Source organism: Manihot esculenta, chromosome 4 (assembly GCF_001659605.2).
Source record: "Manihot esculenta cultivar AM560-2 chromosome 4, M.esculenta_v8, whole genome shotgun sequence".
NCBI classification, from domain to species: Eukaryota; Viridiplantae; Streptophyta; class Magnoliopsida; order Malpighiales; family Euphorbiaceae; genus Manihot; species Manihot esculenta.
Window position 1 is genome coordinate 26,239,225 of NC_035164.2, and position 72,089 is coordinate 26,311,313.

General features: G+C 39.1%; 2 protein-coding genes across 2 annotated transcripts; both read left to right on the plus strand.

The window, feature by feature from the left end:
* Window positions 1-5,555: 5,555 nt before the first annotated feature.
* LOC110613858 (endochitinase) lies at window positions 5,556-7,069 on the plus strand. Its single transcript, XM_021755215.2, has 3 exons — window positions 5,556-6,032; window positions 6,267-6,417; window positions 6,501-7,069. The coding sequence occupies exons 1-3, from the start codon at window positions 5,579-5,581 to the stop codon at window positions 6,889-6,891; spliced, it is 996 nt and encodes a 331-aa protein (XP_021610907.1). The 5' UTR covers window positions 5,556-5,578; the 3' UTR covers window positions 6,892-7,069.
* Window positions 7,070-15,695: 8,626 nt separating this feature from the next.
* Window positions 15,696-17,094, plus strand: LOC110613855 (probable inactive chitinase-like protein LaCIC). The gene is made up of 3 exons (XM_021755213.2): window positions 15,696-16,164; window positions 16,374-16,524; window positions 16,608-17,094. Exons 1-3 carry the CDS (start codon window positions 15,696-15,698, stop codon window positions 16,996-16,998), a joined length of 1,011 nt encoding a protein of 336 aa, XP_021610905.1. The 3' UTR covers window positions 16,999-17,094.
* Window positions 17,095-72,089: the final 54,995 nt, after the last annotated feature.

Sequence of the window (72,089 nt, forward strand, 5' to 3'; positions counted from 1 at the left end):
TGTTTGAGCTCCCTTGTGCATGGTTGAGGATGTATGCATGTGTTTGAGAAGTCGGATGCTTGTTTTGGGGTGTATGGAAGGTTTGGGAGGCTTGAAATGCACAAAGGCTGAGTTCTGGATGAACTCAGGTTCGGCCGCCGAAGGTGGTTTCGGCCGCCGAACCTGCCTGAGGATGCATGGTTTGGCCGCCTAACCTTGCCCCCGAAAGTTGAGCTTTGGCTTGAAAGCAGACTTTCGGCCGCCGAAGGTAATGTTCGGCCGCCGAAAGTGCCTGACTTTCGTCTCTGGAGAGAAGGTTCGGCCGCCGAAGGTGCCCCCGAACCTGCCTGTCTTTCGGATCTGTCTGGGACTTTCGGCCGCCGAAGGTGCCGCCGAAAGTGCCTGACTTTCGGGTCTGTCTGGACTTTCGGCCGCCGAAGGTGCCGCCGAAAGTGCCCTGTCCAGACTTTTCTTGCATGTTTTCATGTAATGTTTTCAGGATGTTTTAGAGGGTTTTTGGGGAGTATAGTAGAGTTATGTTTGTGTATGTTTGGCACCTCACTGGAGTCCACCTGTGTAGGATCGGACCCGAGGAACCGAGGTGTTTAGTAGTGTCAGCCGTTTCAGAGTCGGCCCTGAGCTAGTCACAGGTGAGTGGAACACAACTCTCTTAATTTAAAGTAAATAAATTAAATGTTTTAGAGCATGATCCATGCATCATAAAATGCCATGATATGTATTAGGTTGTTTTGCATTAGAACCCACGAATATGATGCATTGCATAATATGTTGTTGATGTGGATGGATTTTGGATGATCCTTAGCCCTCAGTATGAGATGAGATAATATGATATGATATGCCATGGTATGATATGAGATAGAAAGACCAGGTCGCCCCTGGTACTATGTTTATGTAAGCGAGCACTAGGTGAGGCCTAATCGCCCCTGGTGTAGTTGGACATGTTATGATATGAGTTATGTAAGCGAGCACTAGGTGAGGCCTAATCGCCCCTGGTGTAGTTGGACATGTTATGATATGTAGAGGGCTAGTGGTGACAAATTCATCCTTGATGTGATATGTTTGTGATATGACGCATTTCATGAATGCATGAATAAGAAGAATATTTGATTTGAATAAAATGTCTTTATAATAAAATACCTAAAAAGGGTGGAACAATAAAATAGATAATAATATACCTAAAAAGTGTGGAATTAAAGTAAACGTTAATAATAAAATGGAGAATAAAATACCTAAAAATGGAGGAATTAATATCATGTTTTTAGTTTCTGCTCACTGGGCTTTTTAGCTCACCCCTCTCCCCTATCCCCAGGTTTGCAGGGTCAGAGATAGTCAGGAGATCAGCTGGATACGTCCATGGTCATGCTTATGTAATAGAGTAGTTGTGGACATGATGTAATCTAAGTTTATGCATTGATGTAAAAAGAGTTGTATTGTAATATGACCTTATGTTATATGTTCAGAGTTATAGTATTGTGCTTGGCCCGAGTTGGATAATCCCTTTGTACATGAGTTTTATTTTATGTTATTTCATGTGATGAACCGAGTTTGACATAGGGTATGCTGACCTTAGAGGTTCTATGAGTTCAGTCATAGTGCATACACAGGTCAAACGGGTTAAAGAAAAAGTTTACAGTTTTATGTTTTAAAGTTTATGCTTATGTTGGATCATGTTTGGGATTATACCAGCTGTACAGGATGCATAGTAGGCTTGCTACGGGTCCTGGCGGCCTTATGCCGATCTGGATCCTAGCGCCGGTAGCGGTCCGGATTTACGGGTCGTTACAATAACCAACAAAAACACATAAGCAAGACTTTGGATCAAACTTATGTGCCTTAGAGTCCCAAATGTACGGAAAACATTTGGAACCAAAGACACGCAACGAACTGTAATCAAAATGAAAACCATGAAGCATATAAAAAGGAGTCTCATTTCCTAAAACAGTAGTAGGTAATCTATTTAAAAGAAAGACAGCTGTTTGAAATGCTTCAACCCACATATATAAAGGTACATGACTATGGTACATCATAGTTAATCTTAATTCACAAATTACTCTATGTCGCCATTCAACGGCACCTGTTTGCTCAGGAGTATATGGACAAGAAATGTGATGCTTAATACCATGTGTGAGAAAATGAGAAGACAAAGCATTATTAACGAACTCACCTCCTCCATCTGAATGAAAAACTTTAATTTGCTTTCCGTATTGACGCAATATAAATTGTTCAAATGCCAAGTAAGTAGCAAAGAAATCAGATTTCCGTTTTAGAGGAATAATCCAGGTATATTTTGAGAAATCATCAACAAAACAAGCATAGAACTTAAACTTAGCAAAAGAAATAACAGGCGCTGGTCCCCACAAATCGCAATGAATTTTATCAAAAACAGAAGAACTAGTATGTTCAGAAGCACTAAAAGGCATTTTACTTAATTTGCCTAACTGACAGCTATCACACAAAAACTTAGAACGCAAAGAACCTGTTACATCAACTAGATTTTTATTGAATAAAACAGAAACAACCGAAGCTTGTGGGTGTCCTAATCTCTGATGCCAAAGCTCAGCAGTACCAGCCTTAAACCGATTCGAGAAGTAGGCCTCAGGAATTCCAGATAATGTATACATATTACGCCTCCTTGGCCCTTTCAGAAGTACCTGCCCTGTTTCCCGATCCTTAACACAAACAGAAACATTAGAGAACTCACAGTTTACTGGATACTCATCAGTTAGTTGACTAATTGACAACAGGTTTTGTTTTAAATCAGGTACAGACAACACATTAGAAAGAGGCAGATTATACTTTTATTTCAAAAAAGATGTACCAATACCATCAATTGGCAAGAACGCACCATTTTCGATTGTGATAGAATCAGACCCAAGATAACTACTAATATTTTTTAACAAATGTTTGTTACCTGTCATGTGATTGGACGCACCTGAATCAGCTACCCAGTCAGCATCGTGAACTCCATTGTCGAGTGTGAGAGCTGCAAGAGCTTGTGGAGGGCTTTCAAGGGCGGAGGGAGGGTACGGCAAGGGGGGGCACGTGCCGTACCAGCGACCGAAAAATGCTTTGAAGGGGGATGAAGGTGCCGCAGTGGCGCAGCCGGTGGTGCCGCAGTAGTGTCCTACCAAAGGGAAGCTCCTGGCTCCGCCCCTGGGCTTTCACGTTGTCCTTTAGAAACCCACCAGCAAATTTAGCAATATGTCCTTCTCTGCCACAGTATTGACAAATTTCATCCCTATAAAGTTCCCGTTCAGCCGGTGTCATTCGTCTCTGGCCTGGTGGTGGTAGACGGCGTTGGGCAGAGTACCCCCTTTGTTCTGATTCTGACCTCGGGTCTGCTGGGCTTGAAATCCTCGTCCTTGCGAATCGAAACTGGAGCGTCGATCTGAGTTGGGATTTGTGTGTTTCTGTTGATTCCCATAGAAAGCTACATGTGACGCGATCTGTTACAGCGAAGTATTGGTCTGACTTGAGAACCAATTCCGCTGTTGATCATAATTTTTCAATTGTGACACTAACTCATTATAGTTAGGTCGTGGTGGCTTGAGCATAGTAGTGGTGAAGGTCTCGTATTGTGGACCTAAGCTAGTGAGAAGACAGAAGACTTTCTCACCATCAGGCACTTTTTTACCAATTGCAGCCAAATTATCGCAAATCTCTTTAAACAAGCGTAAGTGCTCTATTATAGAGTTGTTGTCGTCTTTTCGAAAATACATTAACTGTTGTCGAAGGGTAAACTCTCTCTCTTGTGAGTCTTGAGTATAGGCTTCTTTCAAAGCGCTCCACACATCTCTCACAGTTTCTAATCCGATGACAAGTCCCAGAGATTCTTCACTGAGATTCCCGTAGATCCACCCTCGAAGCAATCGATCGGACTTTTGCCAAGTTTTAAAAGCATCTGACTGTTGTGGTTGATAATTTTCTGGAACTGGTTTTGGAGAAGGGTCGAACTTCTGATCTTCTAGAAAATCCTCCACAAGGTGATCGGATAATTCCTGACTCTCAGCTAAACTCAGGACCTGTTCTCTCCAAAGTGGGTAATTTGTTTGTTTAAGTTTTAGGGTTACGAAATTAGCTACATTCAAAGTAGAAGAAGCCATGGGAGCGGACAGAACCAGCTCTGATACCAAGAGAAATTATGAAGAAGTGAATAATATATTATTGAATGTAGCTCAGATGATAGAATGAGCTATAATACACTGCTTTAAATAAAAAATAATAACAACTGCTGTAGTAACTAAATAGGAGAAAGTGGAGAAAGTGGAGAAAATGACTAAGTTATTTCAGGTAATCAAACCCATTACCACTAAGACTTATTCAAACTAAACATATTTACAGTAATACACCTTATCTCTCCACAGCTCTAGCACCTGGCATCAAGCCTTATAACTCCAGAGGGATATTTGCATCCTTATAACCCCTTAAGTCATTAGGGCAATGACAAGAAAGTGGGAGCAGCAAGAGAAGAAATGAGAGTGAGAGGTAGAATATTATTCTCTAGATTTAATGCTAGAGGCTTTTATATAGATACAAAAAGATAAAATTTAATAATTTAAAATAAAATTTACTATTCTTATCTTATTTCTATTATAATCTGATTGAGTTTGATTCAATTTGACCCCACTTGAATATTATCTTATTCTCGTTTAGGTGGTAAAATTTATCTTATCTCTCCATCCTTGAGTAACTATATATTGTAATGGAAGAAAATGATTTAGATCTAAATTTGACTCAAAGCAAACTATGGATCCAAAAGAGATTGGAATGTATTCCATTTATTTATTTTTTTTATGATAAGACTCTTAAAATTCTTAATTTACTTTATTTTATTATTATAATAAAAAATGACTTAATCTAATTGTCTTAAAAAACAAATTATTTAAATAAAAATTAAAATAATCAAAAGTTAAAAGAAAAGAAAAAAAAATATAAGTTTATTCTATAATTTAATTATATTACAAGTTAAGAAGTAATACGATAATTATGGATATTACATTTAAACAATAATGGATGCCATGAATTAAAATTAAAAATAAAAAAGAATTTTACGTATATTACTACACAATTTGTTTAAAGAAGTATAAGAATTAAGGCTGACTTTCGTTTCTGCCTTATTTATATAATATACCATATATTTATATTTCACTATTACTAAATATTATTGTAATTAATAGATTTTATGTTTTTAAAACTATATTCAACATAACCTATTATTATTGAAAGTTAATAAATAAATTATCATTTAAAAAAAGAATATATAAAAAAATGAAAATAAGCTTTTCTTTATTGGAGAAAATAAGTAATATATTTTCCAACTCCGAATATATGTATTTGAACGCATCCTTGCCCTTTTCAAACAAAAGTTAAAGCTGTCATATAATTAATGCTTAATTAATTACTCTAAGAGAGTAAAAACAAAGTAACCATCTTTATCGAAATAATGCAAATAACATTTTAAATGTTATAAATGATTAAGCCACAAACTCACAGCCCTCTGTTTTTATATATACCATTTGTAGCTAACTACAAACACATTCGTTCATCATTCAAAAACATAATTATACCATATAGAGACATGAGAGCTTACGCTTTTATAGTTTGTTCTTTTCTGTTGATATCCTTTTTGCTTAGTATTTCAGCTGAGCAATGTGGATATCAAGCCGGGGGTGCATTATGCCCTGAAGGCCAATGTTGCAGTCAATGGGGCTGGTGTGGTAGCACAGCGGATTTTTGTTGTGAAGGTTGCCAAAGTCAATGTAACCCTGATAATATATGTTTTGGAAGTGGTGGAGTTGGAGGTGGTGGTGGAAGTGGCGGTGGAAACCTTAGTAGAATCATCTCAAAAACATCATTTGAGGAGATGCTTATACGTAGAAACGATGCTGCCTGTCCTGCCCTCAAATTTTATACCTATGAGGCTTTCATTACAGCAGCCCAAGCTTTTCCTACCTTTGGAACCACTGGAGATGATGCTACACGTAAAAGAGAGATTGCTGCATTCTTGGGAGAAACATCTCATGAAACTATAGGTTATTTATCTTGTTATTTTCTTTTCTTTTCTTTTTTTCTTTTACTCAAACTTTGCTTTTGTTGGATAATTAAGTTTCTTTCATTTTCTCTTAATAAAACTCACAACTTTGAAATCCCGCTATTCAAATATTATTGAATTAAAACTCCAACTGTTTTAATTAATTAACTTTAATTACTCTAAGCATTTATTATCATTTAGTTAACAGAGAAACTTGTACGGTGATGCATTGTAGGAGGATGGCCTACTGCACCAGATGGTCCATACGCTTCGGGATACTGTTTTTTGAAGGAATTAAGTCCATCAGACTATTGTTCTCCAAGTGCCAGATATCCTTGTGCTCTTGGGAAGCAGTATTATGGCAGAGGTCCCATCCAACTTACATGGTATTTTTCCAAGATGTTTAGATTTCAATCACGTAAATTTTATAATAATAAGATAATTTGAATTAACTAGTTTGTTTATTCAGGAATTATAATTATGGGCAGTGCGGTAATGCCCTAGGCATAGACTTGTTGAACAATCCAGACCTACTGGAGAAAGATCCGGTGATTTCCTTCAAGACAGCAATCTGGTTCTGGATGACTCCACAATCTCCAAAACCCTCTTGCCACGACGTCATCACCGGAAAATGGTCACCCAGCCCTGCTGATTCGGCGGCAGGAAGAGTTCCAGGTTATGGCTTGATAACAAACATCATCAATGGTGGTTTTGAATGTGGTAAAGGCCCTGATTGGCGGGTTGAAGATCGGATTGGGTTCTACAAGAGATATTGTGATATACTTGGAGTTGACTATGGTGACAATCTTGACTGCAATAGTCAAAGGCCGTTTGGAAATGGGTTGGTAGATTCTATGTAATCAGTTTCCATCCTAAAGAATAAACTAAATAAAACATGTGCCCTTGTACGTCTATAATCCTATTTCCTTATATAATGGATTATGAAAATTATTAAATAATGGATTATGAAAATTATTATGTAGTTTGAGTGCATACATATATATTTCTATCGATAATAATATGGTTCTTAATTTTCACTATTATAGATGTATTTTATAATTTATTATGAGTAATTCTTACTCGGGGTCACTTCATTTTGAGATTTATTTCTTTTTTTGAAAAGAGAATTATTTTATTTTAAATTCTCAATTTTAGTTTATTTTAATAAAATAATTAAACTTCAATTTTATTTCAAAATGTTAGATTTATAACTCATAATTCTAATAGATACTCTTTCTTAATAAGAAATTAGAGTGGATGAGACCTATTTCTCAATAAGGGGAAGGATGAGACCTATTTCTCAATAGGGGAGACCTAGATAACTTTACCCATTGTGGTGAGTGGTTTTACCCATCATAGAGAATGACTCTGTCCCATTATGATAAGGGGCTTTATCAATTAAGGAGAGGGTCTTGCCTATTATGGAAAGAGGATTTTGCCCACTGTGGAAAGAGGATAAGGGGCTAGTGCAGATCCATGGAGGAAGAGGGAGGTTTTGGTCTAAGGTGGAGAAAGACTTTACCCATATAGTTGATGACACCCTTTGTTGTGTATAATATAATTATACTTGATATTGTTGAAACCAAATTGATGATGTGGTAGAAATGGAGCTGTACTGTGATTGGTTAATCTTGTAAGAAAAAGAGAGTGAGGTGGTTGGCACTTACAGCAGCCACTCCGATTCTCAAGTCAGTAAGTTGAAGAAAGGTGAGAGTATTGTAATTTTTAGAACTCAAGAGTAGTTATATAAGAGAATTGCATACCTTTGTCTTTGTGATCCTTAACTTTTATACTGTAAGAAGGTGGAGTTAATTATAATATTTTCTGAAAATTTGGTTGGTGTCAGCTAATTGATAAGAGATTCCTCTGCTTAAGCAATCGATGATTCTGTGATTATAGGGGTGACGGTAGATTCCTGGATTGTGTCTGCTAATGCTAACTTTATGTAAAGACTGACTTATTCAGGAGAGGGCGAGTTCCTGATCAAGAACTAGGTGCAATGGTATTCAAGTTCGGGTACGACTACGTATCAGCTTATCAGGCCTTTGCTATGTGGCCCTGTCTTAAGGTGACATTTCATGACTTATTTTGGGTGATTATTGTGTAATATCAGAGATCTCCCCGCTGATTTTCGATTCTTTAGATTCGAATGTGACAGTTGTCTTCATGATTTGGGGCACGTGGCCTGTTTAGATTAGCCTTCTATGCTAGCGTCGCTTTGCCTGCTCCTGCCCATAAATGATAATTGCCTTATGACTATAAATAATAAACTGAACTTAATACCGGTCATGAATTGAGAATTTTATTAATCAAGACTAACACCCGATCATTAGTCTGGCGTGTACACTTCTAATGGCCTGGTTGTGACATGTGTCACGGTTCTTGAGTGTAAATCACACCAATTGTCTCGAATCGACGTGGAACCATGCGGCCTTAGTTCAGTCCGTTGAACTAGGCTAGCTTCTATTTGGGCTGAGCGTGCACTGTCCTTGCTTTCTTTTTACTCATTCTGCCGATCAGCCCGGTCCAAAATTTTGTCCAGTGCCTAGTCAAGATTGATTCGAGCAATATAATAATGCCTTGGCGAGTTTTCAAGCTTTCTCTTGCCCTAATCAGCCTTGGTGAGCTTCCGACCATTTTCTCGCCCTATCGAGCTTCTAGGCATTTTGTAGAAATGACTAGCTTCCGAGCATTTTCTCGCCCTATTAAGCTTTCAGGCATTCTGTAGCCCTAACTAGCTTCCGAGCATTTTCTCGCCCCAACCAGTCCTAACGAGCTTCCGGTCATTTTCCTCCTTGTGGACTTCATTCGCTCGCTTAGCTTTTTGTTCCACCTTCGCCGATTGTCAAAAGTCTTACTCGCTTACAATGGGCCTTCTTCCTTCAAAAAGTTTTGGATTTTCTAGGAGTGATTGTAAGAGCAGTGATAAATGCCTTGGAGATTTTTTATGAAATAGGGCTAACACTTGGTTGGTCGGCCTAGTGTATACCCGCCTTATAGTTTGGCATAAAATACCTTAGAAACCCTTTGTGAAATAGGACTAATACCCGATTGATTTTGGCTTGGCATATACCCACCTTCTAGCTTTGAAACTTTTACTTATCGGGACTAACACTTGATCATGCACCTAGCGGATTCTCGCTTTGTGGCCTTGAAACTTTTGTTTACTATAGGACTAACACCCGGTCATATGCCTCATGGGTTCTTGCCTTGTGACCCTGAAATTTTTTTTTAGTGGGACTAACACCCGATCTTCTAGCTTGGTGAGTTCTTGCCTTATGACTTTGAAACTTTTGTTAAGTAGGACTAACACTCGGATGACCTTGTGGCTTTTTAGTGGGACTAACACCCGGATGGTCTTGTGGCCTTTTAGTGGGACTAATACTCGATCTTCTAGCCTGGCGGATTCTCGCCTTATGGCATGATATGAGTGTCTTGATTAGTGGGTCTAACGACTAGTCTTTTGGCTTGGCGGCTTCTTGCCTTGTGGTCTGGCATGAGCGCCTTGATTAATGGGTCCAATGCTTGGTCTTCTAGCCTACCAGCTTTCCGCCTTGTGGCTTAGCATGAGTGCCTTGATTAATGAGTCCAACGCTCGGTCTTCTGGCCTGGCAGGTTCTCGCCTTGTGGCCTGCTATGAGTGCCTTGATTAGTGGGTCTAATGCTCGGTCTTCTGACCTAGTGAGTTTCCGCCTTGTGGCTTGGCATGAGTGCCTTGATTAGTAGGTCTAAAGCTCGATCTTATGGCATGAGTGCCTTGATTAGTGGATCTAACGCCTGGTCTTCTAGTTTGGTGAGTTTCCATGTTGTTGGCTAGCATGAGTGCATTGATTATGTGGGACTAACACCCGGATGGTCTTGTAGCCTTTTATTTCCACGCTTTCAGTTTAAGTTCCTGATAAGAAAAGTTTAAAGAAATATTATAGTTTTATTTATAATATTTCTGTAAATGCATACATTCTAGCAAACTTTCAAAGTGTGTCGTCTCTCATTAACCTCTAGGTTTTGTCTTTCAACTACCGGCATTTCTCTATTATATGTCCCTGGTCTTCGTGAAAATGGCAGTACTTGGTCCTGTCTCACCTTTCAACTCTCTTAGAATTGAGCTTGGGAGGCTCGCTGACTTCCTTGTTGTTCTTCCTGATCAACATCAAAATACGTGTTCGTGAGTCATTCAATGGAGTATAGTCATTATACTTACTTTGTCATCTCTTCTTTGAGAGACTGGATAACTTATGTAGTCTTCTTCATACTCTTACCTCTCTATCTTTTGGGTTTGCTTTTGACACATCTTTTTATCCTTTTTCAACACTTGGATTTCATCATCTAGCCTGATATATTTATGAGACTTATACATTAGCTGTTGGTACGTAGCGGGTAGGTTCTTAACTAAGGAATCCATGAACTTGATATTTCATGTTTCTTTCTTTAATGCTTCACATGCTATCTCACGGTTTAACTCCTCCACTTGTATTACTTCTGCATTAAATCATCTCCCTACTAGATCTTTCGCAAGTCGGAGGAGAGTTTTTTAGGAGGTATGCAATTAAGAAATCATGATTTAAATAATATATCAAATTGTGTAAAATTTTGAATCAAACTTGGGCTCAGATGTTGGTACTATTTCTGAGCCAAACCTGTAAGCGTTAATGGGAACACTTAGCATAGCATAAAGTAGTTGACATCTTAGAACTGCATGGTCGTCCTAAATATTACTAGATGACTCTTGGGATCTGCTGTCCCTTCATAATTATCCAAGCTAGGCAGCTTATATTTGATCAGGAAAGTTTATACTAGGATTTCTGGTAGGGATGAGGCATCAGCCAAGTCGTAGTCCTCCTCTTGCTCCTTTTGGTATCTTTGGACAGCTTGCACCAGCTTCCAATTGATGTCCTTTGGAGTATCATCTAATGACTCCTCTTCTTCAAACTCAACCATCCCTATAGATTGCTCTTGCACCGCCTCTGTCCAAGTCCTTTAGGTATCAGTAGAGGCTTCCTTCATTCATGGCTCCCCATGAATGATGCCTCTCCCCAAGCTTTGTATTGTTTGAGAGTAGCATGCAACCTTTTGATATATTGGAGCATTTGCTCATTGTTCAGACTATTGAGATCGGCTCTATTAATCATAAAAGGTGTGTTTTATCCACTATCAAGAGTGAAAGAAATGATAGAACTTTCGTTGGTAGCATCCTTAGTAGCAACTCAAGAAGTATTGTCCATTGAGAGAGGAAAGAAATGTTTCTTGTAAGAGAAAAAGGATAAGAGATCAGTTTTAATCCAAATAAACATAGAGAATTCAATGGATGTTCCCGACAACAAAACCAAATGATGTTGCTGAAACCAAGTTGATGATGTGACCGAAATGGAGCTGTACTGTAATTGGTCAATCCTACAAGAAAGAGAGAGTGAGGTGATTGGCGCCTATGACAGCCACTCTGACGCCTAAGTCAGTAAGTCGAAGAAATGCGAGAGTATTGCAATGCTTAGAACTAAAGAGTAATTGTATAAGAAAATTACATATTTTTGCTCTGTGATCTTTAACTTTTATACTATAAGAAGGTTGGGTTAATTATAGTATTTTCCAAAAATTTGGCTAGTATCGACTAATTGATAAGATATCCCTCCGGCTAAGCGATTGGTGATCCTGTGATTATAGGCGTGACAGAAGTCTACTGGATTATGTCTGCTAATGGTAAATTTATGTGGCGACTCACCCTATTCAGGAGAGGGTGAATTTTAATGAAGAACCAGGTATAACGGTGTTTGAGTCTTCCTTTACTCAGGTAGGACCACATATTGACTTAACCCTGTTTTAAAGTGACAACTCATGGTTTATTTTGACCGATTGTTATGTAACATCAATATTAATCATATTAGGTAATTTATAGTCTCCTATTCACAGGGGAGACTGAGAGAAGTAATTAATATATTTAGTATGAGTAATTTATGGTAAGGAGGGGTTAATTGGTTATTATGGGGATGATAGATGAATACTTGATCTTGTGATGAATGTAAATAATAAAATATGGATGTCTGTAGATATAATTATGTGATAGAGAGGTAAACTACATAAAAAATTTATATTTTAATTTTATTTTCTATGGTTATTAACACAAACAAGTCATCATAACAGCTACGAATAAAAATTACTCAAACTTTCATGAATATTATTATATAGTACATATATATGTGCTTTCTTGTTTATTATAATGTGAGTTTGCAGTTAAAAAAAACGAGTTTTATTTATTTTTTATTTTTTAAAACAATTAAATTATCTTTTGCTTCATTTATACTAAATGTTTATATATAATTATGTAATTTATTTGATTATATTTATATTAATACATTCATTTCATATAATATTTTATATTTATATTACAATAGCAATTTTTTATTATATATAATTATTTAATATAAACAATGTAATCGAATTAAACTAAATAATAATATATTAATAATTAAATGATATAATATATTATATTAATAAATTTAATATAAAAATATTTTTTTATACTATTAGTAAAATTTTATAATTTTAGTCAAAACTATATAATTTAAACATAAATCTTTTTCCTTGGTTTATAGAGTATTTATATATAGATTTATACATTATTATATATATTTTAATTAAATTTTATATATTGATGAAAGATTATTGAACTTGGTAAGATATGATATCGAATTTATTCAAGATACATTTTATATAATTAATTAAAAATAAATATTAATATTTAAATTAATTAATATAAATTTTTGAGTAAATTTGAGAGATTTTAATTTTTAATTTTTTAATTTTTAATTTTTAATTAAAAAATTAATGTATATTAACATATAATATTCTTTTAAGTAAGTAATAAAAAAATGAAAAACAAAACTCAGCTGGCTGGATCCAACCCAACGAACCCAAGACATAAAAGAGATTCACCACCATGCTACATTGCTTATCCATCACTAATTCAAAGATCGTGTTGCATTAATATATCTCTGGGCGCAAAAGTGATGTATCCCCATCGAAAGTTAATAATTATTTTATTTATCTAATTCAATAAAAATAATTATTTTAAACAATATTTATTTTAATTTATTATAATAAGAAAAATAAAATTTTCTCATTCTTTAAAACCCTACTTAATGAGAATATATAATTTTAGTTATCAAAATCTATTTTTAAAATTAAATTGTATATAAAAAATCAATAATTATTATTTTTAAAGCCTGTAAGTGAATAAATGAATTTTAAAAATATGATAACTAATTTATATATATTTTTTAAAACAAAATTTAATTATTTTTATATAAATATTTCACTTTTATTTATTTGTTATATCATATTATAAATATTCTATATGGTAGGACTATTCTATATAATTTTTCATAAAATATAAGCGTGAAAAATGATGGTGAAGTGGGGAAGAGTCATCACAATAAAATAATATTTTAATATGAATTTTTAAAATTTGAAAAATAAAAATTTTGTTATTTTTATTATATTAAAAAAATAATATTAATTTATAGTTAAAACAAATATATAAAATTATGCATAATTGATAAAAATTAAAAATAAAAACATTTGAAGTTTTATTATTATATTTTACGTCATTTTAACAACAGTAGTTAAAATTAATAGTAATTTGTTGTTTATTTTTGTTAATATTAATTATAGATATATTATTTTTAAGTGGAAAACAAATATCACAATACTAGATATACAATTGTTATTAATGATATACATATGTTATTGAGAAATAAACATGTTTTTATGAAAAAAACAATAAAAATGATTGTTATTATAATATAATATAATATAATATTTTTTCTATTTCATTATTTTTATTTATTTTATTTTTTTATATATATTAAAAAAATATATTTTTTTATTAATTTTTTAATTATATCCGACATAAATTCATTAAAATTTATTAAATATTAAAAGATATTTTGAAAAAAATTTTTAAAAATAAAATAAAATTAAAATAATGTGTATGATATATTTTATTTTTTAATTTTTAAAAAATTAAATTACTCACATTTTTGAAAATAATTAAATAATATGTAGAAATTATTTTATTTCTGAAAAATTAAAATTAAAGTTATAATTTTTATTTTAAAATTAATTTTTTTAGTTTACAAGATTTAAAGGTGTATAATTTATAAAATTAATTTTTTTATTATTTGAAATATAATATTTAAATTTAATTATTTTATTTTTATTTAATTTTTATGATATTTTTTAATTTATATTTTTCAATTGTATTTTTATTATATTAGTAATTTTACTGTTGAAATCTGAATGATTAATATATTATTAATGAGTAAATTAATTTTAATAATTAACGGGATATGAAGTTAATAAATAATTTAAATATATATTAAAGTACAAAACGTTTTTATTTTCTTTTAGTTTCCATACGATAGAAACGTTTCCCTTACACTTTATTTTATTTATCATACCTTTATTTTTATTGTTTAAATTATATTTCGAGTTTGTATATGTTTAAATTTCTTAATTTATTTATTTTTTATTATAATAAAAAATTACTAAATCTATTTGTCTTAAAAAACTTAATATTTAAATAAAAATAAAAATTCAAAATTTAAAAAATAAAATAAAATATAGAAGTTTATTCTATAATTTAAGTATATTACAAGTTAAGAAGTAATGCATAATTATGTATATTACATTTAAACAATAATGGATGGCATGAATTAAAATTAAAAATAAAAAAGAATTTTTATTGAATTGTTAATTTTAATTAAGCGAAAAAAATATTTAAGTTAAAGTTTTTGTTTAAAGAAGTATAAGATTTAGAGTTAGTTCATAAATAATAAGTTTTATGTTTGTATTTAATTAGTTACGTATATTAGGAAAGTATTTATTAAAAAATTATTAAATAAATTTTTAATGGTAATAATTATTTAAAATTTAAATAGTGATACTGAGAAATTACTGAAATATTCATGATAGTAAAATAATATTATAACTATGTTCACGTGGTTTAATAAGTAGTTAATATAATGAAAGTAATAAATTTTATTTTGTATTTCTTATATAATAAACCATATATTCATATTTCGCTATTACTAAATATTATTAAAAGATTTTATGTTTTAAACTATATTCAACATGAAATCATTATTAGAAAGTTAATAAATAAATTATCATTTTAAAAAAAATATTGGAACATATAAGAATAATAAAATTAACTTCCATAGAAGAAATAAAATTATATATATATATATATAAACAAATTTATTTAATTTTTATTTACAAAATAGGTGTAAATTAATTACAATTCAACACTAAATAATGATTATGTCTAATATATATATATTTTTTTAAAAACTAACATTTAAAAAAATATTTCATTAGGGTAAGATTTTCCAATACTTCAATAGTTTTCCTACTCGATCCGAATATGTGTATTTGAACGCATCCTTGCCCTTTTCAAACAAAAGTTAAAGCTGCCATATAATTAATGCTTAATTTAATTAATTTAAGAGAGTCAAAACAAAGTAAGCCATCTTTATCCAAGTAACATTTTAAATGCTATAAACGATTAAGCCACAAACTCACAGCCCTCTGTCTTTATATATACCATTTGTAGCTAACTACAAACACATTCACTTCATCATTCAAAAACATAATTATACCATATAGAGACATGAGAGCTTACGCTTTTATAGTTTTTTCTTTTCTGTTGATATCCTTTTTGCTTAGTATTTCAGCTGAGCAATGTGGATATCAAGTTGGGGGTGCATTATGCCCTGAAGGCCAATGTTGCAGTCAATGGGGCTGGTGTGGTAGCACAGTCGATTATTGTTGTGATGGTTGCCAAAGTCAATGTAACCCTGATGATATATGTGGCAGTGGTGGAGGTGGAGGTGGCGGTGGAGGAGGAGGCGGTGGAGGAGAAGGCGGTGAAGACCTCAGTAGAATCATCTCAAAATCATTATTTGAAGAGATGCTTATACATAGAAATGATGCTGCTTGTCCTGCTCGCGGATTTTATACATATGAGGCTTTCATTACAGCAGCCCAAGCTTTTCCTACTTTTGGAACCACTGGAGATGATGCTACACGTAAAAGAGAGATTGCTGCATTCTTCGGACAGACATCTCATGAAACTACAGGTTATTTATATTGTTGCTTTTACTCAAATTTTGCTTTTGTTGGATAATTAACTTTCTACATTTTCTCTTAATAAAAGTCAAGACTTTGAAATCCCGCTATCGAATAGTGTTGGATTAAAACTTTTAGTCTTAATTAATTAACTTTAATTACTCCAATGATTTATTATTATTTAGTTAACTGAGAAATTTGTGTGGGTGATGCATTGCAGGAGGGTGGCCAACTGCACCGGATGGACCATATGCTTGGGGATATTGCTTTTTGGAGGAATTAAGTCCATCAGACTATTGTTCTCCAAGTGACAAATATCCTTGTGCTCCTGGGAAGCAGTATTATGGCAGAGGTCCCATCCAACTTACATGGTATTTTTCCAATATGTTTAGATTTCAAGTACATAAATTTTATAATAATAAGATAATTTGAATTAACTACTTTATTTATTCAGGAATTACAATTATGGGCAGTGCGGTAATGCCCTAGGCATAGACTTGTTGAACAATCCAGACCTAGTGGAGAAAGATCCAGTCATTTCCTTCAAGACAGCAATCTGGTTCTGGATGACTCCACAATCTCCAAAGCCCTCTTGCCACGACGTCATCACTGGAGAATGGTCACCCACCCCTGCTGATTCGGCGGCAGGAAGAGTTCCAGGTTATGGCTTGATAACAAACATCATCAATGGTGGTCTTGAATGTGGTAGAGACCCTGATCCACGGGTTGAAGATCGGATTGGGTTCTACAAGAGATATTGTGATATATTTGGAGTTGACTATGGTGACAATCTTGACTGCAATAGTCAAAAGCCATTTGGAAATGGGCTGGTAGATTCTATGTAATCAGTTTCCCTTCTATATTTGAAAGAATAAACTAAATAAAACACATGCCCCTTGTATGTCTATAATCCTATTTACTAGAAATAATATGGATCTTAATTTTAGCGTATTTTATAATTTATTATGATAACTTTTCTTAAAATCACTTCATTTTGAGGCTTATTTCATGTTTTTATGATAAGAGGTTTATTTTATTTTAAATAATCAATTTTATTTTTTTTTATTAAAATAACTAAATATTAATTTTGTTTAAAAATATTAAATTTATAACTCAAAATCTCAGTCGATAACCTTTCTTAATTAAAGTGGATGAAACCTATTTCTCAATTGGGGGAAATTTAAAGAACTTTGCCCATTATAGTGAGTGATTATACTTATGGTAAAGAATGACTTTATGCCGTTATGATAAAGAGTTTTATCAATTAGAGAGAAGGGCTCTTGACCACTGTAAAAAGAGAATTTTACCGATAACGTAGTCTGACCCATAGAAGCAAGGAATGTTTCCGCTAAAGTGGAGAAGTTAAAGACATCGTTTGTAGTGTATAATATAATTATATTTAATATATTGGTAATTCATAGAGAAGACTGAAAAGAGTAACTAATATATTTAGTATTGATAATGAGAAATTAATTGATTGTAATTAGAATGAAATATATATATTTAATCTTGTAATTAAATAATTTTATTTTAAATAGTGGATGATAAATCCCTTGAATATAATTATGTGTGGATAGGATAAATCACATTAAAATTTTATATTTTAATTTTATTATTTATGATTATTAACACAAAGAAGTCATCATAACAGCTATAGTAAACATTATTCAAATTTTCATGAATATTATTATATAGTACGTATATATGTGCTCTCTTCTTTATAGTAATATGAGTTTGCAGTTAAAAAAAAAGAGTTTTTCTTTTATAATTTTTTTTAAATAATTAAATTATCTTTTGCACTATCAGCGACGGATATAGTGACGGAAATTACTTCTGTCAAAAAAAAAATTTAGCGACGGAATTCGACGGATTTGCAATGCATTAGCGACGAATTTTAAAAAAAATTAGCAACGGAATAATTCCATCGCTAATTTGTCAAAAAATGCGAAAAATATAAAAAAAAAAAACCTTAATCATCTCTTTCATCCTCTCTTTTGATTTCAGCCACTGTCTTCCTCTCCTCTTCTCTCCTCTCCTCTTCTCGGTGCCAAACCCTTATCTTTATCGTTGTTGTCGCCGCCGCCGCTGTTTCCGCTGCCGTCGCTCCCTTCGCTCATTTGAAAATTTGGTTCGGTTTTATTTTTTATTCAATTCGGTTCAGTTTGAAATTTTTGAAAAATCAGTGATTTCAGTTCGGTTCGGTTTGATTTTTGATAGGCGGTTGTCGAAGCCGTAAAAAATAACCTATTATTAATCAACAAATAAATTTGCAGATAGTGGCAATAGGGTCGAACCACAGGGAATTGACACCAAGTATCTTCCTAATAATGACTAAGGCAAGTAATAACGAATAAGTAAAAGAGGGCGGTTTGTTTTGATGAGTTAAAATCTAAAAGCAAAAGAGAACAATAATTTAATTGAAAAGGTATTTCAATGAGAAAGAGATTCTAGCTGAAGTGTGAGTCTAATTCAATTTGTTCAGAATTGATCATTGATTATTAAGGACTCCTATTTGATTTCAATAAATCAGTTTTGGTTGTGGAAGACGCTTCTCACAATCCAAATTCCTCCTTAGTTCTAGTTCTATTAGGAAACGTTCGCTAATCAAACACTGATCAACAAGTTGCCAAGGAACGTCCTTGGGGCATTTAGCATCGAACAACCGTTGATCGCATTAAGACTTAGAGAAACCCAATTCTATCCTTGCCAACCGCGTGGTCAAGGCTAGGTTATGCAACTGATTATATTTATGTTCAAACAATTTAAGCAATTACGGACCTAAATCATTCAAACAATTTATCACTTAAGCAATTTAAAAGCAATGGGCCCTTATTGATTCTAAAAGCAAAGTAATAATTATGGAAAAGATCAGATTGCATGAATATTGAAACAAGCAAGAGTTCAACAATGGAGAATTAAACCTCCCAATTCATCACAAATCTGAATATTCTCAACTTCAACTAGAAAATAATGAATTTAGCCAATCATGGTGACTAAAATACAAAAATAAAGAAGAAAAGAAAGAAGGAAAGTTTCTGCTGTGTTGCTAGAGAATTTCCGAGGATGGCAGATGCTGAAAGAGATCTCCTCTGCTGGTTTGGAGGTTGCTCTTTTATAGTTGGAGAATCTCATCCATCTAGGGTTTTGAAATCCCTTCTTGACTTGGTCTTTGATTCCTCTTTGGATGTGGATTTTAATTGTAAAAGGAATTCCTTAGGTGAGAAATTGTCTCGTGGCTCCTGGAATTATGTTGGTAGTGATTGAGTTAGATTTGGACTTCTGATAATTCGAATTTCTAATTTCTGCACTTTTCCCGCTCTGCTGTCAACTTCTGCTGTCAAGGTGATTTGGGCAGTTTCTGCGAGTGATTTGGGCAAATCACTTGCCCAATCTGCCCCAATCGCTTTATGGGATTCAGTCCAGTTTCTGTCTCTGTCTCTGCGAGTGATTTGGCCAGTTTCTGCGAGTGATTTGGCCAAATCACTCCGACCCAATCACTTTTCCAGCTTTTTCTTCACTTTTCCAGCTTTTTCTTCACTTTTTCTCTAACTTTCCAATTTCTTCCTTTTCTGTAAAAACATAACAAAAACACAAATTAAGCTAGAAAAATGTGTAAATAAACAGTAATAAATATAATAAAAATGTGGCTAAATTATGCTTGATCAAATACCCCCACACCTAGCTTTTTGCTTGTCCTCAAGCAACAAACAACTTAGTCAATCAAGCCCCTTTTTCTTTTGAGCCTAAGTACCACTTAATCAGCCCCCCTAGACTCCTAAATTGAAACACTACAGTGTAGGATGCATGTACTAAGGTTGTCCCCTTCTTTCCTTGTTTCCTATTGCTCACCATGGCCAAGGGAAAGTTTTTGATTTGATCATGCTTATTCTTTTATATTAGGTTTAATGCAATCCCTTAAGAGTGACTTGCCCTATTTTAAGCATTTTTAATTACCAGCACTTTTTATCCTTGCCTGAAAAAATCACCAACCTTTTTACGCGATGGTGCATATGGGTGATACACCCCCGGTTACTCAGTTGGTCACTTGTCCAAGTGGCTACTAGCTCTGTTCATAATCTTAAACCATCAAAACTTTATTTTATGCTTGAAAAGTCACCAACCTTTTTACGCGACGGTGCACATGGGTAATACACCTCCAGTTACTCAGTTGGTCACTTGTCCAAGTGACTATCAGCTCAGTTCATAGCCTTAGATCATAGGAACAGGTTGTGCTTTTTGATTTGCTGAGTTTTTCTTTTTCTTTTTCCTTTTTATATCAATTTGGGCAAATCAACTCAAAGAGAATTACACTAAATTTTATTGCATGTATTTTATTTTCCTTTCCTATTGGCCACAGCAGTTTCAAGAACTCAATTCAAGAAGAAAAAACTTCCTAAGTAAAGGCTACACACTGTGCATGGTTCAATTTAGGTTTAAAGGGTTGGATAATCAATGGGGTCATGAGATAGGAAGCTCTTTTAACCTTGTTATCTATGCTGAGTAGAGCAAAAGCTAAGTCAAAATTCTGTGTGTGTGTGTGAAAAAAAATGTATGAAAAAAAGAAAAAATTTTGGTGTGTGTTTATGGGGCAAAAAGATGCAAAATGAAACAAAAAAGAAAGCAAAAAGATAATGTAAACAATGCAAAAATATAACCTAGCAGTAAATACCCCCACACCTATCCCAAACATTGTCCTCAATGTTTAAACATAAATATGAAAAAATTAATAAGGAGAAGGAAAGGGACTGCCTGAGATGTGGGTGATTAGGCCAAGTGATTTGGGCAAATTACTCGGCCAAATCACTGTCGTGGCTGGTCTGTGGGTAGAAAAATGGTCCACCAGCAGCTGCAACAAGTGCTCCATATGCTGCATTCTGTCCTTGATTCTGGTGAGATGAGCCTCCACCAAAGGGTCTTGAGGTGCCTTTTACGTCCTCCAAGGTCCACCCAATTGCTTTCTTGTGTTTCCTTAACATATCAAGGAGCTTTTCTTCTTCCTCCTTGCTGAGTTGGTTGGAAATAATTACTGGAAGTGTATTTTCAACTTCCAAGTAGGCATATTTGAGGTGGCTGGGCAAGGGCTTCAAATCTGGTGCAGCTGCTATCTGGGACTCTGCCTGCTGTCTGCTGATTGATTTGGGCAGATCATCGCTGATGATTTGGGCAGATCGACTGCCTATCGTGTCTGTCTGCATTGGTGATTTGGGCAAATTGAATTCTGCTTGCACTGATGATTTGGGCTGATCACCTTCTGTCGTGTCCGTCTGCTCACTGATTTGGGCAGATTGTCTGGGTGATTTGGGCAGATCACCTTCTGTCATGTTTGTCTGCTCACTGATTTGGGCAAATTGTCTGGGTGATTTGGGCAGATCACTCGCAGAAACTGCCCACATCACTGTCTGGTCTGTCTCTGAGCGGTTTCTGTCCATCTCTTCATATTTGCACAAATCAGCATGGAGTGTTTCCTCTAGATCAAAATCAAAGACTTCTTGGCTCAAGTCATCAATGACATCAAGGCCATAAACAGGAGAAACATCTTTAGGGAATTTCATAGCTTCATAAACATTGAATTTGATAATCTCCCCTTCAAACTCCATGGTTAATGTGCCATCATGCACATCAATTTTGGTTCTTGCTGTGCTCAAGAATGGCCTTCCAAGTAGGATGTCAGAGTAGGGATGGCAACGGGTAGGGTACCCGCGAAATTCAGGGTATCCAAATCCGAACCCGATTATATTTACAAAATCCGAACCCGTCCCAAATCCGTTTAATATTTTATTTTTACTATCCGAATCCGTCCCGAACCCGTTTAACAATACCCGCACAATACCCGAACCCGATTTTTTTAATTGAATTCGATGAGAAAAACTGCCAAATAAACTACACCTAACAGTTGCACAACCCAGCAGACCCAGCAGTGTGTTCAATAACAAGAACCAGCAACTCAGCAACCCAGCAAATAATGATTTATAATCATATAATCAGATTAATTCCATAAATTCTAAAAATCAACAGTATTACATTAATCAAATAGCAAATAATTAGATTTTTTAACAGTATCCAAATAATTAGATAAATAGTTCCTAAATTCTAAAAATCTTTAATAGCAACTAAAAATTTTTCAAGAACATACACACAAAAGATCTTGATTATCAAAAAATTTAATTGTAAACCTGAAGAGAGTTTCAGGAGATGTCGCCGACGCCGATTGAGGAGGGGAAGGGTTGTCTCTAGAATCAGTGAAGTGGAGGAGAGAAGCGTCAATTGAAAAGAGTAGATGTCACCGACTGGAGAGAGAGAAGGAGATATCGCCGATGCCGACCGGGGAGAGGGAAGAGTTGTCTCCAACTGGGAAGTCGGAGATGTCGCCGCTGGAGAGAGAGAAGGAGATATCGCTGACTGGGGAGATCGCTGACTGGGGAGAGAAAGGAGACGTCGCCGGTGCCGACTGGGCTGCCGGCAGTCGTCAGTGAAGTGGGGGAGAGGCGTGACTGAGAACTATGGGAAGGGAAGCGAGGGAGAGAGGCGCCGACGAAGAGAGGAAAGCAGAGTAAAATGAAAAAAGGAATTAGGGATTAGGGTTACTTCACTTAGTTTTGTTAATATAGCTAATCGGGTTCGGGTAACGGGTATCCGAGCACCTATTCCCGAACCCTACCCGAATCCGAGACGGGTAGCATTTTTCAATTCCGAACCCGCCCAAATCCGTTTTGTAAAAACCCAAATCCGTCCTAATAGGGTTTGGGCGGATCGGATACCCGCGAAAACCCGCCCGACTGACATCCCTATGTCAGAGGTGGTATTGCTCTTGTCTTCCTCCATGTCAATGACGTAAAAATCAACTGGGAAGACTAGTTGGTCCACTTGCACCAACACATCTTCAAGCACTCCCTTGGGATAGACAATCAATCGGTCAGCCAATTGAATTACAATGCTGGTGCCTTTTAGTGAACCTGCATTCAATAAATTAAAAATAGAAAGGGGCATGACATTAATTGAAGCTCCAAGGTCACACATGGCCTTCTTTATTCCCACATTGCCTATCTTGCATTTTACTGCAAACATCCCTCTATCCTTGCATTTGACTGGAAGTTTCCTTTGGATGACAGCTGAGACACACTCCCCCACACTCACCTTTTCACGTTCAACAAGTTTCCTTCGGTTGGTGCATAGCTCTTTGAGGAACTTAGCATACCTTGGAATTTGCTTTACAGCATCAAGTAGGGGAATGTTGATTTTCACCTTGCGAAAGGTCTCAAGTATTTCTTTCTCCTCTTTTTCTTTTTGAGACCTTGCAAATCTTTTGGGGAAGGGAGGAGGTACCTTGAATTTTTCTGTTGGTGGCTGTTTCTACTTCTGACTGAAATCTGCCTCATCTATTGTTTTGGGCAGATCAAGTTCTGCCTTCTCTAGCGATTGGGGCAGATTACCGCAGGTGATTTGGGCAGATCGATCGCAGAAACTGCCCTGATCACTTTCTGGCAGATTTTCCTCCATGGCCTGTTTTTGCAAGTTTTCAGACCTATTGTCTTGCAACTCCTTTCCACTCCTCAATGTGATGGCACTAGCGTTTTGCCTTGGGTTTATCTCAGTTTGGGAGGGTAGCTTCCCTTGAGACTCATATTTGCTCATTGAGGAGGCCATTTGACTCACCTGTTTCTCAAGACTTTGCACAGTACTTGCTAAATTTTGCACAATCTCTTCAAGAGGTACTTTGGAGTTCTGAGGTGCAGCTTGAGCTTGATTCCTTTGTTGATAGCTTGGATATTGATTTCCTCTTGCATAGCTAAAATTTGGATGGTCCCTCCAACCTGGATTATAAGTATTTGCATAGGGATCATACCTTCTTTGCCCATTGAAACCTCCAACAGCATTGACTTGCTGGTCCTCCTCTTGAAGGGAAGGACATAGATCAGTTGGGTGGTTGTTGGCACATATTCCACATGGCTTGGGCTGCTGAATCTGCTGGACTTGTTGGGTTTGACTCACAACAAGGCTACGGACAACATTGGTGAGTTCAGAAAGTTGGGATGATAAAATGGAATTACTCACCTCATTTACATTCCTTGTTGGCAGCTCTTGGTCTCCAAATTGTTGAGAAGCTGCAGCCATGGAGGAAATTAAGTCCCTAATCTCTCGAGGTGATTTTTTTTCAATTGTTCCTCCACATGCTGCGTCAATAAATTTTCTCTCTGAGGGTAGCAAACCTCCATAGAAGTACTCAATGAGAGATTGGTCAGAAATATCATGCCGAGGGCAGCTTGTGCACAACTTTTTGAACCTTTCCCAATACTCATACAAGCCTTCAGAGTGCTTTTGCTTTATGCCACTTATTTCTTGACGGATGCCTATGGCTTTTGAGGTTGGAAAGAATTTTCTCAAGAATGCTCTTACCATATCAGCCCATGATGTGATGGATCCGGGTGGCAAGTAGAATAGCCATTCTTTGGCATAGTCTTCAAGGGAAAAAGGGAAGGCTCTAAGCTTGATATCGTCTTCTAGAATGCCTTGGGGTCTCATGGTTGAGCACACAACGTGGAATGCCTTCAAATGCTTGTGAGGATCTTCATTTTCTAGGCCTCTGAATTTAGGAAGGAGATGAATCAGTCCTGTCCTTAGCTCGAATGGTGCTGTCAATAGGGGATATTCAATGCATAAGGGTGCTTGATCTCCTGTTGGTTCAGCTAACTCTCCGAGAGTTCTTTCCCGTGGCTGGGGTGCTAGGATGGGCGCATTTCCAGCTTGTATTTCAGCTTCTACATGTGCAGCAGGTGGTGCTGCCATTGCTGGATTTTCTGCCATAACCTGGAATCGAGTATCAGGTTGAAATGCAGTAGTGGCCATAGGAGAGTCTGCTGGTGCAAAGATTTCTGCAGCAGGGGCAGTAGGTGGTCTGTGAGGTGGAGTTGTTGATGAAGATGGTTTTGAGGCTTGGTTCCTCAAATTCGCTTGCTTCCTTAAGTGCTTGGCAGTTTTCTCAATCTCAGGGTCGTAAAGAAGAGTGTCTTTACGGCCAAACCTGGTCATAAAGGGAAAATACGTTAATTTAAATCAATTCCCCGGCAACGGCGCCAATTTTTGATAGGCGGTTGTCGAAGCCGTCAAAAATAACCTATTATCAATCAACAAATAAATTTGCAGATAGTGGCAATAGGGTCGAACCACAGGGAATTGACACCAAGTATCTTCCTAATAATGACTAAGGCAAGTAATAACGAATAAGTACAAGAGGGGGGTTTGTTTTGATGAGTTAAAATCTAAAAGCAAAAGAGAACAATAATTTAATTGAAAAGGTATTTCAATGAGAAAGAGATTCTAGATGAAGTGTGAGTCTAATTCAATTTGTTCAGAATTGATCATTGATTATTAAAGACTCCTATTTGATTTCAATAAATCAGTTTTGGTTGTGGAAGACGCTTCTCACAATCTAAATTCCTCCTTAGTTCTAGTTCTATTAGGAAACGTTCGCTAATCAAACACTGATCAACAAGTTGCCAAGGAACGTCCTTGGGGCATTTAGCATCGAACAACCGTTGATCGCATTAAGACTTAGAGAAACCCAATTCTATCCTTGCCAACCGCGTGGTCAAGGCTAGGTTATGCAACTGATTATATTTATGTTCAAACAATTTAAGCAATTACGGACCTAAATCATTCAAACAATTTATCACTTAAGCAATTTAAAAGCAATGGGCCCTTATTGATTCTAAAAGCAAAGTAATAATTATGGAAAAGATCAGATTGCATAAATATTGAAACAAGCAAGAGTTCAACAATGGAGTATTAAACCTCCCAATTCATCACAAATCTGAATATTCTCAACTTCAACTAGAAAATAATGAATTTAGCCACTCATGGTGACTAAAATACAAAAATAAAGAAGAAAAGAAAGAAGGAAAGTTTCTGCTGTGTTGCTGGAGAATTTCTGAGGATGGCAGATGCTGAAAGAGATCTCCTCTGCTGGTTTGGAGGTTGCTCTTTTATAGTTGGAGAATCTCATCCATCTAGGGTTTTGAAATCCCTTCTTGACTTGGTCTTTGATTCCTCTTTGGATGTGGATTTTAATTGTAAAAGGAATTCCTTAGGTGAGAAATTGTCTCGTGGCTCCTGGAATTATGTTGGTAGTGATTGAGTTAGATTTGGACTTCTGATAATTCGAATTTCTAATTTCTGCACTTTTCCTGCTCTGCTGTCAACTTCTGCTGTCAAGGTGATTTGGGCAGTTTCTGTGAGTGATTTGGGCAAATCACTTGCCCAATCTGCCCCAATCGCTTTCTGGGATTCAGTCCAGTTTCTGTCTCTGTCTCTGCGAGTGATTTGGCCAGTTTCTGCGAGTGATTTGGCCAAATCACTCCAACCCAATCACTTTTCCAGCTTTTTCTTCACTTTTTCTCTAACTTCCCAATTTCTTCCTTTTCTGTAAAAACATAACAAAAACACAAATTAAGCTAGAAGAATGTGTAAATAAATAGTAATAAATATAATAAAAATGTGGCTAAATTATGCTTGATCAATTTTAGACGTAAAAATTTCGATTAGCCTGAACCGAACTGAAATCACCTATACTACGTCATTTCAATAGTTTCCTAATTCCCTTCCCTTCCCTACCCTAAATCTAAAACAATTTTCTAGCTCCGTGCGTGCGGCCAGTGCTCCATCCTTTGTGCTTACCCCTAACACCCTCACCTCAAAGTGCCTCGCCTCTGAGCTCCATCCACTTCCAGCTGCGCTTCCACCATCCACCGTTCAGCCTCCAGTCTCTTTCTAAGTAGAGCCATGCACGCATCTCGCCGCGAGATTCTCGCACCTATGCCTCGACTCTCCTCTCGACTGGACTGATTCACCATTGTCGATTAACTTTCAACTCGTCGCTTTTCACTATGTTGTGGCTGCGCGACTGATCAAGCATAATTTAGCCACATTTTTATTATATTTCTTACTGTTTATTTACACATTTTTCTAGCTTAATTTGTGTTTTTTATATGTTTTTACAGAAAAGGAAGAAATTGGAAAGTTAGAGAAAAAGTGAAGAAAAAGCTGGAAAAGTGATTGGGTCAAAGTGATTTGCCCAAATCACTCGCAGAAACTGGCCAAATCACTCGCAGAGACAAAGACAGAAACTGGACTGAACCCCAGGAAGCGATTGGGGCAAATTGAGCAAGTGATTTGCCCAAATCACTCGCAGAATCTGCCCAAATCACTTTGATAGCAGAAAATACAGCAGAGGCGGGAAAAGAGCAGAAAATCCAAATTCAAAGGAAAGAAGTCCAAACCCACTTCAAACACTACAAGATCAATCCCAAGAGCCACGCCCCTCATTGATAGAGCATATTTTAGTCCATATTTTCATGATCTTATTGATGTTTATTTGCACCTATTCTACCTAATTTTGTGGTTTTAATCATGTTTTGCAAATATTAGGTGTGAAGAAACAATTTGGAGAAAATGCTCTTAAAAGTGCCAAAGAATGCCAAAAAAACAGCCACTTTCGGAAGCACCTTCGGAAGCACTTTCGGAAGCCAAAAGTCACCCACTTTCGGGGGCACTTTCGGCGGCCTAAAGTCAAGTCCAGAGACGAAAGTCCACTACTTTCGGCCGCCGAATCTCAACTTTCGGCCGCCGAACCTCCAAGAAATCCAGCCTCCGAAACTCATTTTAGGCAGCCAAAAATCGCCTTCAATGCACTCCTTCCTTGTCCAAGAAGCCATATCCCAAGTTGCCATATTTGAGGAGCCAAATAAGGGAAATATCTTGAGATCCAAATCTTCAATATTCACATTCAATTATTGGATTTCAAGATCCCCCTTATTAAGGAAAGAAAATCCAAAGATCACATGCTTCCTACTTAGTGCCATGCACATTCAAAATTCAAAAGGAGTCTTTACCTTCCTTAATAGTGCATGGGCAGCCTCCTAACTATTTAGGCAACATCTTGAAGACCTAGGGCAGCAAGTAAGAAGACCAAAGTGCCCCCACTTGCCTCCAACTCGTTTTTGCCTTCACCTATGCACAAAGAAGCCTCATAACTCACCAAGGGCACTTTGGACAGCCTCTAAAAGTCTCCTGGACTTCCATGAAACCCTAGGCAGCCTCTCAAGACATATTTAAAGGCTTCAAGAAGACAAGAAAGGCAGATTTTGTTCCACCTCTTCTCCAAGGAAATTCGGCAAGGCCTCTAAGGCTCTCTCCCACTCTAGTTCTTCATCTTTTGCTTTCTTTTCTTTTATTTTCTGTTTGGTTCAGCCATGAGTGGCTGAAACCTTATTTCTAGTTGAAGTTTGGTTGAAACTAAGGTTGTTTAAAGGGTTGTGAGATCTGAACAGAAACTTTTGTCTTTGATTTTATTCAATATTCATGCAATTGTGCTTTGATTATAAGATTGCTTTGTTGTTTTGATCAAATTGGCCACTTGACTCCTAATTGCAAAGTTAATTGATTGTTGGATTAGGATATTTGTTAGTCCGTAATTGCTGGAAATATTCTGTCCATAGAACACTTGGTGTAAAAACCAAGAAATTGCATGATCTAACATCATCTCATACGTTTGAGTAGTTAGGGTTTGGATCTTTCTTGTTCTTCATGCAATTGGCAATTGTTTTGATGCCTATGGCCCAAGGACGTTCCTTGGCAATTTGTTGATTAGTAATTGGTTAGAGGACATTCCCTAATCAGTTTGTCCATAAGGAAAGACATGGTGGTGAGAAGCGTCTTCCACCCCCATAACCAACCTATTGAGTTAATCAAGATAACCATGTTTCAATGATCAACCCAAACAACCAAAGTGGATCCATATCTTCAACTAGACCTTTCTCTTACTGATTTCCCCTTTTATTTTTATTACTTGCTGTTTTAATTACTTTCATTAGTTGTTAATCAAATCATCTCAAAACCCCCCTTTTTACTTTCCTTGCACTTTACTTTTGTTCTATTTGCAATCACTTGCTTTCTATTGTGTTTTCAATTGGTTTTATTGGTCTTGATTGAAATAAACAAATAGGTAATCGATTCTCTGTGGATACGATCCTTCACCACTGTCTACAGTTGTAAATTGTAGGTAACCAAAGAAGGTTATTTTTGGCCGGCTTCGACAACCGCTCCTGTCAAAAATTGGCGCCGTTGCCGGGGAATTGATTTCACTTGTTTGTTTATTTTTCTTTTCATGACCAGGTCTGAACATAGGGACACTCTACCCTTTGATCCAGAAATTGAACGCACTATCAGAAGGCTAGGAAAGCAAGCTTCAACCGCAGAACCTTCTGCCCAACATTCGGCCGCCGAACCTCATCAACATTCGGCCGCCGAAAGTCTTGAATTCCAGCAACCCCATCTTGCACCAATGGCAGAACCTCAAGCACCAGCTGCTGCCCATAATGGACATGCTGTCCAAGGCCAAATAATGCAAGAAAATCCAGCAAATAGGCCACAAGCACCAAGGGAAAGAACCATGAGGGAGTTAGCAACCCCTATAGGTGATTATGCTCCACTTTGCATCACCTATCCACCTCTTACAGTTCCCTTTGAACTGAAATCAGGTTTGATTCATCAACTCCCTAAATTTAGAGGATTGCCAAATGAAAATCCACATAAGCATTTAAAAGAGTTTAAAATTATTTGCTCATCCATGAGACCTCAAGGGATCTCTGAAGATCATGTTAAACTGAGAGCCTTCCCTTTTTCATTAGATGACCATGCTAAAGATTGGTTATTTTATTTGCCATCTGGATCTATAACTTCATGGGATGATATGGTCCAAGCCTTTTTGGACAAATACTTCCCACCATCTAAATCAATTGGCATAATAAGAGAAATCACTAGCATAAAGCAAAGACCAACTGAGGACTTATATGATTATTGGGAAAGGTTTGAAAGACTTTGTACAGGTTGTCCACAACATGATATGTCAGATAAAGCCCTCATTCAGTTCTTCTATGGGGGATTGACTCCATCAGAGAGGAAACTCATAACTGTAGCCTGTGGAGGATCAATCCTAGACAAGACACCTAGGGAGATGAAGGAACTGATATCCAACCTTGCAGCTTCATCCAAGCAATATGATGAGGAGGAGCAAACACAAAGAGGAATCTATGAGGTAAGAACATCCTCTGTTGAATCTCAAATTTCTAAACTAACATCTCTTGTGGAAAAGCTTGCCCTTAATCAGGTCCAACAGACTCAAGCACCCCAGCCTCCTAGGACATGTGGTATCTGCTTGTATGTAGGACACTCCACTGATCAGTGTCCTAACCTCCAAGAAGACAGTCAACAAGTCAATGCAATTGGGAGATACAACAACCAACCTAGACATGACCCATACTCCAATACATACAATCCAGGTTGGAGAGATCATCCCAATTTCAGCTATGGAAGGGCCAACAATAGTCAGAATTATCAAATTCTCCAAAGAGGCCAAACCCAACCAGCACCACCAATGGACACTGATACTAATAATGAGGTTATGAAGACCTTGCAAATGATGCAACAACAGATGGGACAAATGGCCATCTCCATACATAGACTTGAAGCTCAAGGAAAGTTGCCATCCCAAACTGAGGCAAACCCCGCACAAAATGTAAGTGCCATTACTTTAAGAAGTGGCAAAGAGCTTCGAGATAATAATCATGAGCAAGAGGTAGAACCAAGGCAACCTGAAGCTTCTTCATCCCAGTCCGCACCACCTCCTGTGCAAAAAGATGATCCAAAGGTAAGTTTTCACATCCCACCTCCTTTTCCAAAAAGATTTGAAAAAACTCAAAAAGAAAAAGAGGAAAAGGAGATCCTTGAGACTTTCAGAAAAGTGGAGATCAACATACCACTACTAGATGCTGTCAAGCAAATTCCAAGGTATGCCAAATTTCTGAAAGAGTTGTGCACCAACAGAAGAAAGCTAGCTGAAAGAGAGAAAGTAAGTGTAGGTGAGGTAGTTACCGCTGTTATTAAAAGAGAACTCCCAACCAAATGCAAGGACAAAGGTATGTTTGCTATCTCTTGCAAAATTGGGAATGTTGGTATCAAGAAAGCCATGTGTGATCTTGGTGCATCTATTAATGTCATGCCTCTCTCCATCTATAAATCTCTCAATGCATGTGCACTAAAGGAAACAAGGGTTGTGATACAATTGGCTGATAGATCTGTGGTATACCCCATAGGTGTTCTAGAAGATGTCTTAGTCCAAGTAGGTGAACTTGTCTTCCCTGCTGATTTTTATGTGATTGATACTAAGGAAGATAGTTGCAATACTAGTTCTGACATTCTTCTTGGACGTCCCTTCTTAAGCACCGCTAGAACTAAAATCGATGTGCATGATGGTACTCTTACCATGGAATTTGAAGGGGAAGTCATAAAGTACAATGTCTATGATGCCATGAAATATCCACATGATATGTCCCCTGTTTATGGTCTTGATATTATTGATTGTTTGAGCCAAGATGTATTTAATGAAAATCAAGATTCTGTTCTAGATGATGATCTTTGCAGGATTGAGAGTCTGAAACTCAAGGAAACCATCTGCAGCATTCAGCAAGTTGAGAGCAAGCAGACAGATGACATTCGGCCGCCGAACATAGCCCACTTTCGGCCGCCGAACCCTATTGCTCCTCAGGAACCAGATTCTGTTACACCACTTCAGGAACACACTGTGCATAACTCAGACATACTTCGGCCGCCGAACATCTTTCGGCCGCCGAACCCTACTGACTTGCGGAAGCCGAACCCATCGCCAAAGCTCACTCCGCAAACTGAAGAGATTCGGCCGCCGAACCCAGAACCTTTTCGGCCGCCGAACCTCGCCCAGCAGGTCCCAGCACAAGCAAGCTCTTCTAATCCATCTTTGCAACAACCTCCTGATCTGAAGCCTCTCCCAGACCATCTGAAATACCTGTATTTGGGAGCCAACAAGACACTTCCAGTCATAGTGTCCAATGAATTGAACCAACATGAAGAAGCAAGTCTCTTGAAAATACTACAAAAACACAAAGGAGCCATAGGATGGACCATTGATGACATCAAAGGGATCTCTCCCTCCACCTGCATGCATAGAATACACATGGAGGATGAGTGCAAACCAGTCCGAGATGCTCAAAGAAGACTAAATCCACCGATGATGGAAGTAGTGAAAAAAGAGATAGTCAAGCTCCTTGATGCAGGAATCATATACCCAATCTCTGATAGCAAATGGGTGAGCCCTGTACATGTAGTTCCAAAGAAGACTGGAATTACCATTGTTCCAAATGCTGAAGGGGAACTTGTCCCTACAAGAGTTCAAAATGGATGGAGGGTATGCATGGACTATAGGAAGCTAAACGCTGCAACAAGGAAGGACCACTTCCCACTGCCTTTCATTGATCAAATGCTAGAAAGGCTTGCAGGTAAATCTCACTATTGTTGTCTTGATGGTTACTCAGGTTTTTACCAAATCCCAGTTGCTCCTGAAGACCAAGAGAAGACCACCTTCACTTGCCCTTTTGGCACTTTTGCCTTTAGAAGAATGCCATTTGGACTATGCAATGCGCCTGCCACTTTTCAGCGATGCATGATGAGCATATTTTCTGACTATGTGGGTAAGACAATTGAGGTATTTATGGATGACTTCACAGTTCATGGAAATTCTTTTGATGAATGCCTTACCAATTTAGAAAAGATCTTACAAAGATGCATTGAAACTAACCTTGTACTTAATTATGAAAAGTGTCACTTTATGGTTAATCAAGGTATGGTCTTAGGACATGTTGTTTCAGCCAAGGGCATTGAAGTGGACAAAGCTAAGGTGGACACCATAAAAAATCTGCCCTACCCCAAGAATGTTAGAGACATCCGTTCCTTCCTTGGACATGCAGGATTCTACAGAAGATTCATCAAGGATTTCTCAAAAATCACTTTGCCATTATGCAGATTGCTCCAACAAGATGTAACATTTGATTTTGATGCAGATTGCGAAAAGGCATTTAATTTAATTAAAGAATTGCTTGTGACTGCCCCAATTATTCAAGGGCCTGACTGGAACTTACCTTTTGAAATCATGTGTGATGCAAGCAACTATGCAGTGGGAGCAGTTTTGGGACAACGTGTGGGAAACTCACCACATGTCATTCACTATGCCTCTCGCACACTGGATTCTACACAAAGCAACTACACAACAACTGAAAAAGAACTCTTGGCAGTTGTATTTGCTTTGGAAAAGTTCAGACCCTACCTTTTGGGAACCAAAGTCATTGTCTATTCAGACCATGCAGCCTTGCGATATTTGATCAAGAAAAAAGAAGCAAAACCAAGGCTCATTAGGTGGATCCTACTTCTACAAGAATTTGATCTTGAGATAAGAGACAAGAAGGGCAAAGAAAACCTTGTGGCAGACCACCTCAGCCGACTTCCCTCCAGTTCTACACCATGCCCAATCAAAGAAGAGTTCCCAGACGAACATCTGTTCGTCACTCATTCTGCCTAGAGGATCATGCCAAGCACACCACACCCCAGGGAAGTACTCAGTTTCTTTTGTTCTCTTCTCTCTTCCTTTACATTGAGGACAATGCATGATTTAAGTGTGGGGGTGCATTCTTCATCTTTCTTTCTCCTTCTTCTCTTCTTTTCTTCTACGATTTCTCATGCTTTCAGATTGCAAAATTTTTTTCTTTTTCCTTTCATTCTTAAGTTAATTTGTCATAGTTGAATTTTTGTTATTTATGCTTTCAATAAAACACACACAACCACAACCTTCTTCTTCTTTTTGTTTTGCTCTACTCAACTTATGAACTATGTTAGATGAGTTTTTCTTACCATGACCCCATTGATGTGAAAACTCTTTAAACTTATGTTGAATCACTTGCAGTGAGTTGTATTCATGTTTGAGAATTGCCTTTTGAATTGAATCTTTGAGTTTGCCATGGTGAAAAATATATTGATGACCCTCAATTGATTGAGAATAAATTAAAATTGTGTGAATGAACTTAACATGACTTGCTTTAGCGATTGGTGTTGATTTGCCCAAATCATTGAGAGAAAGAAAATTCAGCAAAGGCAAGACCTCAAAAGCACAAATTGAAAATTGTTCCAATGGTCAAAAGACTATGAACAAGGCAAGTAGCCACTTGGATAGGTGACCAACTGAAAAACTAAACCTTCATATCAAAAATAGGTTGGTGGCCTTTCCAAGCAAAATCTAAAGTGCAAAAGCCTGAATAAAGTACTTCAAGGTAAGGGCAAGTCAATCCAAAAGCTAGAAAAAGTCTTAACAAATTAATGTGCATGTCTCTCTTGAGGAAAACAAATCCTAGCCATGGTAAGCAAAGGGAAACAAGGAAAAGAGGTAAGTAATCTTCATGCATATATTCTTCACTGCAATGATTCAAAATAGGGGTCTAGAGTATGAGCTTAAGTGGTAATAAGGATCTAGAGGAAGAAAACTTATTTCAACTATGTTTGTTTGCTTGAGGACAAGCAAAAGCTTAAGTGTGGGGGTATTTGATAGAGCATATTTTAGTCCATATTTTCATGATCTTATTGATGTTTATTTGCACCTATTCTACCTAATTTTGTGGTTTTAATCATGTTTTGCAAATATTAGGTGTGAAGAAACAATTTGGAGAAAATGCTCTTAAAAGTGCCAAAGAATGCCAAAAAAACAGCCACTTTCGGAAGCACCTTCGGAAGCACTTTCGGAAGCCAAAAGTCACCCACTTTCGGGGGCACTTTCGGCGGCCTAAAGTCAAGTCCAGAGACGAAAGTCCACTACTTTCGGCCGCCGAATCTCAACTTTCGGCCGCCGAACCTCCAAGAAATCCAGCCTCCGAAACTCATTTTAGGCAGCCAAAAATCGCCTTCAATGCACTCCTTCCTTGTCCAAGAAGCCATATCCCAAGTTGCCATATTTGAGGAGCCAAATAAGGGAAATATCTTGAGATCCAAATCTTCAATATTCACATTCAATTATTGGATTTCAAGATCCCCCTTATTAAGGAAAGAAAATCCAAAGATCACATGCTTCCTACTTAGTGCCATGCACATTCAAAATTCAAAAGGAGTCTTTACCTTCCTTAATAGTGCATGGGCAGCCTCCTAACTATTTAGGCAACATCTTGAAGACCTAGGGCAGCAAGTAAGAAGACCAAAGTGCCCCCACTTGCCTCCAACTCGTTTTTGCCTTCACCTATGCACAAAGAAGCCTCATAACTCACCAAGGGCACTTTGGACAGCCTCTAAAAGTCTCCTGGACTTCCATGAAACCCTAGGCAGCCTCTCAAGACATATTTAAAGGCTTCAAGAAGACAAGAAAGGCAGATTTTGTTCCACCTCTTCTCCAAGGAAATTCGGCAAGGCCTCTAAGGCTCTCTCCCACTCTAGTTCTTCATCTTTTGCTTTCTTTTCTTTTATTTTCTGTTTGGTTCAGCCATGAGTGGCTGAAACCTTATTTCTAGTTGAAGTTTGGTTGAAACTAAGGTTGTTTAAAGGGTTGTGAGATCTGAACAGAAACTTTTGTCTTTGATTTTATTCAATATTCATGCAATTGTGCTTTGATTATAAGATTGCTTTGTTGTTTTGATCAAATTGGCCACTTGACTCCTAATTGCAAAGTTAATTGATTGTTGGATTAGGATATTTGTTAGTCCGTAATTGCTGGAAATATTCTGTCCATAGAACACTTGGTGTAAAAACCAAGAAATTGCATGATCTAACATCATCTCATACGTTTGAGTAGTTAGGGTTTGGATCTTTCTTGTTCTTCATGCAATTGGCAATTGTTTTGATGCCTATGGCCCAAGGACGTTCCTTGGCAATTTGTTGATTAGTAATTGGTTAGAGGACATTCCCTAATCAGTTTGTCCATAAGGAAAGACATGGTGGTGAGAAGCGTCTTCCACCCCCATAACCAACCTATTGAGTTAATCAAGATAACCATGTTTCAATGATCAACCCAAACAACCAAAGTGGATCCATATCTTCAACTAGACCTTTCTCTTACTGATTTCCCCTTTTATTTTTATTACTTGCTGTTTTAATTACTTTCATTAGTTGTTAATCAAATCATCTCAAAACCCCCCTTTTTACTTTCCTTGCACTTTACTTTTGTTCTATTTGCAATCACTTGCTTTCTATTGTGTTTTCAATTGGTTTTATTGGTCTTGATTGAAATAAACAAATAGGTAATCGATTCTCTGTGGATACGATCCTTCACCACTGTCTACAGTTGTAAATTGTAGGTAACCAAAGAAGGTTATTTTTGGCCGGCTTCGACAACCGCTCCTGTCACTCATTTAGAGAGTTCCATTCTCAATCAAACACAAAATTCAAAGAGGAATCAAAGACTACAAAGAAGACCAAATCAAATTGAGATTACAAAACCATAATCAAATTGGACTTGGGACTCTCCAGCTATAAAAGGGCAGCATCAAAGGCATCTCAATATCTCTTTCAGCATCTGCCACCCTCGGGAATTCTCCAGCAACACAGCAGAAACTTTCCTTCTTTCTTTTCTTCTTTATTTTTGTATTTTAGTCACCATGAGTGGCTAAATTCATTATTTTCTAGTTGAAGTTGAGAATATTCAGATTTGTGATGAATTGGGAGGTTTAATACTCCATTGTTGAACTCTTGTTTATTTCAATATTTATGCAATCTGATCTTTTCCATAATTATTGCTTTGCTTTTAGAATCAATAAGGGCCCATTGCTTTTAAATTGCTTAAGTGATAAATTGTTTGAATGATTTAGGTCCGTAATTGCTTAAATTATTTGAACATAAATATAATCAGTTGCATAACCTAGCCTTGACCACGCGGTTGGCAAGGATAGAATTGGGTTTCTCTAAGTCTTAATGCGATCAACGGTTGTTCGATGCTAAATGCCCCAAGGACGTTCCTTGGCAACTTGTTGATCAGTGTTTGATTAGCGAACGTTTCCTAATCAAACTAGAACTAAGGAGGAATTTGGATTGTGAGAAGCGTCTTCCACAACCAAAACTGATTTATTGAAATCAAATAGGAGTCTTTAATAATCAATGATCAATTCTGAACAAACTGAATTAGGCTCACACTTCAGCTAGAATCACTTTCTGTAACGACCCGAAAATCGGACCGCTACCGGCGCTAGGATCCGGGTCGACTTAAGGCCGCCGGGACCCGTAGCAAGCCTAACATAATACCTGTAAACCTGTATAATCCCATACATGATCAACAATAAGCATAAAAATTAAAACTTTCCTTTGCATACTCATCAACCAAACTCAACCTGTGCATAAACATCAATATACATTGATCCCTCTGTGGGATCTCATCTGTGCCCTCAAGGGGTAACATAACCTGTGTTGAGCTGGTTTACATAAACATCATCAAAGTCTCTAAGATCATGTATAAAGAGGGATACAACAATCTATGGTCAAGCACATACTAACATCCATAAAACTCATTATATAACTATACTGTACTTTTACATTACAATTTTGATCATGTCCATTACTAGCTATTACAAAGGCATAACTTCTTTACCCTATCCGGACTCCCGCACTATACTGTACCTGCAAGCCTGAGGGGGGTAAAGGGAGAGGGGTGAGCTAAAAGCCCAGTGAGTAGAGCTAGTAAAACACATTAACACTATGCTCAAATGGAATGCATCATAACACAGACAATTCACATAAGGGTTGGGTGAACTTGTCACCAACTAGTCCAAGCTAACATAGTGCCAGGCCGTAGCATGGGGTCCTGGTCTTCCTGTCATACATACATTACTTACCATTATTCCAGGGCCTCCTCTGGGCTCCTAGTCTTCGAGTCCACAATCGTGCCAGGCCGTAGAATGGGGCCCTGGTCTTTCATTTCCGTGCCAGGCCGTAGAATGGGGTCCTGGTCTTCCTGTCATGGACTAATTGGGTCATCCAACATTCACCCACATCAACAATAAATGATGCAATGCGGCATATTCGTGAAACTAATGCAATCATCCTATTGCATAATCATGATGCATGAAACATGATAAAGCATTTAATTTAAAAGATTAAGTTTATTTCCACTCACCTCTGGCTGACTCTGACAACACCGAAGCAGCTGAACTCACTGCTGGGGTCCTCGGTTCCTCGGGTCCGAACCTACACAGGTGGACTCAAATGAGGGACCAAACATACCTGAACATAACTCTAAAATATTCCCCAAAAACCCCCTAAAACATCATAAATTAACCATAAGAATGCATGCATGAAATGGCTGGACAGGGCACTTTCGGCGGCAGGTTCGGCGGCCGAAAGTCCCTCCAGAGACGAAAGTCAGGCAGGTTCGGCGGCCGAAAGTGCCAGACAGAGACGAAAGTCTCTTTTCGGGGGCACCTTCGGCAGCCGAATGCTGCCTCCACAAAAGGGGTTCGGCGGCCGAAACTCCCTTCGGCTGCCGAACCTGGTTTCTGCCAAACGGGCAGAAACTTGGTTCAAATGAACCTCCTGCCTCCCAAAACCATAAATCATGCATATATCTCAACCAAAACATGCATACAAGTTCCTAGGGGCCTCAAACATACATATACCCCATCTACAACACTTCAATCACACACAAACAAGCTACATTGTTCAAAACATCAATATATACCCTAACATGCATTTCTACCCATAGATCTTGCATAAAACTTATTTAAAACTCATAAGGAGCTTAAGATCGGCTCTTACCTCTTGAAGATCGAGAGGGAGACGACCTAAACTTGGAGATCCACGAACGTGAGCTCCTGAGTTCCCAAAGCTCCAAAACTTGTTTCAAAAGCTTAAATCTTCAAAACCAAGTGAAAACAAGTGAGAATATTGAAAGATTTAGAGGAAGAACATTGAAAATGGGTGAGGGACGGCGGGAAGCTCACCTTGGCCGAAAATGGGGAAAAAGCTCGCCCGTTTTCGGCTAAGGGACCCTTTTATAGTGGCTGGCCAGACCACGTTCGGGGGCCGAATGTGCCTCCGCATCCATGCAAATGTTCGGCGGCCGAACTTGCCTTTCGGCGGCCGAACCTTTACTTCCCTCACTCATGCTTTCGGGGGCCTAACGTGCCTCCAAAACGCATGCATGTTCGGCGGCCGAACTTGACTTTCGGCGGCCGAACCTGGGTTTTCCTCCAAAGACTTTTCTTGTAAAAACTCATTCAATTTCATACTCAAAACCATTAAAAACATGAAAATATTTCATAAAACATGATTCTACCCTTCTAGAGATCTCCGACATCCGAGGTTCCACCGGACGTTAGGAATTCCGATACCGGAGTCTAGCCGGGTATTACACTTTCCCATTGATATTCTCACTTATGTAAATTATTGTTCTCTTTTGCTTTTAGTTTTTAAACTCATCAAAACAAACCCCCTCTTTTACTTATTTGTTATTACTTGCCTTAGTCATTATTAGGAAGATACTTGGTGTCAATTCCCTGTGGTTCGACCCTATTGCCACTATCTGCAAATTTATTTGTTGATTGATAATAGGTTATTTTTGACGGCTTCGACAACCGCTTATCAAAAATTGGCGCCGTTGCCGGGGAGTTGATTTAAACTAACGTATTTTCCCTTTATGACCAGGTCTGGCCGTAAAGACACTCTTCTTTACGACCCTGAGATTGAGAAAACTGCCAAGAGCTTAAGGAAGCAAGCAAATTTGAGGAACCAAGCCTCAAAAGCATCTTCATCAACAACACCATCTCACAGACCACCTACTGCCCCTGCTGAAGAAATTTCTGCACCAGCAGAAACTTCCACCACCACACTTGCTACCACTGATTTAGCACCAGAAACTGAATTTCTGGTCATGGCAGAAAATCCAGCAATGGCGGCACCACCTGCTGCACATGTAGAAGCTGAAAATCAAGCAAGAAACATGCCCATCCAAGCACCCCAGCCACGGGAAAGAACTCTCGGAGAGTTAGCTGAACCAACAGGAGATCAAGCACCCTTATGCATTGAATATCCCCTATTGACAGCACCATTCGAGCTAAGGACAGGGCTGATTCATCTCCTACCTAAATTCAGAGGCCTAGAAAATGAAGATCCTCACAAGCATTTGAAGGCATTCCATGTTGTGTGCTCAACCATGAGACCCCAAGGCATTCCAGAAGACGATATCAAGCTTAGAGCCTTCCCTTTTTCCCTTGAAGACTATGCCAAAGAGTGGCTATTCTACTTGCCACCCGGATCCATCACATCATGGGCTGATATGGTAAGAGCATTCTTGAGAAAATTCTTTCCAACCTCAAAAGCCATAGGCATCCGTCGAGAAATAAGTGGCATAAAGCAAAAGCACTCTGAAGGCTTGTATGAGTATTGGGAAAGGTTCAAAAAGTTGTGCACAAGCTGCCCTCGGCATGATATTTCTGACCAATCTCTCATTGAGTACTTCTATGGAGGATTGCTACCCTCAGAGAGAAAATTTATTGACGCAGCATGTGGAGGAACAATTGAAAAAAAATCACCTCGAGAGATGAGGGACTTAATTTCCTCCATGGCAGCAGCTTCTCATCAATTTGGAGACCAAGAGCTGCCAACAAGGAATGTAAATGAGGTGAGTAATTCCATTTTATCATCCCAACTTTCTGAACTCACCAATGCTGTCCGTAGCCTTGTTGTGAGTCAAACCCAACAAGTTCAGCAGATTCAGCAGCCCAAGCCATGTGGAATATGTGCCAACAACCACCCAACTGATCTATGTCCTTCCCTTCAAGAGGAGGACCAGCAAGTCAATGCTGTTGGGGGTTTCAATGGGCAAAGAAGGTATGATCCCTATGCAAATACTTACAATCCAGGTTGGAGGGACCATCCAAATTTTAGCTATGCAAAGGGAAATCAATATCCAAGCTATCAGCAAAGGAATCAAGCTCAAGCTGCACCTCAGAACTCCAAAGTACCTCTTGAAGAGATTGTGCAAAATTTAGCAAATACTGTGCAAAGTCTTGAGAAACAGATGAGTCAAATGGCCTCTTCAATGAGCAAATTGGAGTCTCAAGGGAAGCTACCCTCCCAAACTGAGATAAATCCAAGACAAAATGTTAGTGCCATCACATTGAGGAGTGGAAAAGAGCTGCAAGATAGCAAGGTTGAGAAATTGAAGAAACAGGCCATGGAAGAAAATCTGCCAGAAAGTGATCAGGGCAGTGATTTGCCCAAATCACCCAGACGATCTGCCCAAATCAGTGAGCAGACAGACTTGACAGAAAGTGATTTGCCCAAATCACCAAACGATTTGCCCAAATCACCAGATCAGGCAAAACCCAGTCAAGGGCAGAAACAGCAGCCAGCAGAGAAATTCAAGGTACCTCCTCCCTTCCCCAAAAGATTTGCAAGGTCTCAAAAATAAAAAGAGGAGAAAGAAATACTTGAGACCTTTCGCAAGGTGGAAATCAACATTCCCCTACTTGATGCTGTAAAGCAAATTCCAAGGTATGCTAAGTTCCTCAAAGAGCTATGCACCAACCGAAGGAAACTTGCTGAACGTGAAAATGTGAGTGTGGGGGAGTGTGTCTCAGCTGTTATTCAAAGAAAAATTCCAGTCAAATGCAAGGATAGAGGGATGTTCGCTGTTTCATGCAAGATAGGCAACGTGGGGATAAAGAAAGCCATATGTGACCTTGGAGCTTCAATCAATGTCATGCCTCTCTCTATTTTTAATTTATTGAATGCAGGTTCACTAAAAAGCACCAGCATTGTAATTCAATTGGCTGACCGATCGATTGTCTATCCCAAGGGAGTGCTTGAAGATGTGTTGGTGCAAGTGGACCAACTAGTCTTCCCAGCTGATTTTTACATCATTGACATGGAGGAAGACAAGAGCAATACCACCTCTGACATCCTACTTGGAAGGCCATTCTTGAGCACAGCAAGAACCAAAATTGATGTGCAAGATGGCACATTAACCATGGAGTTTGAAGGGGAGATTATCAAATTCAATGTTTATGAAGCTATGAAATTCCCTAAAGATGTTTCTCCTGTTTATGGCCTTGATGTCATTGATGACTTGAGCCAAGAAGTCTTTGATTTTGATCTAGAGAAAACACTCCATGCTGATTTGTGCAGATATGAAGAGATGGACAGAAACTGCTCAGAGACAGACCAGATAGTGATGTGGGCAGATTCTGCGAGTGATTTGCCCAAATCACCCAGGCAATCTGCCCAAATCAGTGAACAGACAGAAATGACAGAAGGAGATTTGCCCAGATCACCGGATGATTTGCCCAAATCAACAGGAAATCTGCCCCAATCAACCAGCAGACAGCAGGCTGAGACAAAAACAGAAAGTGCACCAGATCTGAAGCCCCTGCCAGATCACCTCAAATATGCCTACTTGGGGGCTGGAAATACACTTCCAGTAATTATTTTCAACCAGCTCAGCCAAGAAGAAGAGGAAAAGCTCCTTGATGTGTTGAGGAAGCACAAGAAAGCAATTGGGTGGACCTTGGAGGACATAAAAGGCACCTCAAGACCATTCGGTGGAGGCTCAAGACAGGATGCAGCACATGGAAAGCATGTTGCAGCTGCTGGTTCAACACTTTCTGCCCACAGACCATGACAGCCAGTGATTTGGCCAGGTGATTTGCCCAAATCACCTGCTCAAATCACCCACATCCCAGGCAGTCCCTTTCCTTCTCCTTATTAATTTTTTCATATTTATGTTTAAACATTGAGGACAATGTTTGGAATAGGTGTGGGGGTACTGTTAGGTTCTTTATGCATTGATTCCATCATCTTTTGCTTTCTACTTGTGTCTTTTTGCTTCTTTTTGCATCTTTTTGCCCCATAAACACACACCAAAATTTTTTTTTCTTCTTTCACACATTTTTTTTCACACACACACACAGAATTTTGACTTAGCTTTTGCCCTACTCAGCATAGATAACAAGGTTAAAAGAGCTTCCTATCTCATGACCCCATTGATTTTCCACCCCTTTAAGCATAAATTGAATCATTCACAGTTTAATACCTTCACTTAAGGAGTTCTTTTCTTGAATTGAATCCTTAAACTTGTTGTGGTCAAGGGAAATAAAAATAAAAATACATGCAAATAAAAAGTTGGTGTAGCCCCCTGAGAGCTGATTTGCCCAAACTGTTATGAAAAGAAAAGAAAAAGAAAAACCAGCACAAAGCACAAATCATAAAAACTGTTCCAATGGCCAAATAAGCTATGAACAGAGCTAGTAGCCACTTGAACAAGTGACTGACTGAGTAACCGGGGGTGGGTATCACCAATATGCACCTTCGCGTAAAAAGGTTAGTGACTTTTTCAGACAAGAATAAAAAGTGCTGCTGAATAAAATAAAATAAAACACTCAAAGAAGGGCAAGTCACTCTTAGAGGTTGCATTGAGCTCATATAAAGAGAATAAGCATGATTGAATCAAAAACCTTTATCTTGACCATGGTAAGTGAAGGGAAACAAGGAAAAAGAAGGAAAAACCTTAGTGCATGTAGTCTACACTGTGTTGCTTCAATTTAGGAGTCTAGGGGGCTGATTAAGTGGTACTTAGGCTCAAAAGAAAAAGGGGCTTGATTTACTAAGTTATTTATTGCTTGAGGACAAGCAAAAAAGCTAGGTGTGGGGGTATTTGATCAAGCATAATTTAGCCACATTTTTATTATATTTCTTACTGTTTATTTACACATTTTTCTAGCTTAATTTGTGTTTTTTATATGTTTTTACAGAAAAGGAAGAAATTGGAAAGTTAGAGAAAAAGTGAAGAAAAAGCTGGAAAAGTGATTGGGTCAAAGTGATTTGCCCAAATCACTCGCAGAAACTGGCCAAATCACTCGCAGAGACAAAGACAGAAACTGGACTGAACCCCAGGAAGCGATTGGGGCAAATTGAGCAAGTGATTTGCCCAAATCACTCGCAGAATCTGCCCAAATCACTTTGATAGCAGAAAATACAGCAGAGGCGGGAAAAGAGCAGAAAATCCAAATTCAAAGGAAAGAAGTCCAAACCCACTTCAAACACTACAAGATCAATCCCAAGAGCCACGCCCCTCATTTAGAGAGTTCCATTCTCAATCAAACACAAAATTCAAAGAGGAATCAAAGACTACAAAGAAGACCAAATCAAATTGAGATTACAAAACCCTAATCAAATTGGACTTGGGACTCTCCAGCTATAAAAGGGCAGCATCAAAGGCATCTCAATATCTCTTTCAGCATCTGCCACCCTCGGGAATTCTCCAGCAACACAGCAGAAACTTTCCTTCTTTCTTTTCTTCTTTATTTTTGTATTTTAGTCACCATGAGTGGCTAAATTCATTATTTTCTAGTTGAAGTTGAGAATATTCAGATTTGTGATGAATTGGGAGGTTTAATACTCCATTGTTGAACTCTTGTTTATTTCAATATTTATGCAATCTGATCTTTTCCATAATTATTGCTTTGCTTTTAGAATCAATAAGGGCCCATTGCTTTTAAATTGCTTAAGTGATAAATTGTTTGAATGATTTAGGTCCGTAATTGCTTAAATTGTTTGAACATAAATATAATCAGTTGCATAACCTAGCCTTGACCACGCGGTTGGCAAGGATAGAATTGGGTTTCTCTAAGTCTTAATGCGATCAACGGTTGTTCGATGCTAAATGCCCCAAGGACGTTCCTTGGCAACTTGTTGATCAGTGTTTGATTAGCGAACGTTTCCTAATCAAACTAGAACTAAGGAGGAATTTGGATTGTGAGAAGCGTCTTCCACAACCAAAACTGATTTATTGAAATCAAATAGGAGTCTTTAATAATCAATGATCAATTCTGAACAAACTGAATTAGGCTCACACTTCAGCTAGAATCACTTTCCCATTGATATTCTCACTTATTTAAATTATTGTTCTCTTTTGCTTTTAGTTTTTAAACTCATCAAAACAAACCCCCTCTTTTACTTATTTGTTATTACTTGCCTTAGTCATTATTAGGAAGATACTTGGTGTCAATTCCCTGTGGTTCGACCCTATTGCCACTATCTGCAAATTTATTTGTTGATTGATAATAGGTTATTTTTGACGGCTTCGACAACCGCTTATCAGCGACTCTGCGAGCTGACTCCTCCTCAGTCCTCACCTCAATCCTCTATCAATATTTAGTCTCTCTTTCCATGCAATCATCGACGTCGGCCGTCGCTCTCTATCGGCTCTCCACACATCGTCGGGCTGTCAACAATTTGGTTGTGCTTCCACAGCCCTCACTCCTCTCCGAGTCTCTGTGTGGCGCTTCCAGCCTTGAGCCTTTCACAATCCGTGGACCAGACTCCGGGACCAAGAGTACCTCTCACGCCTCCAGCCCTCGGTTGAGTCGTACATCGCTGCCTGCCAGCGCCACCGTGTGCTGTTGAACTTGAGACAACTGTAGAAGGTAAGTAAATATTTGTGATTTGCTGTTGATTGTTGAATTTGTGTACTCTTGATTGTTGAATTTGTGTGCTGTTGATTGTTGAATTTCATTCAGCAAAGGTTTCTTATTATTGAATTTGTGTGCTCTTGTTATTGAATTTAACCAATGGATATAAATTGGTTACATTAAATATTCAATTATTCAATTAGACACTTCTAATCAATAAAATAACTAATATTCTATTATTACAATTAGACACTTCTAATCAATAAAATAATTTTTTCCTTTGTATATAAATAATATAGAGTGAATTTACTTACTAAAAATATAATGTCATAATTTTCTAAAGATTTATGAGGTTGGCTGATTAATGGTACTAGTAAATAGCTTTCCTAAAGATTCATTTGGTGGTTCGTAGATGGCTTCGTATGCAAAGACAGTTTGGCAAAATATCATCTTCATCTCCTTCCAACCATTCACATTTAAATATTTATTATTATTAATACATCTATTATTATATTAAAATAAATTGAATATAACTTTTTCCTTGCTAATTGAATATTTCGATGAAAATCTTGCAGCATGGTGGTGGAAAGAGTATGATTATTGCAGCATGCATGCAGCAGTTGCTGCTGCTGTGCAGCAGCAAGCTTGTGTTGCAGAGCAGCACAAGCTGTTGTTGTGCTGTGCATGCTGCACTCAGCAGAGCAGCAAGCTTGTGCTACTCTACAGCATGCATGCAGCAGTAGCAACTACTGCTGTTGTGCTGCAGCATGCATGCTGCACTCAGCAAAGCAGCAAGGTAATTAATTTAATTAATAATGCTATTAAATATAAATTTTTTTACAATAAATAAAATATTCAACTTCATTATTTTTCTCCTTTCACATTTCCAATTGGAGCATCAGGCAATAAGAAGCTTGAAGGAGAAATAAAATACGCTGCTGTGCATGCTACACTTGCTGTGCATGCTGCACTTGCTGTGCATGCTGCACTTGCTGTGCATGCTGCACTTGTTGTGCAGCAATGCTGCAAGTGCAGCAGTGCACACTGCTGTGCGTGTACTATTGTGTAGCTTGCTGCTGCACTTGCTGTGCAGCAATACTGCAAGTGCAACAGTGCACTTGCTGTGCAGTAATATTGCAAGTGCAGCAGTGCACACTGCACTTGCAGCAAGTGCAGTGTTGCACATGCTCAGCAGCTTGCTATTGCACATGCTTAGCAGCAATGCTCTTGCAGCAAGTACATTATCTGCATGTTAGATTGCTTTCTTTGTTTGAGTGTCAGCACACGAATTTAAGACTCATTCTAGATGGGACACTAGAAGTAAATTTTGCTTAATCACTGGTTTTCGTAGCGTCTTTATTCAATTTGGAACTAAATGGCTTTTGTTTTATTCTAAATAAGCATATTGTTTATACAGACAAGATAGGTTGAATGAAACATTAGAGTCTTTGAAAGCTCGAGAGAGAAATTCTAAAACCATTTTGTTAGAATCACATATTCTTTAGTTTGGTAAAGTCCTCTGGCCTTCTTTTTCATAAAACATTTCCCTCTAGAAAATCTTGTTAAGGATGGAAAATGCAACTATTTGTATTATATATCTAAATTCTATCAGGTGTAGAATCATTTTGAAGATCATGATCTGTTATAACCTTCATCCAATCATAACAAGTTTGGAGCTAGTAGTTTGAAAATGAGATGAAATTAAGTCAAGTGGATTGCTTTACTTTACCACAATAAGAATGATTGTATACTAAAAAAATGAAATAAAATAAATAGTTTTGAAGAGTTGAATCGGTAAAGTTAGTTAGCAATTATTATATCGCATCAATGCTGGTCACTTCTAATGTGTTGTTGATTGGTGAATGTAATTAATAATCGTGAGTACATAAAAATAATTCCTTTAGCTATTTTACATGCAGCATGGATCAACAGGAGTTCTAGTCATATGTGATATTAATAATTTATCGTGAGTTTGAAATTTATTTTTACTTATTATATAAATTTATTTTTATATGTTTTTAAAGACTTATTATTTGATGTTTTATTATTATTTACAATTATTGTTAATTGAAATTTATATATAATTATTTTTTCAGATATCTCGAAGAGAAGTATTATCTAGAGGTAGAGGACATGATCTGTAGCTCTCTATAAATGAAACACATGAGGCAACAGAGGTGATAGAGGAAACATGAGAGCATACTCCACAAGCAAACGCATTCTCATCATCACACAACTGTTCTCCATCAGATATTTCAGTAGACTGATAGATTTGTTTTAAACTTTATGAATATTGTTAAACATATGGATTTGTTAACTTTATGAATATTGTTAAACATATGGATTTGTTCTAAACTTTCAATTTTATAAACATTGTGAAGTATTTGTGTGTATGAACATGAATTATAATGATAATGAATGACTTTTAATTTATATTGAATTTATTGAATTTATTTTTTAGTTGTAAATTATTTATATTATAAGAATATTTAAATAAAAATAGAAAAATATTTTATTTGCGATAATGAATGTTATTTAAAATATAAATAATTGTGACAGATTTGCGATGGATTTTATAAAAAAATTTTAATGGTTCCGATGGATTTGCGACGAATTTAGATAAAATGGTCTTAACATTTCTCTTGGATTTCCGACGGATTTTTCCGTCGCTAATTATTTCTGACAGATTAGCGATGGATTGGTTATTGGATGGATTCTGTTTTTCCGACGGCTTTAGTGACGAACAAAGTTGGTTGCTAAATTTTTCGACGGATCATCCGTTGGAAATCCATCGCAAATATTTCCAACAGATTTCAGATCCGTCAGAAAAATTAGCGACATGACTTTAAGCGATGGATCCTAAGCTGTTGGAAATCCGTTGCTGATACTTTCAGCGACGAATTTTGGACCATCAGCGACGGAATCCAATTACCCAAGTTTTTCTTTTAACACCAATACAAATTCCAATACACAAATCCACTACGCAAAGTGCCAACACCACCTTCATCCTTATCCTCATTTTTCCTTTCTTCACATCAATTACAATAGAAGCAACAACTTCCATATCAAGCTCCTCACTTAACATTCCTCAGTAATTGATTCTCTCTCTTGCAAATCAAGCACGTAATTTACCAACCATTGTTAATGTACAAAGTTGATAGAAGAGCTATCCATTTTTTTATGGTGCAAAAATGTATAATATACAAGCCAAAACCACCCCAAAATACTCACCTCACTCGTCAGTGGTCTATATATATTCCTCGCAATAATAAATCTACAAGAAATTTATTGTTTAGTAATAGAAAATTCTGTTACTAAACAAAAGTAATCTGTTATAGATTTAATTTACTAACAGATTTACAATATACAATACCAACAACTTTGAATATCCATTAATGACTATATCAGTACAATCCATTACTGAAATTAGACATTTTTTCACGATGACTTTTAACATTACTAATAGATTTTCTGTTAGTAATCCGTTGTAGATTTTGTAATTGCTAACTTTATAAAGTGCATGTTCTCCGATGGTTTCCAATGCCCCTTTATAATCTGCTCCTAATCTAGCCCAGTTGCATAAGCAAGAGCTACCTTATCTACTTCCATCAGAAATGACCATTTATAATGAATATTCATACCAATTAAGTAAGATGTGTATTGCTTCCTTTGATAGCTTTTGTAACATCCTCTGGGCCCACAACAGTAGATATTGTCCGCTTCGGGTTCGAGGGCCTTAGCCCAGCCTTCCCCTCACGGTTTTGTTTCTAAGGGTTCACGCCCAGGGTTCACGCCCAGCGTCCTTCCCCCGCATCCTTCCCCTCAAAACGCGTCTACCGTGGTCTCTTGGGGCTTGCCCTTATAAGGCCTCCCCCCTCCTTACCTCTTTCCGATGTGGGATACTTTCAATCCACCTGCTTAGGGCTTCTACCCCCCTTACAGGCCTGAGCGTCCTCGCTCAGCACACCGTACTCATGAGGCCCAGGCTCTGATACCAATTGTAACATCCTCTGGGCCCACAACAGTAGATATTGTCCGCTTCGGGTTCGAGGGCCTTAGCCCAGCCTTCCCCTCACGGTTTTGTTTCTAAGGGTTCACGCCCAGGGTTCACGCCCAGCGTCCTTCCCCCGCATCCTTCCCCTCAAAACGCGTCTACCGTGGTCTCTTGGGGCTTGCCCTTATAAGGCCTCCCCCCTCCTTACCTCTTTCCGATGTGGGATACTTTCAATCCACCTGCTTAGGGCTTCTACCCCCCTTACAGGCCTGAGCGTCCTCGCTCAGCACACCGTACTCATGAGGCCCAGGCTCTGATACCAATTGTAACATCCTCTGGGCCCACAACAGTAGATATTGTCCGCTTCGGGTTCGAGGGCCTTAGCCCAGCCTTCCCCTCACGGTTTTGTTTCTAAGGGTTCACGCCCAGGGTTCACGCCCAGCGTCCTTCCCCCGCATCCTTCCCCTCAAAACGCGTCTACCGTGGTCTCTTGGGGCTTGCCCTTATAAGGCCTCCCCCCTCCTTACCTCTTTCCGATGTGGGATACTTTCAATCCACCTGCTTAGGGCTTCTACCCCCCTTACAGGCCTGAGCGTCCTCGCTCAGCACACCGTACTCATGAGGCCCAGGCTCTGATACCAATTGTAACATCCTCTGGGCCCACAACAGTAGATATTGTCCGCTTCGGGTTCGAGGGCCTTAGCCCAGCCTTCCCCTCACGGTTTTGTTTCTAAGGGTTCACGCCCAGGGTTCACGCCCAGCGTCCTTCCCCCGCATCCTTCCCCTCAAAACGCGTCTACCGTGGTCTCTTGGGGCTTGCCCTTATAAGGCCTCCCCCCTCCTTACCTCTTTCCGATGTGGGATACTTTCAATCCACCTGCTTAGGGCTTCTACCCCCCTTACAGGCCTGAGCGTCCTCGCTCAGCACACCGTACTCATGAGGCCCAGGCTCTGATACCAATTGTAACATCCTCTGGGCCCACAACAGTAGATATTGTCCGCTTCGGGTTCGAGGGCCCTAGCCCAGCCTTCCCCTCACGGTTTTGTTTCTAAGGGTTCACGCCCAGGGTTCACGCCCAGCGTCCTTCCCCCGCATCCTTCCCCTCAAAACGCGTCTACCGTGGTCTCTTGGGGCTTGCCCTTATAAGGCCTCCCCCCTCCTTACCTCTTTCCGATGTGGGATACTTTCAATCCACCTGCTTAGGGCTTATTGTAACATCCTCTGGGCCCACAACAGTAGATATTGTCCGCTTCGGGTTCGAGGGCCTTAGCCCAGCCTTCCCCTCACGGTTTTGTTTCTAAGGGTTCACGCCCAGGGTTCACGCCCAGCGTCCTTCCCCCGCATCCTTCCCCTCAAAACGCGTCTACCGTGGTCTCTTGGGGCTTGCCCTTATAAGGCCTCCCCCCTCCTTACCTCTTTCCGATGTGGGATACTTTCAATCCACCTGCTTAGGGCTTCTACCCCCCTTACAGGCCTGAGCGTCCTCGCTCAGCACACCGTACTCATGAGGCCCAGGCTCTGATACCAATTGTAACATCCTCTGGGCCCACAACAGTAGATATTGTCCGCTTCGGGTTCGAGGGCCTTAGCCCAGCCTTCCCCTCACGGTTTTGTTTCTAAGGGTTCACGCCCAGGGTTCACGCCCAGCGTCCTTCCCCCGCATCCTTCCCCTCAAAACGCGTCTACCGTGGTCTCTTGGGGCTTGCCCTTATAAGGCCTCCCCCCTCCTTACCTCTTTCCGATGTGGGATACTTTCAATCCACCTGCTTAGGGCTTCTACCCCCCTTACAGGCCTGAGCGTCCTCGCTCAGCACACCGTACTCATGAGGCCCAGGCTCTGATACCAATTGTAACATCCTCTGGGCCCACAACAGTAGATATTGTCCGCTTCGGGTTCGAGGGCCTTAGCCCAGCCTTCCCCTCACGGTTTTGTTTCTAAGGGTTCACGCCCAGGGTTCACGCCCAGCGTCCTTCCCCCGCATCCTTCCCCTCAAAACGCGTCTACCGTGGTCTCTTGGGGCTTGCCCTTATAAGGCCTCCCCCCTCCTTACCTCTTTCCGATGTGGGATACTTTCAATCCACCTGCTTAGGGCTTCTACCCCCCTTACAGGCCTGAGCGTCGTCGCTCAGCACACCGTACTCATGAGGCCCAGGCTCTGATACCAATTGTAACATCCTCTGGGCCCACAACAGTAGATATTGTCCGCTTCGGGTTCGAGGGCCTTAGCCCAGCCTTCCCCTCACGGTTTTGTTTCTAAGGGTTCACGCCCAGGGTTCACGCAGTATCCCACATCGGAAAGAGGTAAGGAGGGGGGAGGCCTTATAAGGGCAAGCCCCAAGAGACCACGGTAGACGCGTTTTGAGGGGAAGGATGCGGGGGAAGGACGCTGGGCGTGAACCCTGGGCGTGAACCCTGGGCGTGAACCCTTAGAAACAAAACCGTGAGGGGAAGGCTGGGCTAAGGCCCTCGAACCCGAAGCGAACAATATCTACTGTTGTGGGCCCAGAGGATGTTACAATTGGTATCAGAGCTTGGGCCTCATGAGTACGGTGTGCTGAGCGAGGACGCTCAGGCCTGTAAGGGGGGTAGAAGCCCTAAGCAGGTGGATTGAAAGTATCCCACATCGGAAAGAGGTAAGGAGGGGGGAGGCCTTATAAGGGCAAGCCCCAAGAGACCACGGTAGACGCGTTTTGAGGGGAAGGATGCGGGGGAAGGACGCTGGGCGTGAACCCTGGGCGTGAACCCTTAGAAACAAAACCGTGAGGGGAAGGCTGGGCTAAGGCCCTCGAACCCGAAGCGGACAATATCTACTGTTGTGGGCCCAGAGGATGTTACAGCTTTACCTTTTTATTCTTCTTTGAAAAATCCTACTTTAGGGTACTTATGTCGCTATTGTATTTACATAGCAATCTGTCTTTGAGCCCTCAATCTTCATTAGCACATATGTGGAGAGCCACCTCATCTAAAGAGTCCATAGTCTCATAAAAAAACATGGGTTAATCTGGAAGAATTCAACATCATTAAAAAATGTGGTGGCTTCATTAAAGATCTTGAGAGGTCCGATTTAGATTTCACCAAAATGTCACAATATTTTTCTATGAACTCGACGAGCTCTAGATCAGAACTCAAACAAATTGTTCTTCTAGCTTACTTGGAGCAAGATCTGTGAAATAATGAGTATGAAAAATGAAAATAAGAACAATAACAAGATCACCCATATAACTGGAAAGCCAAAATCTATAAACTATTTAAAAGACTTATTAGTCAGCCTATTAGTGAAGAGCTGGTTAATGATATATAACCATGTGAATTAGTTTCATAGCCTCTCTATAGAATCAAGCAATGCATGTTAGTACAATATTTTTGCTGAGCTATAGACTCTGAAGGTTTCAGAGACATGCTATGCCTCCAAGTGATATTTATCAGTTATGCAGATTGCTTTCTTATTGTATAGGAATGGAGAACTTTTTTGAGCTTGTTTTTTGTTCTTCTTCAAGTCTGCAAATTAGGTGTTAGGTGTTGCACAACCTAGACCTCCACTTTAACAAAAAGTTCTATACAAAAATCTCTCACTTCAAACTTGTGTCAAATGATAGTACGTCCGTAAGGTTTGAATGAACATTTGAGACTCAACTTGATAAAAACTCAATTAAACTCGATTCATTTAATAAACAAACCGAGTTTGAACTTAGTAATATTCGATTCATTTAAACTCATGAGCTTGGCTTATTTTTCAATTCATGAGTAAGCTTGCAAGTTGACTCATTGAGTAAACTCGCAAACAAGTTTATTAATAAACTCGCGAACAAGTTTGTTAATAGACTCGCGAACAAGCTTATTAATAGACTCGTGAACAGACTCGTTAATCAAGTTTATGAGTTGGCTTGTGAGCAAGCTTATTTACAAAGCTCATAAGTAAATTTAATAATATGCTTGTCTATATATTAATTATTAAATAAAATCATGAGTTATATCATTCATAATTTATCTAAATATTTATATTAATATTATATTTTATAAATGTATAATTATATTAAAATTTATCTAAAGATAATTTTATTATCTAAAATTATGGAACAATCGTTACAATAAAATATATTTTATAAAATATAATAACTAACTTATAATTTAAATTTAAAATAAAAAAGTTAATGTTATCCACCTATATATTTATATATGAATAAATGTAGTATATTAAATATAAATATGTTCTTATATAAAATAATAAATACTTTATAATAAATATTAAGTAATAATTTTAAAAAGAATTAAGTAATAGAATAAATATTTCTTGATAGGAACAAGTTATAAATATTATATCAATTAATGATCGTATAAGTAATATTATCATACATTTTCTTTCATATATATACACACACACTACATTGATATAAATATATATTGTTAGTCTATATATATATATATACACACACTACAAAAAAACAAGATATCTGCAACGGATTTTTTTTCCGTAGGGAAAAACAAATTTATCAACGGCAACACCTACAAATTTGCGACGGATAATATCCCAAGCTATTTACGACAGATTTCTGACGGATTAGCAACGAAAAGGTTATTAATTAGCGACGAATTTTTTTCCGTCGCTAATCCAAAAGAAATTTCTAAAATCCACCTAAAATAAAAACCTAACATCTCTTTATCCATTTTGAAGACCAGCCGCCAGCCGCCAGACTCCATCTTCTTCCTTTTCCCATGCCACAATTGCTTCTTCCAGCCTCTCCAACGTCGCCGACACTTATAGATCTCTAGCCAAAACCTTCCATGATGCTACTGATGATCGTAGCAACTTTTGCGATGGTCATCTACCCTTGCAGTAGATGTGACAGGATTTGGATAGCTCCTATCGTGTACCCCTCCATCTTTCCTTTCTTCTGCTGGCACTTGCTGTGCAGCAATGCTACAAATGCAGTAGTGCACACTGCTGTGTAGCAATGCTGCAAATGCAGCAGTGCACACTGCACTTATAGCAAGTGCAGTGCTGCACATGCTCAGCAGCTTGCTATTGCACATGCTTAGCAGCAATGCTCTTGCTGCAAGTGCAACAACAAGCTACACCTGCTATGTAGTAGTACACTTGCATCACCTAGTCAGTGGTTAATTTTAATTTTATTGCTAATTCACTTTAAGTCATTTTGTACAGTTGAACGGTATATGTGCAAATGCAAGGAGGGATTTTAGCATTTAGATATTGCAATAACTCATTAATTGATGTAAAATATGAAAGGAAAATAAAAACATTTGTTTGGAATATTATTTTATATTTCATGTATATGGTTTGTTTTGCATTTTGTGGTTTGCTTTTGGTTAGATTGCTTTCTTTGTTTGAGTGTTGTCACATAAATTTAAGACTCATGCTAGATGGGACACTAGAAGTAAATTTTGCTAAGTCACTGGTTGTCGTAGCGTCTTAATTCAATTTGGAACTAAATGGCTTTCGTTTTCCTCTAAACAGACATATTGTTTATACAGACATAATAGGTTGAATGAAACATTGGAGTCTTTGAAAGCCCGAGAGAGAAATTCTAAAACCATGTTGTTAGAATCACAGATTCTTTAGTTTGGTAAAGTCCTCTGGCCTTCTTTTTCATAAAATATTTTCCTCTAGAAAATCTTGTTAAGCATGGAAAATGCAACTATTTGTATTATATATCTGAATTCTGTCAGGTGTAGAATCCTTTTTAAGATCATTATTTATTGGAACCTTTATCCAACCTTAACAAGTTTGGAACTAGTAGTTTGGGAATGGGATGAAATTAAGTCGAATGGATTGCTTTATTTTACCGCAATAAGAATGATTGTATACTAAGAAAATGAAATGAAATAAATAGCTTTGAAGAGTTGAATCGGTAAAGTTAGTTAGCAATTATTATATGCATTAATGGTAGTCACTTCTGATATGTTGTTGATTGGTGAATGCAATTAACCGTGAGTACATACAAATAATTCCTCTAGCTATTTTGCGTGCAACATGAATCAACAGGAGTTTTAGTCATATGCGATGTTAATAATTTATCTAGAATTTGAAATTTATTTTTACTTATTATATATAATTATTTTTTCAGATGCCTCGAAGAGTAGTATTATCTAGACATAGAAGACATAGCCAGCAGCTCTCTATAAATGAAATACATGAGGCAACAGAGGTGCAAGAGGAAACACGAGAGCATACTCCACAAGCAAACGCATTCTCATCATCACACGACTGTAAGTTCTATTTCTCCATCAAATGTTTTAGCAAACTGATAGATTTGTTTTAAATTTTATGAAAATTGTTAAGTATATGGATTTGTTCTAAACTTTTAATTTTATAAACATTGTAAAGTATTTGTATGTATAAACATGAATTATAATGATTATGAATAGTTTTTAATTTATATTGAATTTATTTTTTAGTTGTAAATTATTTAGATTATAAAAATATCTAAATAAAAATCGAAAAATATTTTGTTGATGATAATGAATATTATTGAAAATATAAATTGATTTAATATTAATGTTTCCGACAGATTTTTAATGGATTGCCGACGGATTTTTTCCGTCGCTAAATATTTCTGATAGATTAGCAACGGATTAGTTATTGAATGGATTCAGTTTTTCCGACGGTAGCGACGAACAAAGTTGGTCGCTAAAATTTCCAATGGATCATACATAGGAAAACCGTTTGAAAATTAGCGACATGACTTTAAGCGATAGATGTTATGCCGTCGAAAACCCGTCGCTTATACTTTCAGCCATGAATTTTGAACTATCAGCGACGGAATGTTCTATCGCTGATAGTCTGTTTTTTGTAGTGATATATATATCTTATCGAGTACCTGCACTATTAGTCTATATATTTTTCTTTTATTATTTTTCTTTTTAATCACTTAGGTACTATTTTTTAATATTTCAAAAATATCTCTCTTAAATTTCTTAAAATCTACTATTATTATTATCACTATTTTCATATGCTAATATATATATGATTATTTTTCATATTTAATATTGCTTTACTTTATTATCTACCTAATTTTATAAGTTAAATTGTCAATATAATATAAATACATTCAATAATATTGAAAGTTTAGTATAATGTTTATATGTAATTATGTAATTAAATTTGATTATACTTATATTAATATATTCATTTTATATAATATTCTATATTTATATATAATAATAATAATTTTATTATATATAATAACTTAATATAAACAATGTACTTGAATTAAACTAAATAATAATATATTAATAATTAAATGATAATACATTATCAATAATATATTACATTAATAAATTTAAAATAAAAATATCTAGTCAAATTTATATAATTTAAATATAAACTTTTTCTTCTTCATTTAAATAGAATATTGATATATAAATTTATAGATTTATATATCAGTACATATATTTTAATTAAATTTTATACATTGATGAAAGATTGTTGAACTCATTAATATATGACATCAAATTTATTACAAATACACTTTATATAATTAATTAAAAGTTTCACAATTAAAATTTGAATTAATAAATACTAATATTTAAAGTGATAAATAATAATAGTAATAATAATAATAATAATAAAATCTTAAAATATTTTAAATTTCTAATATATGTTATTATATAATGATGACCTCTGAGTTCACCTCACCCCAGTCTAGGGCCAGATCCATGAAGATAGCGCATTACTTAGAGATCCTCAAGCCACTCACGCTAACTAGGTCCGGTCCATCAAGCCTCACGACCGAGTTTATCTGGCTCTCTCCACCAGGCCGGCCTCGTCTTCTCTACGCTTTGGGCCGATTCCATTTAGGCCCTGCTTTGTTCCTATTCTGTGGTCCAGCCCGGAATCCGAAGGAGGATTCAACCATCTGCCTTGCAGACCCGCCTACCCATGCCCCGAGAGAATCAGAGGCCGTTACGCATGGGGCAGAGATTTGATTCCCTCGTACGTCCGTATCAACGTAGCAGGGATAGGTGGTCTAATGATACTCGTTCTATTGGCACGTCACTAGCAGACAAAAGGAAACCTATAAAAGGAGAAATACTCTCTTTTAGGTTTAAGTTTTTCCCAAGTTTTACAGAGCCCATTGTAAAAACCCTATTTTCTGGATCTCAGATCATCAATTGGCGCCGTCTGTAGGAAACGAAGGAGATCTTTTCATCATCGGAGTTCCACTCTTAACAAAACCCACTGAGATCCACGATGGCTAATCACAACGAAAACAACCTTAACATCCCAAATGACCTGAGCTCTGCCCAAGAGGGGCAGCAGTTCTCCTTTTCTAGCCCTACAATACTAAACAACCAAACACCCATCCCTCTCAATCCCTCGCCAAGTTTAGCAGGGAATGCTCCCACCGCTACCTTATCCAACCAGGACCTTCAAACCATGGCCCTCCAACTACAGAACACCGCCCACTGGTTAGGGCAGATAATGCAACAAAGGGGCCTCAGCACCCCGATGAATACGCTCCCAGTGGTAGAAGAACCCCAAACCAATGAGCCCCAACCTACCCCTGATCGCCTTCAAACCAGCAGCCGCGGCGCCGGGGAAAGGGAGAGAAGAGCTGGAGAAGAGGAAGAGCCAGAGGCCCGAGTCCATGGAAGAAGGGTGAGGGAGATGATAGAAAATGAGGAGGCTGACAACTACTCCGCCGGGACAACCAGGTGGACCAGAAGTGGAGCAGAGGAGGAGGAATATCGCCTGGAGAAAAAGCCCAGGCCGAAAGATGGGGATGTGGACCAGAAACTGCAGAAGTTGAACAGCTTTTGGTCGAGCTGGGAAAGAAAGATCAAAGCCAAACCTTCCTGCCCACTTCTTCGCCTTTCTCGAAGTGGGTGCAACAGGAAACTGTCCCTAAGAAGTTTATGATGCCATCAATGGCAGCCTACGACGGAGCTGGTAACCCGAGGGAGCACGTCATGAATTACAAGACCTTCATGGAACTGCAAACTTTATCGGATGCCTTGATGTGCAAGGTATTCCCAACGACACTCTCAGGGCCAGCGCGAGCGTGGTTCAACAGCCTAGAGACTGGAAGCATTGGGAGTTTTGGAGACCTGGCCACTCGTTTCATCAGCCGGTTCATCACCGGGGTGCCAGCAGATAGGAAGACGAGCTATCTAGAAACAGTAAGGCAGAGACGGGAGGAATCGCTTAGAGAGTATGTAGCTCATTTCAATACAGAAGCCCTGCAGATTCCCGAGCTCGATGAGGGAAGGGCGGTGGAGGCCATGCAGAAGGGGACGACCTCCGCCGAGTTTTTCAGCTCATTAAGCAGGAAGCCTACGACCTCACTGGCCGAGCTAATAAAGAGGGCTGAGAAGTATATAAGATAGGATGATGCTCTGGTAACAAGCCGATTCGCCAAGGGAGTGGCAGACAAGGAGAAAGCCCCGGAGGAAAGAAGGCCGGAGAAGCATGAAAAGAAACATGGCAAAAGGTCTGAGTCTTACAGACAGCCTTGGGAACGAAAGGACCAAAGACCCCTTCCCCCTCGGGCCTCAGAGTAAAGGCTACTCCCTTCATGGGTTACGGAGAAGCCGACCCCACTTAATGCCTCTAGAGCCGAAGTGCTCGTAGCTGTCTAGAACAAAGAATTCTTGCAATGGCCCAAGCCCATAAAATCGGAAGCCGACCAGCGAAATCCTGACAAATACTGCCAGTTCCACCGAACTCATGGTCACGACACCAATAACTGTTTCCAGTTGATTGCAGAAATCGAGAGGTTGATAAAGAGAGGGCACTTGAAGAACTTTGTAAAGAAACCAGAAGGACAGAGACCTCAACCCAATCCGGCAGCCCAAACGCCGAGAAGAACAGGAGCTAACACTGTGAACGACGGGTCCAGTGGAACCATCAATATGATCGTAGGAGGCACGGGAGGTCGGATGAGCCGAAGGGGGAAGAAGAGAAGCAGAGAAGGAGAAAATAGCAGTGTTGAGGTCATGCAGATCGTTGAACACTCTTCAACAACCATCACTTTCTCCTCAGAAGACGCTCAGGGTGTTCAGATGCCTCACGACGACGCCCTTGTCATTGAAGCTGTCATTCACAATTACTGGGTAAAGAAGATCTTGGTGGATGACGGAAGCAAGGTAAACTTGTTGCCTTATCGAGTCTTCCAGCAGATGGGAATTCCTGAAGAGCAACTGGTTCGGGATCAGGCCCCGATTAAAGGGATTGGAGGAGCACCAGTGACGGTGGAAGGGAAAGTAAAACTAGCCCTTACTTTGGGAGAGGCTCCGAGGACTCGCACCCATTATGCGGTGTTCCTGGTGGCTAAACTCCCCCTGAGTTACAACGCGATCCTGGGGCGACCTGTGCTGTTCAACTTTGAGGCCGTCACCAGTATCAGATATCTGGCGATGAAGTTCCCAACAGAAGCAGGGGTGGGGATAGTTCGGGGAAGCCAAGAGGAAGCAAGGGCAGTATACCTGGCTACAGTAGCAGAGCCGAGCATAACAGAGGAAGGACTGGATTCAGAAGTCTTAGAGGTCAGGGATGAAAAAACGGAGGCCAGGACAGAGCCAGTAGGGGAACTGGAGACTTTTCCATTATCAGAGGTGGAAACAGATAAGGTTTTCAGTCTCAACGCCAACCTAACAAAAGAGCAGAAAACTGAGGTCATGACTCTGGTCCGAAATCACGCGCCAAGCTTTGCCTGGAAGCCCTCTGACATGCCCGGAATTGATCCCGAAGTGATGACACATAAGCTGAATGTTCTTCCCGAATCCAAACCAGTAAAGCAGAAGAAGAGGGTGGTAGGAAGGGAAAAGCAACAGGCTACCAGGGAGGAAGTACAGAAGTTAGAAGAAGCAGGCTTCATTAGGGAAGTCATATACCCGCAGTGGTTAGCTAATCCTGTACTAGTCAAAAAAGCCAATGGCAAATATAGGATGTGCATAGATTTCACTGACTTGAATCAGGCTTGTCCTAAAGATTGTTATCCCCTCCCTGATATTAATAAAATGGTTGATTCTACGGCCGGTTTTGATTATATGTCGTCTTTGGACGCAATGTCTGGTTATCATCAAATCCCAATGGATAGGTCAGATGAAGAAAAGACCTCGTTCATAACAGAAGATGGGACTTATTGCTATAGAGCCATGCCTTTCGGATTGAAAAACGCCGGGGCAACTTACCAAAGACTGATGAACAAAATCTTCAAAGAACATATCGGCAGAAACGTAGAAGTTTATGTAGATGATATGGTGGTCAAAAGCCTAACTTTCCAACAGCACGTGGCAGATTTGAAAGAGGTGTTCAGAGTATTAGATCAGTACAGAATGAAGCTGAATCCAGCAAAGTGCGCTTTCTTCATTAGAGGAGGAAAATTCCTGGGATACATGGTGAGTGGGAAAGGCATCGAGCCCAACCCGGAGAAGGTAGAAGCCATACTAAATATGTCCGAACCAACCTGCGTAAGGGACGTCCAGAAACTGACCGGGAGAGTAGTGGCACTTAATCGATTCATGTCACGGTCGGCAGAAAAGTGTTTACCATTCTTCAGGAAGTTGAGGAAAGTGCCAAACTTCGAATGGACAGAAGACTGTCGAAAAGCCTTCAAAGAACTCAAAAGTTATCTCAGCTCGCCTCATGTACTTAGTAGTCCCGTAGAAGGTGAAGAACTTCTAATATACCTGGCAGCCTCTGAACAAGCAATTAGCGCCGTATTGGTGAGGGTGGAAGAAGGAGAGCAGAAGCCTGTTTTCTATGTCAGCAAGGTGCTTAAAGATGCCGAGGTCAGATATTTGAATATTGAGAAGATAGCGTATGCTCTACTGATGGTAGTCCGGAAGTTCAGGGTTTACCTGGAAAGCCACCAAGGAGTAGTGATGACAGATCAACCATTGAAGAAGATTCTATATAGACCAGAGACCTCAGGTCGGATGTTAGCATGGTCCCTCGAGATCAGTCCTTACTGCCTAGAGTACCGCCCTCGAACAGCTATAAAATCTCAAGCCCTAGCCGACTTCATAGCAGAATGCACGTTCAGTAAGGAACAAGGGGAATCATCTTCAGAAGTATTGAGGAAGGAGAGGAAGGAAGAACTCTTCCAAAAGTTCAACTGGAAGTTATATGTGGACGGGGCCTCAGGCGCCGGAGGCAGCGGTGCAGGAATAATGCTTAAGGGGCCTGGAGAATTTAAGGTTTGCTACGCCTTGCGCTTAGGATTCAAGGCTTCCAATAATATGGCGGAGTATGAAGCCCTAATAAACGGAATGATGGTGGCAATGGAGGTAGGGGAAACCGACCTCGAAGTAAATAGCGACTCACAACTGGTGGTCAATCAGATAACTGGGGCATATCAGGCCAGGGATCCAACCATGCAAAGTTATCTGGCAAAAGTAAAAGCAATAGAGGCCGAGTTCATAGATCAGGGAGTTACCATCAAATTTCAAAGAATACCACGAGAAGAAAATGAGGAAGCAGACCTGCTTAGCCGGTTGTCTAAAGAAGAACTAGAGCAGCTTCCCGACGAAGTGTACATACAACACGTCCTTACGCCTGCTTTTAGTAAAATAAGCACGGTGCTGCAGGTGGAACAAAGCCCAACTTGGATGACCCCATACCTAGAATATCTGGAGAAGGGAAAGCTCCCCGAGGATGACGACGAGGCCAGAAAGATAGCAACCCGTGCCGCCAACTATCAAGCAGTAAGGGGGACCTTGTACAGAAAAGGGAAGTCCAGCCTATGGCTCCGGTGTGTGAGCCCGGAGGAGGCTATAAGGGTGATGGAAGAGATACACAGGGGAATATGTGGAGCTCACGAAGGGGCGGGGATATTAGCTAATAAAATATTCAGGCAAGGGTACTACTGGCCCACTGTTAAAAGAGAAGCAGAAGAGTTCGTCCGAAGGTGTGACGTATGCCAAAGATTTGCTAATGCCATCAGAGTCCCAGCCACTCCTCAAGCCAGCATATCCAGCCCATGGCCATTCTCGCAATAGGGAATAGACATCCTGGGACCCTTCCCCAAAACCACGGGGCAGAGGAAGTTCGTAGTGGTGGCTGTTGACTCGCGGTTGTCGAAGCCGGTCAAAAATAACCTTTCTGGTTATCAACAATTTTACAACTACAGATAGTGGTGAAAGGATCGAATCCACAGGGAATTGAAGACTTACCTATTTTCCTTATCAAGATCAATAAAATAAACTGAAATAAAAATAAACTGCAAAAGAAGAAAACTGAAAACGAGATAAACTGAAACGAGATAAAACTGAAACGAGATAAAACTGAAATAAGATAAAACTGAAACGAGATAAAACTGAAAACGAGATAAACTGAAACGAGATAAAACTGAAATGAGATAAAACTGAAAGAGAAATAAACGGAAAGCAAAATAAACTAAAACGAGATAAAACTGAAACCAACTAAATTGTAAGTAAAATGGGGGGGGGGGTTTGAGATTGATTTAATTAATCTAAAACTGAAAGCAATAAAAATAAGGCAAATAATAAAAATAAAGAGAAATAAATAATAAGAAAGATCTAGTTGAAGAATTGGATCCACTTTAGTTGTTGGGATTGATCATTGACACTTAGTTTCCTTTGGGTTGATTCAATAGATTAGTTATGGAGATGGAAGACGCTTCTCACCACTATTATCTCTCCTTATGATTAAACCAATTAGGGAACGTCCTCTAATTAATTACTAATTAACAAATTGCCAAGGAACGTCCTTGGGCCTTAGGCATCAAAACAATTGTCAATTGCATTAAGAAATAGAGAGATCCAATCCTAGCTACCCAAACGTATGGAGATAACGCTAGATCATACAATTTCCTTGGGTTTTATCCCAAGTGTTCTTATGTAAGAATAATCTAAGCAATTACGGACTTAAATCATCCAAACTAACATATTATTACTTTGCAATCAAGAATCAACGTAGATCTAAACAACAAAGCAATATTGAAATCAAGCATGAAATTGCATAAATATTGAACAACCAAAAGTTAAACAATGTTTGATCAAGTCTCCCAATCCATAAAACAACCAAAGTATCACCTAATCTTCAACTAGAATAAAAGATTTCAGCCTCTCATGGCTGAAACAAAACCAAAAATAAAAGAAAAGAAGAAAGGTAGAAGAAGAGATGTGAATTTCGTAGGTGTCTCCGAAGGGGAGCTTAAAAGACATTAGAGGCTCCTTATGTGGCTTTTTATAGTTGAAAAGTGTTGCCCAAGGTCATACTTACTGCCCAAGAGGTATTTTCTGCCCAAGTTATGTCTGAAAAGAAAAGAATCGCGTTTTTCGGCTTCAGAAAGAAGGCTGCGCGCGAATGCTTTGCGGAAGGAAGTTTGTGCGCGCAGTTTGGTCTCCGAAAGGAAAGGAGGCGCAGATTGTGCTTCCTAAATAAATTTAGATGCTGACCTTACTTCCTAATTAGTGTAGAGGCTGCTCAAGATGCTGCCCATGCTCAACTTGTTGCCCAAGTTGTTACATAAAAGGAAGGTGGCGCGCAGATGGCTTTCAGAAGAGGAAAGCGCGCAGATTGTTTCTAAATAGGAAGGATGCACGAATTTTGATCTTCAAAGGGGAAGATATGCTTTCCATACATTCCTTTTTAGGTGGAGCCTCTTTTGAAATTTGAATGTTGAATGCAGAAGAGGAAGAGCATCTCTTTGAGATCTTGCTGCCTAAATAGGAAGATATGACTGCTGTAGTGTGTGCACATCTTTGAACAAGGAAAGAAAGATCTGCGATTTGAATTTCAAATAATCTTCTGACTGAGCTTTCCTTGTTTGCTTTTGCTTCTGCACTTTTCTCATTTAGAAACTTTCCTTTTCTGGAAACTTTCCTTATTTGGAAACTTTCCTTTTTTGGCACTTTCGATATTTGGCACTTTTTGGAAGTTTTAAGAGCATTTTCTCCAGATTGTCTCTTTACAACTAATATCTGCAAAACATAATTAAAACCACAAAATTAAGCAGAAAAGATGTAAATAAACATCAAGAACATAATGATAAAATGGACTAAAATGGTCACCTATCCAAGTGGCTACTAGCCTTGTTCATAGTCTTTTGACTATTGAAACAATCTTAGATTTGTGCTTTTGAGGTCTTTGCCTTTGCTGAATTTTCTTTCTCTCAATTATTTGGGCAAATCAACACCAATTGCTAAATCAAGTCACATTAAGTTCATTCACACAATTTTCAATTTATTCTCATCAATTGAGGGTCATCAATATATTTTTCACCATGGCAAACTCAAAGATTCAATTCAAAAGGCAATTCTCAAACATGAATATAACTCACTGCAATTGATTCAACATAAGTTTAAAGAGTCATAACATCAATGGGGTCATGGAAAGAAAAGCTCATCCAACATAGTTTATATGATGAGTAAAGCATCTAAAAAAAAACGGAAACAAAAATAAATAATAAAAAAAACTGTGGCTATTTGTGTGTTATTGAAAGCAAAAATGAAAAAATTTCAACTAATGCAAGCAAACTAAAAATCAAAGCAATAAACTTAAAAAGTAAAAATTCAGAAATATGCATCCCCACACCTAAATCATGCATTGTCCTCAATGTATAGGAAATATAAAAGAACAAAGGAAACTGAGTACTCCTCTGGGTGTGGTGTGCATGGTGTGATCCACTTGATCAAGGCTCAAGTAATTGGAGAAGGGAAAAGAGTCCCAACTGCATTGAGCAAAAAGTGTAGCACTCTTTTTGATTTGGTCATAGCCCATCCTACTTTTTCCATGCACTCATGAAGTAACATGATTACCTTCTCCTCTTTCAGATGAGGTGTGCCTCTAGCCCTTATGTTGGCATTTTTGAGATGATTGGGAAGAACTTTGAACTCCAATTCATGTTTCTCTATGGCTAGCTGCAATTTAGTGCTGAATTCAGGCAAAACAAACTCTACCTTATCCGGTGGTTTGGGCAGGCATTGATCTGCATGCTCCTTTGGTTTGGGCCATTGGACTACCATTTGTTCCTCCTGGGCATGGACTGTTAGCATTGGAAGGATGAAAGGAGTTTCAGTTTCCTCCTTCTGCATAGGACCTAACTGAGGTGGAAGACTGATTTGTGTTGGAAGCTGAAAGGACGCGCCTGAGAGGATTTTAGGTACTCCTTCTTGCGCAAGATTGATCTGCAATGGAAGAATGAAAGGATTTTCATGTGATGGAAGCTGAAGAGGTGCAACTAGAAGAGTTGCAGGACTGTCCTGCGGTCCAAGCTGAGGTGGTTCAGTTGGAGTTCCTTCTGACTGCGCAAGATTGATCTGAAGAGGTGTGATTGGCTCTCCTTTGTTCTGTGCCTGTTCGCAGTCCACCTGTTGGATGTAACAGTTAGTTTCTTTCAGTTCTGGCTCTTTTTGGCTCTCTTCCCTGCAAGGATCATTGTTTAGTATATCATCTTGATTTGTATAAAAAATATCTTTGCTCAAATAATCAATGATATCTAAATCAACAACAGGTTCTGTTTGATCAGTTTGTTTGTGGAAACAATTTTCTGGCTGTGTTTCTTCAGCAACTTGTACTTGCCAACTTTCATCATCATCCCATACATCTTGAAGCTCTTCCTCTCTTCTTAACATGGTTGCATTCAATGATTTGTTCAATTCATCCTATTGCTGTTGGATACTCTGCAAAGTCTTCATAATCTCATCAAGATTGGAATTTTGAGGTTCTGGTTGGGCTTGATATCCTTGATAATCCTGGAAGTTGTTAGCCTCTGCATAACTGAAGTCTGGATAGTCTCTCCAACCTGGATTGTATGTGTTATAGTATGGATCATGTCTTGGCTGTTTATAGAATCCTTCAAATGCATGTACTTGTTGGTCCCTTGCATAGCCATAATTTGGATGGTCTCCCCAATGTGGATTGTATGTGTTATGGTAGGGATCATGTCTTGGCTGTCCATAGGGTCCTTCAAATGCAAGTGCTTGTTGGGCCATTTGATCCACTTCGTGTTGGAAATGTTGCAAAGCCTTTAATTTCTCATAAAGATCAGTATTGAAACCTTGAGGTATTGGTTGGGCTTGTTCAGCTTGGCCTATAACAAAAATTCTCACAGCAGAGATTAGTTTAGAAAGTTGAGAACAGCGAACAGATGTACTTACCTCAGCCATGATTCATATCTGCGATGGTGACTGTGCCTTTGGTGAATTTCTTTTTTTTTTTTATTTGGTCCTGAAAGAAAAACAAATAAGTTAGATCAACTCGGCAACGGCGCTAATTTTTGACTCGCGGTTGTCGAAACCGGTCAAAAATAACCTTTCTGGTTATCAACAATTTTAAAACTGCAGATCGTGGTGAAAGGATCGAATCCATAGGGAATTGAAGACTTACCTATTTTCCTTATCAAGATCAATAAAATAAACTGAAATAAAAATAAACTGCAAAAGAAGAAAACTGAAAACGAGATAAACTGAAACGAGATAAAACTGAAACGAGATAAAACTGAAATAAGATAAAACTGAAATGAGATAAAACTGAAAACGAGATAAACTGAAACGAGATAAGGCTGAAATGAGATAAAACTGAAAGAGAAATAAACGAAAAGCAAAATAAACTAAAACGAGATAAAACTGAAACCAACTAAACTGTAAGTAAAATGGGGGGGGTTTGAGATTGATTTAATTAATCTAAAACTGAAAGCAATAAAAATAAGGCAAATAATAAAAATAAAGAGAAATAAATAATAAGAAAGATCTAGTTGAAGAATTGGATCCACTTTAGTTGTTGGGATTGATCATTGACACTTAATTTCCTTTGGGTTGATTCAATAGATTAGTTATTGTAATACCCGGCTAGACTCCGGTATCGGAATTCCTACCGTCCGGTGGAACCTCGGATGTCGGAAACCTCTAGAAGGGGTAAAACTATGATTTTATGAAATGTTTTCATGTATTTCATGTTTTTAAGTAAGAAATTAAATGAGTTTTTACATGAAAAGTCTTTGGAGGAAAACCCAGGTTCGGCCGCCGAAAGTCAGGTTCGGCCGCCGAACATGCATGCGTTTTGGAGGCACGTTAGGCCCCCGAAAGCATGAGTGAGGGAAGTCAAGGTTCGGCCGCCGAACCTCAAGTTCGGCCGCCGAACATTGCATGGATGCGGAGGCACATTCGGCCCCCGAACGTGGTCTGGCCAGCCACTATAAAAGGGTCCCTTAGCCGAAAATGGGCGAGCTTTTTCCCATTTTCGGCCAAGGTGAGCTTTCCGCCGTCCCTCACCCATTTTCAATGTTCTTCCTCTAAATCTTTCAATATTTTCACTTGTTTTCACTTGGTTTTGAAGATTTAAGCTTTTGAAACAAGTTTTGGAGCTTTGGGAACTCAGGAGCTCATTTTCGTGGATCTCCAAGTTTAGGTCGTCTCCCTCTCGATCTTTAAGAGGTAAGAGTCGATCTTAAGCTCCTTATGAGTTTTAAATAAGTTTTATGCAAGATCTATGGGTAGAAATGCATGTTAGGTTAAATGTTGATGTTATGGGTATATATTAATGTTTTGAACAATGTAGCTTGTTTGTGTGTGATTGAAGTGTTGTAGATGGGGTATATGTATGTTTGAGGCCCCTAGGAACTTGTATGCATGTTTTGGTTGAGATATATGCATGATTTGTGGGTTTGGGAGGCAGGAGGTTCATGTGAACCAAGTTTCTGCCCGTTTGGCAGAAACCAGGTTCGGCAGCCGAAGGAAGTTTCGGCCGCCGAACCCCTCTTGTGGAGGCAGCATTCGGCTGCCGAAGGTGCCCCCGAAAAGAGACTTTCGTCTCTGTCTGGCACTTTCGGCCGCCGAAGGTGCCGCCGAACCTAGCTGAGTTTCGTCTCTGTCCAGGACTTTCGGCCGCCGAAGGTGCCGCCGAAAGTGCCCTGTTCAGCCATTTCATGCATATTTTTTGTGATGTTTTCAAGATGTTTTAGGGGGTTTTTGGGGAGTATATTAGAGTTGTATTTACATGTGTTTGGTCCCTCATTTGAGTCCACCGGTGTAGGTTCGGACCCGAGGAACCGAGGACCCCAGCAGTGAGTTCAGCTGCTTCGGTATTGTCAGAGTCAGCCAGAGGTGAGTAGGACTAACTCAATCTTTTAAATTAAATGTTTTATCATGTTTCATGCATCATGATTATGCAATAGGATGATTGCATTAGTATCACGAATATGTCGCATTGCATCTATTATTGTTGATGTGGGTGAATGTAGGATGACCCAATTAGTCCAAGACAGGAAGACCAGGACCCCATGCTACGGCCTGGCACAAAGTAAGCAAGTCCAGGCCCCAGTCTACAGGCCTGGCACAGAGTAAGGTATGGTTATGGGACTCGAAGACCAGGAGCCCAGAGGAGGCCCTGGGAAAATGGTAAGTAATGTATGATATGACAGGAAGACCAGGCCCCATTCTACAGGCCTGGCACAGAGTTTACTTGGACTATTTGGTGACGAGTTCACCCAACCCTTATGTGAATTGTTTGTGTTATGATGCATTCCATTTGAGCATAGTGTTAATGTGTTTTACTAGCTCTACTCACTGGGCTTTTAGCTCACCCCTCTCCCTTTTCCCCCAGGCTTACAGGTACAGGATATAGTGCGGGAGTTCGGATAGAGAGAAGGAGTTATGCTTATGTAATAGATAGAAATGGACATGATCAAATTGTAATGTAAGAGTACAGTATTATTATGTAATGAGTTTTATGGATGTTAGTATGTGCTTGACCATAGATTGTTGTATCCCTTTTATACATGATCTTAGAGATTTTGTTAATGCTTTTGTAAACCAACTCAACGGATGTATGTTACCCATTGAGGGCACAGATGAGATCCCACAGAGGGATCAAAGTTATGTTTATGTTATGCACAGGTTGAGTTTGGTTGATGTTAAATGGAAAGAAAAGTTTTAATTCTTATGTATATTGTTGATCATGTATGGGATTATACAGGTTTACAGGTTTTATGTCAGGCTTGCTACGGGTCCCGGCGGCCTTAAGCCGATCTGGATCCTAGCGCCGGTAGCGGTCCGATTTTCGGGTCGTTACAGAATGGTATCAGAGCCCTAGGTTCATATGGTCGGACCTAGAGTGCCGGGCTCATAGAGGTTATAGAAGGTCAAGCACAATAGGAAAAGATCATGTCCACTAGGATAGGATGTGGAGTCCTGTCTTGCATGATGATGTGAAATGCCATGATAATATGCATGTGCATTAATGATATGCTATGATATGTGATGAGGGTTCATGTGTGCCCACATGAACCATATGATGCTAATGTTGCTTGTGATGTGTACTGTTTTTCCGAAAACAGGATGAGAGGAACTCGTCGATCAGCAAGATTGACTGGAGTACCACCTGAGGATGAGGGCATGAGCGCCCGTCCTCCAGCATTGCCTAGGGCAATGTCCAGCAGGTCCAACAGGGACAGAATAGCTAGAGACCCTAGAAGGTCTTTGGATCTGGGTAGAAGCAGATCAGTAAGGGGAACAGTGCAGGGAGGGATGTCTGAGGATATGGAAGTAGATCAGAGGAGGGATGGCAGTCTCGGTGTGAGCATGCCGGAAGAGGGTATGGGAGAATCAGAAGGAGGCGCTCAGGCCTCGAGCTATGTCCAGCCACATCACTACCCACCCTATTCACACCATCCAGGGTATTCGATGGGAGGTACATCGGATTACCCCAGTTTTAGTCCTTATCCTCCACACATGCCATACCCACCTTACTACCCACCATACTCTCAGTACCCCACGTACCCACCTCCACCTCCCTATACCAGTACAGCAAACCCTACCCCAGGGGATGTTGCACCACCTCCACCACCTGCAGAACCAGCAGCCCCAGTTGCTCAACCTCATAGACCTAGCTCAGCCAGTGGGAGCAAGGTTAAGATGACAGACTATATGAAGCTGGGTGCTCCCCAGTTTGAGACAGGTAATGATCTGTTCGTGTACTTGGAGCGGGTCAAGGCAATTACAGATGAGATAGGGGCGGATGATAGTAGAGCCATTCAAATGGCCGGGTTCACGCTCAAGTGCAAGAAGGCACGGGAGTGGTTCAAAAATTATGTGAACCCGAGAGTGGACAGCATGACTTGGGAGGAGTTTGCTAATGAGTTTGCAGGATGGGCTTTCCCTGATAGTTCAAGGGAATTGAAGATGATAGAATTCGAGCAGTTGAGGCAAACTGATGACATGAGTGTAGACGAGTATACCGACAGGTTTATGGAGTTGCTGCCATTTGCAGGGCAAGACCTTAGCACAGACCAGAAGAAGTCGAGGAGGTATATCATGAAGCTCCATCCCAGGTATTCCTCCTTGGTGCAGTCAGCAGATAGAGAGAGTTTTCATGCCATAGTAGACATGGCTAGGAGAATGGAGGCTAGTGCCATCATTCAGGGGACAGTCAAACAGACAGTGGCACAAGCTTCTGGTTCTAAAACTCCGGGTGGGGGAAGGTTAGATCCCTCTACCTTAAGTGCAGCAGTTTCAGGCAGTAAAAGATGGAGTAAACCCAAGGGCAAGAAGAACAAGTTCTGGAATAAAGTCAAGTCCAGTCTGGGATTTGGGAGTGGCTCAAGCTCTGGTGCGGATAATGCAGTTTGTGCGAGGTGTGGTAAGCCACACAAGGGAGTATGTCGGTTTGGGATGAACGTCTGTTTCAGATGTGGTCAGGAGGGGCATATAGCTAGAGATTGTCCAAGAGCGGCCCCAATGGCTCAGTCCCAGCAGACAGCTTCAGGCAGTGTAGCGCAGCCAGCAGCTCCAGCCATGACTCAGGCTAGTGGCAGAGGCAGAGGGAGAGGGACAGCCTCTTCTTCAGCGGGTTTCAGAGGTGAAGGTCCATCAGCTCCGGCACGGATCTTCACAATGACACAGCAAGAGGCAGATGCATCTAACACCGTGGTGGCAGGTAACTTAATTATTGGTTGTTCAGATGTATATGCCTTGATGGACCCTGGTGCATCTCATTCATTTGTTGCTCCGAGAGCCGTCCAGAGGTTGGGGTTGATGATCTCTGAGTTAGAGTGTCCTCTCTGGGTCAGTGGACCCAAGTGTGATCCATCAGTGGCAGAGTCAGTCTGTCAGTGTAGTCCAGTTTTTGTTGAGGGGAGATGCATGTCCGCCGACCTTGTGGTTCTAGATTTGACAGATTTTGACGTCATTCTAGGGATGGACTGGTTGTCTACCCATGGTGCTACCTTGGACTGCAGGGACAAGGTAGTTAGATTCAGAGGTCAGGATGGATCAGAGGTTGTCTTCAGAGGAGACAGGAGGGGCACACCTAGAGGTATGATCTCAGCTCTTCAGGCTCGTAGGTTGCTTAGGAGGGGATGTCAGGGGTATTTGGCTCATGTGAGAGAGCTAGATAGTCAGGTTAGAGAGCCCGCCTCGGTGCCAGTGGTTAGAGAGTTCTTAGATGTGTTCCCAGACGAGCTGCCAGGTTTACCACCTGCTAGGGAGATAGAGTTCGAGATTGAGTTAATGCCTGGTACCAGACCGATCTCTATCCCTCCCTACAGGATGGCACCAGCTGAATTGAAAGAGTTGAAGGAGCAGTTGCAGGAGCTGGTAGACAAGGGCTTCATCCGACCGAGTACCTCACCCTGGGGTGCTCCAGTCTTGTTTGTGAGAAAGAAGGATGGATCCCTTAGACTTTGTATCGACTACAGGCAGTTGAACAAAGTCACTACCAAGAACAAGTA

Coding starts and splice junctions, on each gene's coding strand:
- LOC110613858 (XM_021755215.2), top strand. CDS start 5,579: ATGAGAGCTTACGCTTTTATAGTTTGTTCTTTTCTGTTGATATCCTTT. Junction 6,033..6,266: donor AACATCTCATGAAACTATAG/GTTATTTATCTT, acceptor GATGCATTGTAG/GAGGATGGCCTACTGCACCA. Junction 6,418..6,500: donor GGTCCCATCCAACTTACATG/GTATTTTTCCAA, acceptor TTGTTTATTCAG/GAATTATAATTATGGGCAGT.
- LOC110613855 (XM_021755213.2), top strand. CDS start 15,696: ATGAGAGCTTACGCTTTTATAGTTTTTTCTTTTCTGTTGATATCCTTT. Junction 16,165..16,373: donor GACATCTCATGAAACTACAG/GTTATTTATATT, acceptor GATGCATTGCAG/GAGGGTGGCCAACTGCACCG. Junction 16,525..16,607: donor GGTCCCATCCAACTTACATG/GTATTTTTCCAA, acceptor TTATTTATTCAG/GAATTACAATTATGGGCAGT.